General features: G+C 31.7%; 6 protein-coding genes and 1 long non-coding RNA gene across 7 annotated transcripts; 5 read left to right on the forward strand and 2 right to left on the reverse strand.

Annotated features, from left to right (window-relative positions):
- Positions 1-8,545: 8,545 nt before the first annotated feature.
- Positions 8,546-10,311, forward strand: LOC126667610 (AAA-ATPase At4g25835-like). The gene has a single exon (XM_050360616.2). It carries the CDS (start codon positions 8,641-8,643, stop codon positions 10,150-10,152), a length of 1,512 nt encoding a protein of 503 aa, XP_050216573.1. The 5' UTR covers positions 8,546-8,640; the 3' UTR covers positions 10,153-10,311.
- Positions 10,312-11,093: 782 nt separating this feature from the next.
- Positions 11,094-11,745, forward strand: LOC126667612 (uncharacterized). The gene has a single exon (XM_050360618.2). The coding sequence runs from the start codon at positions 11,165-11,167 to the stop codon at positions 11,579-11,581; it is 417 nt and encodes a 138-aa protein (XP_050216575.1). The 5' UTR covers positions 11,094-11,164; the 3' UTR covers positions 11,582-11,745.
- A 639-nt stretch (positions 11,746-12,384) lies between these two features.
- Positions 12,385-14,536, reverse strand: LOC126667613 (uncharacterized). Its single transcript, XR_007638242.2, has 2 exons — positions 13,680-14,536; positions 12,385-13,598 (listed from the first exon to the last, which is right to left on the reverse strand). It is a non-coding gene; the product is annotated as an uncharacterized LOC126667613 (long non-coding RNA).
- Positions 14,537-14,964: 428 nt separating this feature from the next.
- Positions 14,965-16,219, forward strand: LOC126667611 (uncharacterized). Its single transcript, XM_050360617.1, has 2 exons — positions 14,965-15,499; positions 16,031-16,219. Exon 1 carries the CDS (start codon positions 14,965-14,967, stop codon positions 15,493-15,495), a length of 531 nt encoding a protein of 176 aa, XP_050216574.1. The 3' UTR covers positions 15,496-15,499; positions 16,031-16,219.
- Positions 16,220-36,946: 20,727 nt separating this feature from the next.
- On the forward strand, positions 36,947-37,538 carry LOC126667391 (uncharacterized). Its single transcript, XM_050360350.2, has one exon. It carries the CDS (start codon positions 37,153-37,155, stop codon positions 37,420-37,422), a length of 270 nt encoding a protein of 89 aa, XP_050216307.1. The 5' UTR covers positions 36,947-37,152; the 3' UTR covers positions 37,423-37,538.
- Positions 37,539-44,833: 7,295 nt separating this feature from the next.
- Positions 44,834-49,612, forward strand: LOC126670176 (linoleate 13S-lipoxygenase 2-1, chloroplastic-like). The gene is made up of 9 exons (XM_050363842.1): positions 44,834-45,170; positions 45,408-45,682; positions 45,768-46,005; positions 46,095-46,418; positions 46,505-46,590; positions 46,674-46,784; positions 47,118-47,419; positions 47,646-47,912; positions 48,853-49,612. The coding sequence occupies exons 1-9, from the start codon at positions 44,834-44,836 to the stop codon at positions 49,610-49,612; spliced, it is 2,700 nt and encodes an 899-aa protein (XP_050219799.1).
- Positions 49,613-58,014: 8,402 nt separating this feature from the next.
- LOC126669569 (uncharacterized) lies at positions 58,015-65,280 on the reverse strand. The gene is made up of 2 exons (XM_050363070.2): positions 64,345-65,280; positions 58,015-58,251 (listed from the first exon to the last, which is right to left on the reverse strand). The coding sequence occupies exons 1-2, from the start codon at positions 64,782-64,784 to the stop codon at positions 58,242-58,244; spliced, it is 450 nt and encodes a 149-aa protein (XP_050219027.1). The 5' UTR covers positions 64,785-65,280; the 3' UTR covers positions 58,015-58,241.
- Positions 65,281-72,089: the final 6,809 nt, after the last annotated feature.

The raw sequence follows: 72,089 nt of genomic DNA on the forward strand, positions 1-72,089 counted from the left end.
CATTAATTACCTTTCCTAATAAATATGCCAAAAAGGTGAGATGGATTAAAAATAGTGGTGATAGTGCGCGTTGGGGACAAAAAGTGAATCACTTTACCAACCCACTCAAGGCAACAACAATGATACCATTACACACACAGGTAGGATCGATTTTCTGATATCATTTTGCATTTTAATGACATCATCTTGCATTTTAATGACATCATCTTGCATTTTAATGACATCATGTATAAACAATAATTGGTAATCTGTGCTGCTCCATACAAATTAAAATTGGCAAATTGGAATTAATTAAGACACATAAATTAATAGATTTTATAATTTGTTAGTTATGAAATTTTAGGAATTTTTATTTAAGTTTATAAGTGTTTACACCAACTTAAAAGTTGAGTTCATAAGTATCAATGAAAATTTATAAATTTATCTAAAATTAAAAAAAAAATTCTATTTCAACACGAAAAACTTATAAAAATTACATTACGAATATTGCATTTTAAAGTTTTACTCTATGTATGTTTTCATTTACGATTTTATTTTGGGGTAATGTCATAAAAATTCACGAACATAATTTACACGTTTTTTCATTTTAATCATGCACTTTAAATTTTCTCATTTTCATACACGAACTACCACTTTTTCTCAAATTCATGCACGGTGCTGAGGTGTCACGGCTCCATTGGTGTAATTCGCTGAGGTGGAGGTCATTTTACACCAATGAATGAGTGCCACCTCAGCACCGTGTATGTTTTGGGAAAAAGTGGTAGTTCGTGTATGAAAATGAGAAAATTTAAATTTCGTGATTAAAATGAAAAAACGTGTAAAGTTCGGGATTTTTTTTTGACATTAACCCTTTTATTTTTGCGATCACCCACTTGTCATTTTCACTTACAATGAGATTTCTTTTTTTTCCTCTCAAATGTTATCTCTCTAAAAACTCCTCCTGAAACTCGTCTTCAAACTTGCGATTTTTTTAATTGACTTTATAAATTCTTACATTAAGATTTTATCCAACTAAGTTATTCACGTACAAATCTTTAAAACAGCTCGTTTCATCAAAAATCGTTTTTTCAAAAACAGAGATTTTTCAAAATAATTAACTGTATTTATCAAAAAAAATATTTTTCCTATCTTTTTAGAATCCAAGATAATAATATTAGAATATTGTGATGATAATTATGAAATTTCAGTATAATACCCCTAAATTTATAAATGTCGGTTTGGTCATGTACGATATATATTTTATCGGAAATTTAGAATTAAAGCATAAATTGATTAAAAAGAGGTATATTGGAATAAAAGTATTATAAGAGTTTGAAATATAGATAATGATATTTTAAGGAATTTTGAAAAAATCTACGAAATTAAAATAACAAAAAATTTGATTTTTTGATGTAATTTATAATTGGTAAGTTAAGGTATAAAATATTAAGTTTGGAAATGAAACGATAGTATTTTCCGAATGAGAAAAAAGAATTCTTTAAGAATAAAATTTATCGAAATTACGGTAATAAATTAAATAGAACATGAGTTGAATTATATTAGGAGATTTGAAAAAAAATCTCCATAAATATAAAGTGTCGGAAAATTAAATTAAAATATAATTTGGACAAGATAATTTTATCAGACGTAAAGTATTTTATTAATAAATTATTTTTTTATTTATTTTATGTTATTTTATATAAAAATAAGTTGAGTGGTTTATTTATATTTTATTTATGTCATTAAAACTTTTTAAAATATTAATTTGATCGAATTAATAAAAATTGAGAAGTAAAAGTAGTTAATTCAGAAAAGAATTAATTTTGGTATCAATTGATCATAACTTACAAGTTTAAATAACATATCGATCTTCATGAAATAAGTATTAATGGAGGTGAAATGTATACGCTGAAAAATGGTAAAAAAGAGAGACTTTTGAATAGGTTATACCTATAAAAATTATTTAGAATATTTTTTTTCTAATTCAATAAGTTCTTCGTACTCAATTTCAACTTATTTAGTGCATATACAAATATGTCTATAATTTATAAAGATTTTAATGGACGAAATTCTCCACGTATGTTCACTCGCCGGTAAATGCTAACAATACGTAAATGTACATATATAAAATTATAAATAAAATTTATATAAGAGTCCCTATATTATACCATTGTTGTATTAAAATCCCTTATATTATACTATTTTTATTTAAAAAATCTTTTTTAAACTCGCGCTAACGGCAATTAAAACCCACGCGGAGAATTCTGCCATTGAGGGGTTTAGTAAATCAAAAAATAGTTATACAAGAACTAAATAAATTAAATTGAATACAAAAGATCTACGAACAAAGGATCAATTCACTTCCTTAATTTGGCACAAAATATTAAGAAAGTTAATTTGGAGAATTTTGGATCAAACTAACCCACAACTTGCATTTTTGTATAAAAGAAACCCGTAACTTATGTTTTCATATTAAAAAAATCTGCAATTTGCGTTTTCATATCAAAAAAGCCCTTCTCACCCAAAAAAGAGAGTGAGGTATCTAATTATAAATTTTGAACCTAACTAATCCCAATTTGATGCTATTTAACTCCTATTTAACACTAATTAAACCTATTTAAAATTAATTAAACCATAACCCTATCGGAAACTGCCGCCGCCCTATCGACTGCCATTGTTTATCCCTTTTAGGCATGAACAGATATGGGTTCATACCCATATCTAAGTTCATCCCTTTCAAAAGGGATGAACATTTCATCCCTTTCAAAATGGTGAATTCATCCGTAAAAAGGATGAACGGTGGTGGGGTGAGGTGGTTTTGGAGGTGGATGAAGGTGGACGGAGAAAAATATGAAAGGAAGAAGAAGAAAACAAGAAGAGAAAAAAGGAAAAAAAGAAAAAAAAAATAGATCTGTAAAATTTTATTAAAATTAAATTAATTATTAAAAATTTAAAATTATAATGGTATAATTAAAATTTAAAAATTATTAAGGATCAATCTTAAAGATAAATAAAATATTAAAGATTTTTTTAATTTTTTTTTCGAAGAGTGTTACTCACTTGCATGGGGAGGGGTTTTTTTGATGCATTTTAACATAGTTGCGGATTTATTTAACCTAATTTTTTTTAAATAATTTTTTTAATATTTCGTGTCAAAACGAGAGGGTGAATTAATTTTTTGTTCAAAGATCTACTATCAAACAAAAGCCGAAGAGCATAGCAATGACGATATGAGTTAAGCTTGATTTTTAATAATGAAGACTTTAATCTCTAAACTCTCTTTTTTTTTTTTCAAAAACCCTAACCTTAATAAGAGGGAGGTATTTTTGGCTTTTTTTGGTTCAAAATCACCTCCTACCCTCTCATTTTCTCTTCAAATATCGTATTATTTTTGCATCAATAATCACAGATCTGAGATCTGTTGGTATTTTTCTTTCTTCTTTTATGGATGTTTTGTGTTCCTTACTGGAGTTTTGACTCTTATCTTTTATAGGTTTTGCTATTTTCTTGATGGAAGTATCTACAGAGCGTAAATCTGAAGTGCTATTAGTAGAAATTTTATTTCTAATATTCTCTCAATCGGACTCATTCAAAGATCAAAGAGTCGATTTGTCTCGCCGAGTTGCATATTTAAAGAGTTTCGTCAACGCGATTGAAGAAATTAGATATAATTTTCTGTTATTTTACTGATATTCTATTATTATACCTCTTGAATGTATTGATTATTCAATATTTGATTAAATTGTATCTTTATTTTGCTATTAATGAATTTTCATTATCTCAAAAAAATTAGACTTTAATATCAATATTAAATAATTAATCCATTAAAATTTCCACTTGATATTATAAACCACTTAGTTAAGCGAATCTGAGCCATTGATCTTTTCTTAGCTCTTTATTCTTTTCTTGATTTTTCCATGCCACACCAATGAATTTAGATACCTCCATGCGCTCGAGGCTTTTTATGTCAACAAAAACCTCTTTTCCTTTTCTCTTTAGCTTTATTTTTCATCTTTAACAAATTTTAACCATTTTTTGATAACCTAAAAACTAAAAGTTACAGATAAATTGCACAAAGAAGAGTGAAGGAAAAAAAAATTTCAACGGAAAAAATGCATCATTTTCTTGAAAGAATATTTAGATTGGTTTTTTATTTTGCTAAAAGAGAGCTGTAAATGAAACTTTGTTTAAAAGCAACACTAGTCCCATGTAAAAGTTGATAATAATATATGCTATTGGAAAAGAATAGAATATGTTCACTACCCTTCAATTTATCTTTATTACACTTTAGCTCAAAACTAAATAAAAAATAAATTCTAAATTATGTAATCAAAAACCTTTTTCAATAATCCAATAAATTAGAAATGATACAAATAAATAGATAAACTTTAAATTCAAATATGATCATAAATTACAAAATATAAAATATTTATTAATAAATTACTTCAAAATTAAAAAAATTAAAAATGTACATTTACTAATTATAATAATTTGTAATTTGATATAATTAATTATAGTAATATATATAATGTAATACCCCTTTTCCGTCGTGACATAGTTTTTGACGAGCGTCATAATTTCAACGGGATATATGTAAAAGTCGAGGTACTGATTACCAGTATTGAAAATAATAAAGATATGGATATAAACTAAGATTATGGTTTGCTTTGTTAAATGGAAGGTTATATGACGAACGGGAAATTAAAATAAAAATTGGTTGTAATTTGTTATTTAAATTAATTTTTTGTCGAAATTAAATCTCGTAAGTTCTAAATCAAAGTAAGGATGGAATGTTGAGAAATGAATGATAAAAATGACGATTAATCTAGGAATAAATATTTTACACATTTGAAATATTAAAAAAATTTGAGTGTATAAGAAATACATATCCTAATTTAATAGTTAGCATAATTTTTAATGACATTGAATATTATTATTAAAACACTTCAAGTTTTTAATCTAAAAATAAATAAAAAATTATCATTTATAGAAATTAAATGGGGACGAGGATCCCCATTGGCATGGAGAATTTTATGGAGACGAAAATGGGGATGAATTTATCCCTATCAATTAAACAGGAATAGGGATGAAAATTCCCCATGAAAGTGGAGATGGGGATGACTTCCCCATCTCCACCCCGCCCCATGGCCAGATCCCTAAGTGGAAGCTTAGTTTATATTGCTTCAATTCATCATTTAACACAAAGAAGTTTTTTTTCCTTCCTTAAGCTTGGGGTTCTAACGCTCTAACTTCTTTGATTTGTGCCTAGACCTATATAATTCCTTAACTTCATCAAATCATTCAATCTAAATCTATAGAAAAACTAGAAAGGTTATATCTAATGTTTATTTGAAGTTTTATGAAATGATCGTGCTAAAATAAATTCTAGACATCTCTGAGGTAATAATTTAATGTTTGAATCCTTGGTTTTCGATCTACGTTAATTTGGGAGGTATAGGCCAAAATTATGGGTTAAGATTTCGCTCCGTTTTGTCGTTTTAAACATCGGAAATTGATGACGTTGTTGCAGATGTTGTAATCGACTATTTTGATAATGAAATTGATGATAATTTTAATATGTAAATTAGGTCAAGATCACGGAAATCACGAAGTTCTGTTATTCGACGAACACGTCGACGATTCAATTTTGACGAAACACGAGTTCACATTTGAATACATTAAACATGTTTTAAAATGAATTGAGGATTATGATATGAATGCAATTAAGAGATGGAATAATATGTTAATCATTAGAAATTGCAAAATTTGTACTATTTAATGATTTTGCGTTGACGATGAAATTTCAATGAAACGTGAAACTGCTTTATGAAATGACTTGTAAACTGCCCTAATGATGTTTTATGAGCTGAAATGTTAGATAATGGGCTAATAATCACCGACGGTCCTCGACTTTTACCCTAACCTTCCGTAAACCCCCCAACCTTTCAAAAGCTTCCCTAAACCCCCCAACCTTTGTGGCGGCGCCATTCACGGCCCTTATAGACGAAACTACCCTTTTGGTTTTGGCGGCTGTCCTTTTTTTTGGAAAAAAATAAATAGTGGCGCCACATGTTAATTGACACGTCATTTAATGTCAAAACAAAATTGAAACACCCAAAATACCCCCTAAAAAATTAAACCAAATCAAATTTACTTAATCAAACCCAACCCACGGTCAATCCGCCCGCCAACCCGAACCACTCACCGCACCCGCCGCCGACCACCACCCGCCGCCCGCCGCCGACCCATCGGAATCTGCTCTTGGAGAGCAGATCTGAATCTGTTCTCCAAGAACAGATTCAGATCTGTTCTTGGAGAACAGATTCAGATCTGTTCTCCAAGAACAGATCTGAAATCTGCTCTTGGAGAACAGATTCAGATCTGTTCTCCAAGAACAGATCTGAAATCTGTTCTTGGAGAACAGATGCACATCTGTTCTCCAAGAACAGATGTGCAGAAGACGAGCAGCAGCTCGTCTTCTCAGAGAAGACGAGCTGCTGCTCGTCTTCTGAAAAACGGAGAAGACGAGCTGTTGCTCGTCTTCTCAAAAACGGAGAAGACGAGCAGCAGCCCGTCTTCTCAGGGAAGACGAGCAGCAGCCCGTCTTCTCAGGGAAGACGAGCAGCAGCCCGTCTTCTCAGGGAAGACGAGCTGCTACTCGTCTTCCCAACCGGAGAAGACGAGCAGCAGCTCGTCTTCCCCTGAGAAGACGAGCTGATGCTCGTCTTCTCAGATCTGAGAAGACGAGCAGCATCTCGTCTTCTCAGATCTGAGAAGACGGTCGTCTTCTCAGGTGAGAAGACGACGAGCTTGGTCGTTTTCTCACCTGAGAAGATGACCGGAGGCGGGTTCGGTTGTGGCGGTTCGGTTTCAATAATTCAGTGGTTTGAATGGGTTGATTTGCTTTGATTTTTTATTTTTGTTTTAATTAAATTTTAATAGTTGTAAGGGTGTTTTGGGTTTTTCAATTTTTTTTTTAGATATTTTGCCACATGTCAGATGACACGTGGCGCCGTCTTTTTTTTAGAATTGTAGCCGCCAAAAAAAGACGGCGCTTAGGGGTATTTTCGTCCATAAGGACCGTGAATGAGCGCCGCCATAAAGGTTGGGGGGTTTAGGGAAGCTTTTGAAAGGTCGGGGGGTTTACGGAAGCTTAGAGCAAAGGTCGAGGACCGTCGGTGATTATTAGCCTAGATAATGAAATGAAGATATCTTTTTAAGCTACAAAGGTTTAATGTTAATTTAGAATTATCATTAAGGTTCAAATTATTATACGTGTTTTGAACGCACACGTGGATCCGATAAAATGTGCTATATATCTATTGGGCGGGAATAAAATTATTTGCGCATCGATACTAATTGGGAGTAGATACAAATACAAACGAAATGAAAGATATAAGTGTTGAGTTTGAAGTGACGGTTTGTAACATGTTCCGAAACATGGATAAGCGAAAGTCTCAGGCAATGGACAGAGCAATTACTTGCGGCCTAGACTATTGGAATGTAAACGATGGTCAGTGACGATAGTACCATGTTCACGGAATCACGGTCACGACCAATCATTAGCGACGGTTGGAAGCTAGTCCACGGGCAGAACGGTTGAAGGCTATATCCACAGCCAGAATTAAAGGATATAGGAAACGGAAAATGACGAACTGAAAATTAAAATTCCATTCCGTTTTGTATTTGGGTGTTACATGATACATCTCATCTATTTGCTCATGATGAGGGTAAGTATTCTAAAGAACATTTTATGGGGTTAAAGTATAACCGAAGATAAAAGCAAAAGTAGTTTGTGTCCCGTGCGTCTGTATCCCAGGCCCAAGCTTCTTATTCACACTTCACATATAGCCATAATAAAAATAGAAAAAATGTTTTATTTACTTAAAGTTCAGTCGCTTATTTTTTTAATTTCCTTATAAACATAGAAGGATTCAATTGCTTAATTAATAAAAAGATTGATCGATACACATCCGAATTGAATTGTTGTTTAATTACAGTTTATAATAAACTTAATCATCTAAAATTATTTCACATTTTCAAATTTTTTTGTTTAAATTTCAAATTTAAATCGTCAACTTTATCCATAATTTTATTATTTTTCTGTTTTAATTACACCCATAATTTTAATTAAAAAAATTACGTTCGAAAAAAAGTTCAAATGTTTTTCATATTTGACACATTAACTCAATTTTTAATACTATTTAAAAAATTAAGAAATTATTTAGATTGAGCGTCCAATATGATTCTATGAATGATTTATATATTTAATAATTTTTAAAGTGAAGAAATTTCAATTTTAAAAATATCAGTACAATTAAAACAAAAAACTAGAAAATGAGATAAAATTGACCATCTTAAAAATTAAACAAATAAACAAAAAATGTCAAAAATGTGTGATATTTTTAGGTAATCACATCTTTAAAACATAATGTAGTAGATGATATGCCGGTGAATTTGAAGTTGATTTGTGTTATGATTGAAGAGATTAGCAGACAATAGAAAAGCAAAAGAAGAAGAGTCGGTTTCACCTTTGGCTTTATCTTTCTTTTCAGTGTCATTACTTGGAATAAATATTGTTGCTAGAACATCTACACAGTTAACTTATATCTAGCTACAATCTCTTGGCCTTGTTCACCACCACCAACATCACAAAAAAACATGGAGATTTTGTCACAAATGTGGTCTCTTCTCGGCCTTCTAACAGTTCTCCAAAACATCTTACCCGCACAGCTTCTGTCCCTTGTCCACTCCTTGTACGAGTCATTTCAAGACCTCATCTCCCCGTATTCCTACTTCGACGTCCCCGAGTTTAACGGCTACTGTGGCGTCGATATGAACGACCTTTATCGCCATGTCAATCTCTATCTCAACTCTCTCAACTCTTCCATCACTGCCCGACGCCTTACGCTCTCTCGTTCGAAGTCTTCGAATTCTATCTCCTTCACTCTTGCTCCTAATCAAACTCTTGCTGACTCTTTCAATGCTCACACTCTTTCTTGGACTCATTATGTCGAAACTGTTCCGGATTCTTTAGAAGAGAAACGTAGCTTCACTCTCAAGCTACCTAAGCGCCATCACCGCGCCCTTTTACCACCTTACCTCCAGCACGTCACGTCTCGTGCTGAGGAGTTTGAGCGGGTTTCGAGGGAAAGAAGGCTCTTTACTAACAATGGTAATGCTTCTTATGAGTCCGGATGGGTTTCGGTCCCTTTCCGCCATCCTTCTACTTTCGATACGTTAGCACTCGAGCCGCAATTGAAGAGGCAAATAACGGAGGACTTGAGAGCATTTTCTAAGGGTAAGGAGTTCTACCAAAGAGTCGGACGTGCATGGAAGCGGGGTTACTTGCTTCACGGTCCACCAGGGTCCGGAAAGTCAAGCCTAATCGCTGCAATGGCTAACTATTTGTGCTATGATGTTTATGATCTTGAGCTCACCAAAGTGACAGACAACTCAGAGCTGAGAGCTTTATTAATACAGACCAGCAACAGGTGTATTATTGTGATCGAAGACATAGATTGTTCTGTGGATCTAACTGCTGATAGAGTGGTTAAGAGTAGGAAAAGATGCCAGCAACAGCAAGCATCCAAAGAAGAAGACAGCGGTCGCGTCACCTTATCAGGGCTGCTCAACTTCACTGATGGATTGTGGTCATGTTGTGGAGAGGAAAGGATCATTGTTTTCACAACAAATCATAGAGACAATGTTGATCCTGCGCTGGTTAGATGTGGCCGTATGGATGTGCATGTCAGCTTAGGCACTTGTGGGATCTATGCATTCAAGGCCTTGGCCTTGAACTACCTCGGAATAGACTCCCATTCTCTATTCGATCTAGCCGAGAGCTGCATAAGATCCGGTGGCTCTCTCACGCCAGCACAGATTGGCGAAATTCTGTTACGGAACAGAGGAAATGCTGATGTAGCAATGAAGGAGGTGGTGGCTGCTATGCAAGCTCGAATTTTGAGCAAGGAGCATTTGACAGATTATGAAGATACTGCAACCAGGTCACCACAGAGTGTGTTGACGGTGGGTTCACCGGATAATTGGGACTCGTCGCCGGGGAGAATCGGCGGGAAGAAGAGAAAGGAAAATAACTTGGAGAAGAAGGCAAAGTTTCTTCTTAGACTTAGATCTTTCACCAAGTCTGACTCTGGTAAAAGGGTGATGTGAATGAGTCAGCACATTTAGTTTTTGACTTGTTGGTGAAATGTAATTTGTCACTCGACCCTAATTTAGGCTACTTTTAATGTTTTGTCATTCTTATTTATGCTCAAATGTAAAGTTTCTGGAAAATTATGATTTTTAGCATCCTCCGGTAATTTTTTCTTATTGCTAGCTGGATATTTTATACATTCACCACCATAGCCTCAAGGGGAAGTGTAGAATTTAACCAAATCTAATGTCAAATTTATTATTATATTAATTTATAATTTCTAAAAAACTATTCCTAGTAAAACACTTTAGGTTAAAGTACAAAAATGATCCTAATATTTACTCTGTGATTCAACTGATCCTCTAATGTTTTTCGAATCTCCAAAATAACTCTAACGTTATTAAAGTGGAACAAATATATCATCCGTCTAACGGTAGCGTGTTTGAACGTTAATTCGTCTGATGTGGCATACAATTGGCTGTTTCTCTAATATTTTCCGAGTCTCAAAAACTAACTTTATCAAAGTATAACAAATATACCCTCCGTCTACTTTGGTAATGTTAAGATCATTTTTCAAACTCGAAAACAATAGGGGTCAGGCGAGTCACATTGTAAACATTACGGTCATTTTTGTACCTTATCCTTTATATTTTTATTTGAAATCAATAAACCCTCGTTATATATTTGTTTTAAACATATCCTCAAAATTTAACAGATTCAATTATGCCCCTCTATAAAACGGGGCATTAACATAACACCTTTTGGAAGAGTACATAACTGAACCATTTTCAAAATTTTAAGGATATATTCAAGACAAAGATATCATGAGGGACTTATCCATACTTTGGCATAAATATGAAATGCAAAATTGAACCTTTTCCCATGAAACCACAAGCCGACACATAGAAAACCAAAACAAAATATCTCTTAGAAGAAGCGTTTACTCAACGCCACGTACCCTTCATCTCTCATCTCTGTCCTCGCATCTTATATTGCACAGAAGAAGAAGAAAAAGTAATTTAAAAAAATATGGGAGTGGTGATAATAGATGGATCAACAGTGCGGGACTTCGTTAACGACGAACCCCACTTCAACAAAAGTGTTGCCGACGCATTTTCCAAGCTAGATCTCAACAATGACGGAGTGTTATCTCGCTGTGAGCTGCGAAAGGCTTTCGAGTCGCTTCGTCTGATCGAATCCCACTTCGGAATCGACGTAGCCACGCCTCCGGAGCAGCTAACTCAGCTCTATGACTCCATTTTTGACAAGTTTGATTGTGACAAGAGTGGGGCTGTGGATGTGGATGAGTTTAGGAGCGAGTTTCAGAAGATCTTGCTTGCTATTGCTGATGGCTTAGGGTCTAGTCCTATTCAGATGGCTCTTGAAGATGATGACCAGAGTTTTCTCAAGAAAGCTGCTGATCTTGAAGCCTCTAAGCTTCACTAGTAGTATGCTGCTGTTTTTATTTTGTTTTCACTTGCTCTATGTTTGTATCCTATTTACTGAGGTTTTAATAAAACTCCCTTTTGTTAGCTATGGCTATGGATCAATCAATGTATTCAAATGAACTGTTCTAGTTTAAATAAAATGATGCTTGTGATCGGTTGTAACTGGATTAGTGTGTGCAGTGGAGTCGAAACATTCTGTAGGTATCTAATTATGGATTTGATATAACGATAGTATAGCAAAATAAACAAGTAATACAAGAGATTTATGTGATTCGATATTTCGCTTACATACGAGAGCTGGATTGGTCTAAGACAAGCTGTGAATGAAAAGGGTACTCTACATTATAATACGACTTTCAAGCTATGAACGGAGTCGGAATCATGTGGCTGCCGCCTCCAGCGATTTCCAAAAACAAATAAAGGCTTTCATTGACATTCTATGCTGGAGGTACTATTTATGAGGAAGCATTCAGCATCAATTTCAGTGTTAGAAATGTTTCATAGACTTCAAACTCATCATCGATTCATCGTACTGAAACTCATGACGGGGCTTTCAATATAATCATTAAACTAGCTAGGTAAACTGTCAAAAAAAGGTACCTGCAGTATTGAATATGCAGGATCGTAGTGAAACTCATGACAAATTCTATTGCACTTCAACGGCATTTGGTTGACAGAACAAGGCAGGAAATGTCAAGCATATGATAAACAGAGTCCTGCCTAGCAAAAGACTCAGAAGCACAACTTTTAGCAATCATACAACAACTTGTCTTCCTATGTGGCGATTTTTTGACACCAAGATGAAGTTTTCTAGCGTTTTCTAGCATAAATATCATTCCACAATTTACAATTAATGTCATTAATCCAATCAGACAATGCAAAAATAAATGATAACAAGGAGAAAGCATGAGACTAGATAATATAGCATGTAAGCATTTCTCAGAGAAATATTCTGTTCATCAACATGAACAACCGAGCAGCTGAGCGATAAATGTACTTTAATACCCATTTGGTTTGGCAGCCATATATTGTCCATCTCTTCATTCATTCTGTTTAGCGATGGTTTGTTTTGTGTTTTTCAGGGAGAGAGCCAGATGAGGTGTATATCTATGTGTGCATATATATGCGTGAACGAGTGAGATTTTAATACTATGCAGTGCATAGGTTTAAGCCACCTCAACAAGACACGATTTTCGTAAGCATCAAAATGAAGGAGCATAACATGCTCAAAGAAACTTGTATATGAATTTACTTTTAAGAACTAATCACCTGGTTCAGGCCTCATCTCATGCTGATAGCTTTCAGTAGCTCTAGGCCTCAATCCTTGGTTGATTATGGTCAAACTCAGCCTAGAACAACTAATTGGTCACTGACTCTCTGCACAAGTTAACCTTTGTATCTGCTAAAACATAAAACGCAATGATATAAAGAAGTGCCTATGATGCTTTTTGATTAGAGATTGGCAAAAGAAGCATAAAAAACTAAAATCAGAAATAAAACAATAAATTATAATAATCACATTCGATGATTTAACAAACAAAGAAACATTTGTTGTAGATATAATAAAATTGCCCATATTATAGGGAGTATAAATTGAAGTTGAGCTCGTAATTTGTACTAGTAGGCCATAATATTTTATTAGTCTAGCTAATATCACAGAGCCAGCATGCAAAATAACATTTAGCACTCATTTGTATGCAAATGTAGTCAAAATTAGAGCTGATCTTAGCAAACATCGTAGTTTAAGGATATCGAGGATATGTTCACTCGAATATAGTTTATCCCACTGTCACTGCTGTTACTTCTATCGTAGCCACCAGAGCCATCGGAAGATGATATATCACTTTCCATGACTCTCAAAATCACAAGACGCTTCCATATCATGGTCATGCTCTCTACCATCTCTAGGCTGAACATAATCCCAGAGCCTAAGACCACAATGCTAACTGAATCTGAAAGTCGTCAACCTGCTGCTGAAGCGCATTTTTCTGCTGCTATAAGGAAGCTATGTGGTTCTGTTTTTATGCAGGGATGATCAATAGGCGATAAAAGCATAAATGACTAGTAGTCAACAATATTTATTCTCCATTGCTCACCAGCATTAGTAGATAAATGAGCACGTCTCTCTGGCCCAACCTCAAAAGCGGCGGGCTATCCGATGTCCTGAATCTAAAACCAGAAGGTCTTGTCAGCTGATACAATATAAAGCAAATAAACAAGCAAAATGAAATTAGAACATCCATGATTGATAACAAAAAAGAAGTAAGATTTCTTATTGGGATAATGATAGGAGGATCAAGAGGACCATGTTCTAAAAGCTCTCCCTAAATAAAGGTCCTATACTGGATCTTTGCGTGCTCCAAAATCCTACTACTATCATAGCCTGAAAGGCTCTCTCAAGCTCATAGCCTACAAATAATAGAATCTGAAACCTTCTGGGGTACATGTCATACATTTCACTATCAAGAAATATATAATTTTCTGTCTGAACCAGCCTCCCAGGCATCACCTAATGGCACCTAAATTTAGAACGCAAGCTCACCTGGTTCAAGCTTCATCTCATACTCGTTCATTTTAAGTGGGCACAGGTTGATGTCGATGAAGATCAAACTCAGTCAAGCACAATTAATTTTGTTATTGACTCACTGCACCAGCAAAACTGTGCCCATCAGCTGTATATTGCCTCTAGAACTAAACCAAAATATTTAACTATCACAGCCAGCAGGCAATATTACAACCGTTCACACACTCATCTTAATGCAACTATAACGAAAAGAACTGATCCAAGAATAAATGATAAACATTAAAGGGAAAAACACAGAATGTTGGATGCTATTAATGTTATTGAACCAAATAACAATCAGATCACAAGCATGATTATAATTTAGCCTAGTTTTCTTCTGGCCTCTCAAAGGTTTTACAGGAACAACAAATACAAAGTAACGTAGGAAGCCTTAGCCAGCACCTACAATATCTACAGCCAGAATGTTCACCTCTGAATCAATGGATTTGTCCAATCTAATAGTCATTCTGAAACCCGAATCAACTATACAAAGAATAACCAACAAGCTCTAACTCAAAATTTACGCGTTCAATTCATCCCACAAGCGCTCTCGTTTCCCAATTATAAAACTATACAAGATTTCAAAACTATGACAACAGAGAAAATGGGCACTCACAAAAATAGAATTAAAAAGAAAAAGAGATGCAAACGTACGCTAACAAACGAAAAAGAGTGGCAAAAAAGAAATAAGCAAAGCGACATAAAGAAAGACAGAGAGCCCGAACATGCCATTAAAAAACGACAACCGACCAAACTAACCCAACTACAGTGTATAAAAAAAACAAGAGAGATTAGAGACTTAGTGTTCTGAGAGAGAGATGTCAGAGCAGCAAACTTATTGGTGTCACGAATGCGATATAAGCATTCATCTTCTTCTCACCATTGATTCACCATCTTCTCCTCCTCCACTGTGTCCTGACTGCCATACCTGCAATCTTGAGCTCATGGATGACCCCACTCTCACCGACACCGCTAGCTTCTTCTTAGACGCCTTTTTTCTCCCCTTTTTCAGCGGAGTAAACCCGTCGGAGGAGAGTGGCAGGAGTGCCGTTTTTGACGATTCTGTGCTGCCCACCATCAAAATCAGTGGCGGGGATGATTCTTGTTCGGTGATTGTTTGTGGGGTGTGTAAAGATGAGTTCGTTGTAGATGTTGATGAAGCAAAGGTGTTACCTTGTAATCATTTGTTCCATCCTGACTGTATACTCCCATGGCTTCACTCTGACCATCTTTCTTGTCCTCTCTGTCGATTTCATCTGCTTCCCGTGCCATCATCTTCATCATCTGCTGTTGACTGCAGTTCCACTGATGTTGGTGCTTTGTCCAATTTTCTTCCTTCACAATTCTAGCCAGGTACCTACTCGTTACCCTTCTTAATTGTGAGAATTATTAAATGTAGAATTAAATGGAAATCTACAACTTTGAATATTTGCAATCATTTTAACATACGCAAATGAACAAATGACTGCTCTTTGTTGCAGCAGTAGTAAAAAAAGTCAGATGGTTTACTTTTGTATTTTCTAGATCAAATTTGCTTCTCGAGCATTCTCCTTTTTTAGTTTTCTAGGCTTCTGTGATTTTGAGATGTAAAAGGGCACTTTTGAGATCATAACATCATCTCTAGATGGTCTCACGACTTTGGTCCAGTAGTCTAAGTTTCAGCCATTTGGACGTTATATGAACGTGAGTTCAAATCACGACTATGCTTTTTCTAAGGAAAAATATGGAGTGAATGAGATTTAGCTGCTAGCAATTATAGTCCAAATTTGCCAGATATGTGGGCTTGCGGACGGTACATATTTCAGGATTTGATAGTGATCATGGGCTTTGATTCGGAAGGGTGAGTCCTCGTTACTAAAACAATATATATCTACTTTAATGCAGGTTTCACGTTGGAGGTCATTTGGTTGCTTCTTTTGATGCCTTAAACGGGTCTAATCACGGCTATGAATCATGCTAATAGCATATTACAGTTTGGTACTCGTCGAGTCAATTCTCATCCTAAATCGGATAAACCAAGTGTTTATATGAGCAGCAGACTATCATACAAATAAAAATTTAATGATTGTGCAATCCTCTTTTCTCTTATTAGTTGTATTCTATAAGCTTTTTCACATTTGATTTTGACCAATTTCCAACTCTGTCTTATACTTGCATTTGATACTATGAGAAATTATTGCACTGTCATGTCATTCGCGCAACAAACTAATGATGTGTTAGTTATATGAAAAAAATAAAAAAAAATTAAGTGAAAATTAAAAGATTCTCTATCGCAAATGCTCATTGACTTATTGTAAATATGACATGGCATAACCAATATATGGGATAAACACTCTCATACTATTGTATCTTTGCTTGGGATACCATACAACAAACAGAGAAACAGTTGAGAAGTAGTTCCCAACTGTTTTATCATCTTTAACAACTTCACTCCATATCTAATGTGTTGCTCAAACCACCATTTTTATCTCATTATTTTAGGCAACAACCCAACTTTAGTTTATGGAAGCCCACCAAACATTTTTTTCTTTTCCTTTTCTATAAAAGCCAAATTATATAATATTTATTTCTTTTTAGTTGTATTTTAGACGAGTTATAACTATAAGATGACACTTTTAAGCTTTTTATAACTTAAATGTGCAATCTCATCTAATCACCTACTCTTTGGGATACTATTTAATTTCTTTTAATCTATATATTAACTAGGTCGATGCTCGCGCGTTGCGCGGGTGATTTTAATAATTTTAAAAAATATACTCTATATCATAATTTATAAACATGATAAAGTTCATAAGTTTTAAATATAATAAAAAATTTTCTAATTTCATATATTTAATACATTAATAAAAATTCGTCATATTTCATACCTTTTAAACGTAAATTAGAACTATGTACTCATAAACTTTAAGGAAATTTCATTAAATTTTAACTAAAATTCATTAAATTTCATAACCAAAACAATAAAAAATTTAATAAGATTAAATTTTAATTACTTTTATTTAATTTCAAAAATATTTCATATTTCATAACATATAAATAATGATATTATAATTAAACATTTAAAATTCATAATCAATTTTTTTTATTAACGTATTGTTTTTTTTTAAAATATAATTAAAAAAAATAAGAGATATGCCATATAAATGAATAAAAAAAGACATTTGATAGAAAATAATTGTCAACCTTAAATTAATTCAATGCAAAACATAAAATCTTTTATGTTAAATTGTTTTGATGAACCTCATAAAATCAACATTATCATTGAAATCATATAATTACGATTGTATGGTTCATGTCTAAAATATATATATTCCAATGACATTCAATCCTCGTTTCTTTGAATTCTTTAGCAAGTTAGGTCACATGTCACTAAAATAAATTAAAATACAACAACAACAACAACCATACACATAAACTAAACAATTACAAAAAGATAGACGATACTTACTCCAAGCGTACTTCATTATGAATGATTAAAAACTCTTTTATTGCGGGAAAACGTTGCATGAGGCAATATCAAATATGAAAAAATAGAAAAAAATAGACATAAAAACTCTAAAAAACCATGTTTGTTTATAATTAAATATGTGTGCATGGGTTTATATATATATATATATATATATATATATATATACACTTATATATTTCATGACAAAGAAGTTGTAATTAATTGAAAAATATGAAAAGTTAGATGTTATACAAAACTTATTTTTAAAAATATGAAAAGTTAAAAAAATTGAGACATTTGGTTTCATAACCTATAAATGTTAATAATATTTAAAAAGAGAAAACAACATAATAATTACATTCACGGTGAAATTTTTCTCAAATAGCCACTTCTTAAAATGTTTACATTTAATAGCCAACTTCTATTTACACTATATTCTTTTTTTTTCCACTTTCTTTACAAAAAATGTCCATATTTGTTTGCAGCGAGTTCTTCACCCTACAACTCATAACTGACAGTAGTGGCGACCGACGACTTATCACCAACAAGATCGGCGATTCATCGCTCTTCTACTGCTCGCTTCTCCTATTTTTCAAGGTCTATTCTCTACTCCTTTAAATCTAGATCTGTGTTATTCAAAACGAAATTTAATTCAATTAATCTAATTATATGTGTTGTGTGATGTAATTTATTCATTCACGGTGATTTTTATCGACCCAACCCGTATTTAACTCCATTTTTATTGCCGGATTTGGTGGGTATTTGAGTTCTGCAGGAAAGACCGCAACTTTTGCGGTGGGGTTATTGCCATGGCTGGTTTTGGCTATGTGCAAAAGTCTGAAGATGAGTGGTGTGCGGTTTTGTCACCGGAGCAGTTTCGAATTTGTGTTGGTCTGTATGTATAGAAGAAAAGAGAGAAGACCCAAAAGAAGAAAAACCATAATTAGGTGGAAAAAAGCAAAAAAACAAATTGAAAGTCAAAAAATTACATCAAATGCATTACCTAAACCAAAATCAGCTGTGTCACTCTCTTATGCATCACAAAACAGCAGGGTTTCAACGTGGGTTTGCACCTTTAATTCTAATTGTGAAAAAAGATTAGCTAAATGGTTCCTTCGCGGAACTATTTCGATGCGAAAAAAAGTTGTTATTTGGTTATAGGAAGTTTAAAATATTTCGCTTTACTTTAAAATTCTGAGATGTATAATGTTATGGTTCTTTAGAAATTATGGAACGCATCTATACTGTTTTGAGATGTATCTGTACTGTTTATTAGATGTATGTGAAATGTATTATTTTTATAACTTTGTATGTGTTATGTGATATTTATTAATCTGATTTTGCTTACTGATTGTTTTGTTTTGTTTTGTAGTTTGATGTTATGTGTTCTGCGTGTATGATTCAATCAAGGGTTGCGAAGATGCAATCCATCGACAAGATGAAGTCGTTATGAATACATCTCATATATTTTTTTAGTTCATGATCTACTTTTACTCAACTATTATCGAAGAACAATAATTCTTTCTCTGTTTTTATTTCTTTGAGTAGATGAACTTTCTCTTACAGTTAAAATAGTTTGTGTCCTTTATTTAGAGTGATCTATTGTACTTGACTAATTATTATTTTTTCTTTTATGAATTTGTAGACATTTCTGAAGAAGTTGAAGTTATTGTACTCAAACCTGAAGGCCTCCTTCCAACTGTTGTACTTAATAATGATCTGCACTGTCCAAAAATATTATCTGTAATACCCCAAAATATTTAATTAGCTAATTGGACCACGTGTCCAGTTTTGATTCACCAGAGTGGCGATATCAGAAGAATTTCTGAAAAGATAAAGTAAATAAGTTTCAAGTAGGTCGGTTTTGGGAAATTAACTATGAGAAAATTTAAGGTTATATTTCAATTCTAAATTTAGAATTAGAATTAAAAGGAAAAATGTCAAGAAAAGTCCAAAATAAAGTACAGGGACCAAAGTGGTAATTTAGCCACTTTGTGTCGAAAATGGAAATTTTGGATTTTGACGGAAAAGTATTAATATCGAGCTTTGTATTATTTATCGGATATAAATATTACGTAAAGGTAATAATTTAAGAAGTTATTGATTTAGTTATGGATTAAATTGAATAAAAGAAAAGTTTAAAGGATAAATGATAAGAAACAAAAAGAACAAGGACCAAAGTGGCATTTTTGCCATGAAATATAAGAAGAAGAAGATATGAATCAGAGAAGAATTGAGAGAGTGAGGAAAATAACGCCGATCGATTACGTTTCGCCGCCGTTTCGCCGTCCGACGTCCGATTCGAGCAATTCAAGCGGCGATCTCTTCAGAATTGAAAGCCCTACCGTTTCCGAGCGTCAAATCAAGGTAAATATCTCGAGAATTGGTGCAAAAATCGGATTTTGTTGGCTGTTTTGAGTTTTATAATATATTGGATTGAAATTGATGTTTTGGACGTTATTATAGCGTTTTTGAGGAAACGGGAGTACGGGTTTTGTGTAGTGGAAAGGTTAGCACGTCGGGAAAGCCAAAAAGCCCCGGAAAACGTCTTTCCGGGGGCTGTGCACGTGGTACACGACCGTGTACCACGGGTGCACGAACGTGTACTAGAAGTACACGAACGTGCACCTAGCAAGGTACACGAACGTGTACCTGAAGTACACGAACGTGCACTTTCATGGTGCACGAACGTGTACTGGAAGTACACGAACGCGTACCCCTGAGGTGCACGAACGTGTACTTGGTTACACGATCGTGCACCCACCAAAATGCACGCCCGTGCACCCCGACTCGTATCCATGTGTATATGATGAATATTTGATGTAGAAATTCAACGTTTTGAGTAATTTGACTCTAAAGGATGGATTTCGAACTTTGAGAATCATTAATCTTGAGATTAGCTCGACGTTTTAGATAACTAATAGTAATGGAAAACGTCAAGGACGTTAAGCGATTCTCAATTATGAGAAATGGTATTCGCGAAGTCGACTATACGATTAAAGTTATCGAATACGTAAATAAGTTTAAAATGAAATTAAACCCTAAAACTTAGAAGTATTATGTGAGTAAAATTACTAGTTTCACGTCTGACTATTAAACGATTTATCAGACGTGTCAGAGCAGAGAGGTCAGTAGACATGGGATAGCGAGGGCATATCATTTCATCGACCACATTATTGATTGGATTGCGGTCACTGTGAGTTGCACTTTACTTTCGTGTATTATATATATAAAGTCATTTTATATTGATATGTATACTGTTTTTACGCATCGCATGTTAGATGATTTGATTAAATATTATATGTTTCTATCAAATGTATATACGATAACTAGTATGCGATCCGAAGAAACTAGCTACCTATTGGGTGTCAATAGGCTGTGTGATCACCAGTATCGAGTCAGTCTAGTATGTTTGCATTTGAGAAATGACTTGACACAGCTGGGAGCTGTTGATGAATATGAAATTTACGATTGGGTTATGATTTCGATACGAGAGTGAACTCGGCTACGGTGTAGCCTGGAAGTCCCCGTATCTAGTGGCTGGGCCACCAGCGAGTTGGACTCGCAATTGATATTTACGATTGGGTTAAATGACAATGATTATTCGAGAAATGTGTCGCATGCTAGGATATTAGTTTCGTACGGATCAAATACATGTTTATATGTTTTATATTAATATTTTCTTGAGATGCGATGCTATGTTTTTATATTAATACTGTTAGTAAATGACAACTCACTCAGTATTTTCCCAAATACTGACCCCTCACCTTTTGATGTCTTTCAGGTACTTAGTATGTGGACCTAGCTAGAGGCCAATTTTGAAGTCCAGAAGTCAGTTGTATATGTTTAGTTTCTGACTTCTGTGAATGCTGCAGTAGTGGTCCCGCGTTGACAGAGTCGTAGTCTAGACAGCAGTACATTTTGATTGTACATAATACTTGCTGTCTTGTTTATATGTTTTGATAGGCTACGTGTTTTATGTTTCATTCACGGCACCAGATGCCGGTGATATGTTGGATACACTAACTAATGTATATAGTACCGCGAGGCTAGTTCGTACAGGGTACGGTAACTAGAGCCCGCGAGGTTTTGAAACAGTTAGTGTATATATTTAGTTATATGTTATATATGTATATTTGCTTCCATTGTTTGTTGTTATTTGTTTATTATTTGCGAAAAATTAATTGTGGTTTGAGGCTTGCTACGGGTTCCGGAGCTACCACTCCCGTTCCCTAGCGCCGGTTGTGGCTCAATATTTTGGGTCGTGACAATGTTGGTATCAGAGCAGTTGGTCCAGTTACCACTGCAAGTTTGTTTTGATGATTGTTTGAGAGCAGTTGGTCTAGTTACCACCGCTAGTTTGTTTTGGATGTCTGTCTGAATTGTGAAACTCTGTCAGTAAGTAAACCTAGGAACTACTGCAGCAAGAGAGTCAAACCTTAGTTGTTTGCATTTGATTGATATGTGCATTATTAGTAAGTTCCATAAAGCGCGCTAAGCGAGATGGTTAAATGAAGATGTGATGAATATTTGTGTATATGAGCGGCTACGACAACTAAGTGTCTATTACTTGTGTAAGGGGTATACAGTGATTACGTATTTGCGAATTACGTACAGATTGATTGAATCTTAAATGTTTATATCACTTTATAAGTTGATATGGAAGTTAAGAGAAGAAAAAGGGGCTCAGATGGTCAGTGACATTAGGAATTGTTTCTTTTCAGCATGTCTGGGCAAAATGGAGCTCAGCTACATGCTGCAGAGAAACAGGAGGAAGCGCCTCCTATATATCAGAATGGATTTCATAACGAAGTAGGCGGACCATCTGGAATCCACCAGAATGGATTCCACATAGATATTGGGAGATTGCATGAGATATATTAGAATTGTTTCATGTCAGTATCAGAAATTGATAGTTCTTCTAGGGTTAGAGGTAGAACTCACTCGCTTGAAATGGAACACAGTGAGGAAAGTGAGGAAGATCCCGAGGAAAATCCAGAGGAGGATCTAGAGAAAGAATGAGAAGAAGTTCCTCAAGAGGAGGACTTTAAAGAAGAAAAGTTATCAGATGAGTCAGATGTCGAGGAATATCAGAGTGAACATTTCTAATCCAATGTGCGGAGATACTGCAATTTGCGAGAGGATACAGAGATAGCTAAAGGTCAGGGACATGTGATTTTGAATCAGGTTAGGAGGCAGATGCGCTCCTTCTCTAGGGGAATGCTACCAGTGGAATTGTATTCCATTGACTGTTTATGTATGATCGAAGTAATTCCAGATCTTGATGAAGATAATGAGACAATCAACCGTAGTTATGTGAAGGGATTAGGACCAGAGTTTGATGAGCTATATGAGCATGTTCACGAGCATTTTGGGACGCTCACTATAATGGCTCGTAGGATCAAGGCTGACCGCGAGTGGGATGGCAATCCTGTTCAACCCTACTTTTTCAGACGTGCGTTCTACCCAGATTATATTAGTCGATCCTCTGGTATTAGGACTAACCCCCACTCGTGCATAGAGACGGAGGCAACTCCAGTAGAAGAGTTAGGGATGCGTAGCTATTAGGAAACCTAGTGCCCATATTAGACAATCCCGGTATCAAATGATTAATATGCTTTGTGTAATTGTGTTTACGTGTTGCATTATTGTGTATATATGCTGCATTGCATAACAAAGCATAGCAATTAAGGATATGCCTATAGGATAATACCTTCGGTAGTAAGAACCGATAGGAAGCGCTGTTGTTAAACACGCGACTAATAATAAAAAAAAAATAACAAGCATACGAACATAATTTACAAAAGCAATAACATAATAAACACCATATAATACATTTATCGTGAACGTAATTCCTGTATTACGTTCTAGAAGTTGTGAAGAAAGAGATGGGATACCAACAGGGAATCGATGTGAAACATCGGTACCTGCGTTTGTATAGGACATGGTACAGAGTGCTAAAGAAGTGGTTGTGGTGATTACAGCAGTAGAAAATGTTGAATTAAATTAAGTTATCGGAGATATGGAGAAAGAATTGATGTGATAGGAGAATAGTCAGAAAAATGACAGAAGGTGACAGCAATACAAAAATTTAAAATGTACCCAATAATAATAGAGAAAGCCGTTAATAGTCGCAGAGTGTACAATCTGGAGTAAACTTATGTTTTATGAAAAGTATGAAGAATTTTTAAGATTTTTCAAAGTACGATTGTGCTCAGACATCGCATATGACATTGCATAATCACGATAGGAATGCATAAGAAAATGATTTTCGAAATATAGATCATGCATCATATCTTTACAATGATAAAGAAAAATGCGATTTCGAGCAACTCTTTGGTGATGAGAGGTGTCATCACTCTGAGCTACAATTGTACTAATGATTTCAAACGCTTTATGAAAAGTGATTTAAAAGAGCTGGCCAGCCAAAGAATGTTTTGAAATCTTTTGTTAGTAAGTGAACTCAGATGTGAAACTCTGCGACGGATAATAAAATGTTCTTAGTAAATAAGAATAAAATTTAAAAGCAAATCCCAATAACAGAATAAAGCCCTGTTAATGATAATTGTAATAAAGCTAGTAAAGCTAAAGGAGAATGTGAATAAGGAGTTATCGCCAGAGTGTATACGCAGTTAAGCTACGATACGCTGGCAATATCTAAAGATACAGTATTTATCCTTATGACAGAATAAAGGATGAAATGACAGAGAGTCATATCGGAGGAGAGAAATTAAAAGTATAAAAGACAATAATATGAATGATGAACATCAAGTGATATTTTAAGGATATATAACCTTATTAATATCAGTATTTGAAGATACAGAAGTAGAAGGAGAAGGAATACGAAACGACGAAGAAGATAATCTTATAAGACGTGAAAGTTTGAAATTAGATAGATCAAAAGATAAGTGATGCTAATTAACTGATATTAGGTGAAGTCGCTAATATCAGCATTAAGAGTTATAAGTTGTGTTAACAGAAAAGAGAAGAGTTAAGTTATGAAACTCTAGTATAAGGAGAAAAGCACACGTATAGGTATACATGTCAGTATATATAAGAATAATGGATAAGATGAAAGAAAGTATAATGAAGGGACTCAAATACCCTTAAGATTTAGTAAGATGAATAGAGAAGTGGAAAGTTCTAGAGATACGTCAGAAAGATTATCAGAGTGGAACAGCATTAATGGAGCTATTATAAATAAAGGAAGAACGTAATGAATACAGTAATTAAAGGACAAGATGATACTTCATTACTATTGGACCGATAGGAGTGAATTGTATCTAAGAAACCACGGTATCATATTAGTACAGAGAAAGTAAGTTGTTTAAAAGATAATTAGAATCTTGACATAAATGCTGAAAAAGCATAAGGTGTATAGGACGACAAGTCGGAACTATTCCCTAATTTTGGGAGTTACAAAGTCAATTACAATCTAAAATGTTAAAGAAATATATAAGATTCTTACGAGATCATCATGAAAAAGGAATGGTAACGCAAAGGTAAGATAGATTTGACTGGAAAGTCAATAAAAGACTCGAGACGTACCTCAAAAGGGTAATGAGAGGGAAGTGAAAAGGATAAGAATACGAATAGTATTAGTAATAAGGGCAACTGTACAAGCTATATAACCGAAAGTAACGTGAAAGGAAACGTTTAAGACAATGGTAAAGGATGAAGGATCACGACCAACAGAACGACGTGAAGTTCACGATAATTTAAAAAGAGCAAGGGAAAAAGAGATTGAAGATAGTAAAAGATGTAGTAGGCTCAACTACGTTAAGAAACAAGTGAATGTGTTAGACTTGGAGCAAGATGAAAGAGATTGGTAGATTAGGAACGAAGTGCCAGATAATGATAAAAAGGAGTAAGAAATGACGAGGACCCGCTAGGAAAGAAAAGCGACAACTACAGACGATAGTAAAGATCATAACCGTAAATTATGATTACAAGAGAAAATACTCATAGGGAGTATGAATAAGGTAAGTACATCATTAAAGATGTAACTGACACGTCGTGACTAGTCACGTACGGAGGAGACAAGTAGCGACCCGATAACGATTAAGAATGAAACAGTAGACTGGGAAAGTATCAAGTGAGGATTAATCGACGCTAATGAGGAACAGAAGAAAGATCACAATCAGTAATAAGTATAAAGTTATAGCTGTGTATGGAAAGCTACGAGTTATGTAAAAGAAAAAGCTACAACTAAAACGTACTAATGAACACTGAAGAAAGTGTAAGGACAGTATAAGGTCTTAACAAATTTTATGAAAATTCGAGGACGAATTTTTATAAGGGGGGAAGAATGTAATACCCCAAAATATTTAATTAGCTAATTGGACCACGTGTCCAGTTTTGATTCACCAGAGTGGCGATATCAGAAGAATTTCTGAAAAGATAAAGTAAATAAGTTTCAAGTAGGTCGGTTTTGGGAAATTAACTATGAGAAAATTTAAGGTTATATTTCAATTCTAAATTTAGAATTAGAATTAAAAGGAAAAATGTCAAGAAAAGTCCAAAATAAAGTACAGGGACCAAAGTGGTAATTTAGCCACTTTGTGTCGAAAATGGAAATTTTGGATTTTGACGGAAAAGTATTAATATCGAGCTTTGTATTATTTATCGGATATAAATATTACGTAAAGGTAATAATTTAAGAAGTTATTGATTTAGTTATGGATTAAATTGAATAAAAGAAAAGTTTAAAGGATAAATGATAAGAAACAAAAAGAACAAGGACCAAAGTGGCATTTTTGCCATGAAATATAAGAAGAAGAAGATATGAATCAGAGAAGAATTGAGAGAGTGAGGAAAATAACGCCGATCGATTACGTTTCGCCGCCGTTTCGCCGTCCGACGTCCGATTCGAGCAATTCAAGCGGCGATCTCTTCAGAATTGAAAGCCCTACCGTTTCCGAGCGTCAAATCAAGGTAAATATCTCGAGAATTGGTGCAAAAATCGGATTTTGTTGGCTGTTTTGAGTTTTATAATATATTGGATTGAAATTGATGTTTTGGACGTTATTATAGCGTTTTTGAGGAAACGGGAGTACGGGTTTTGTGTAGTGGAAAGGTTAGCACGTCGGGAAAGCCAAAAAGCCCCGGAAAACGTCTTTCCGGGGGCTGTGCACGTGGTACACGACCGTGTACCACGGGTGCACGAACGTGTACTAGAAGTACACGAACGTGCACCTAGCAAGGTACACGAACGTGTACCTGAAGTACACGAACGTGCACTTTCATGGTGCACGAACGTGTACTGGAAGTACACGAACGCGTACCCCTGAGGTGCACGAACGTGTACTTGGTTACACGATCGTGCACCCACCAAAATGCACGCCCGTGCACCCCGACTCGTATCCATGTGTATATGATGAATATTTGATGTAGAAATTCAACGTTTTGAGTAATTTGACTCTAAAGGATGGATTTCGAACTTTGAGAATCATTAATCTTGAGATTAGCTCGACGTTTTAGATAACTAATAGTAATGGAAAACGTCAAGGACGTTAAGCGATTCTCAATTATGAGAAATGGTATTCGCGAAGTCGACTATACGATTAAAGTTATCGAATACGTAAATAAGTTTAAAATGAAATTAAACCCTAAAACTTAGAAGTATTATGTGAGTAAAATTACTAGTTTCACGTCTGACTATTAAACGATTTATCAGACGTGTCAGAGCAGAGAGGTCAGTAGACATGGGATAGCGAGGGCATATCATTTCATCGACCACATTATTGATTGGATTGCGGTCACTGTGAGTTGCACTTTACTTTCGTGTATTATATATATAAAGTCATTTTATATTGATATGTATACTGTTTTTACGCATCGCATGTTAGATGATTTGATTAAATATTATATGTTTCTATCAAATGTATATACGATAACTAGTATGCGATCCGAAGAAACTAGCTACCTATTGGGTGTCAATAGGCTGTGTGATCACCAGTATCGAGTCAGTCTAGTATGTTTGCATTTGAGAAATGACTTGACACAGCTGGGAGCTGTTGATGAATATGAAATTTACGATTGGGTTATGATTTCGATACGAGAGTGAACTCGGCTACGGTGTAGCCTGGAAGTCCCCGTATCTAGTGGCTGGGCCACCAGCGAGTTGGACTCGCAATTGATATTTACGATTGGGTTAAATGACAATGATTATTCGAGAAATGTGTCGCATGCTAGGATATTAGTTTCGTACGGATCAAATACATGTTTATATGTTTTATATTAATATTTTCTTGAGATGCGATGCTATGTTTTTATATTAATACTGTTAGTAAATGACAACTCACTCAGTATTTTCCCAAATACTGACCCCTCACCTTTTGATGTCTTTCAGGTACTTAGTATGTGGACCTAGCTAGAGGCCAATTTTGAAGTCCAGAAGTCAGTTGTATATGTTTAGTTTCTGACTTCTGTGAATGCTGCAGTAGTGGTCCCGCGTTGACAGAGTCGTAGTCTAGACAGCAGTACATTTTGATTGTACATAATACTTGCTGTCTTGTTTATATGTTTTGATAGGCTACGTGTTTTATGTTTCATTCACGGCACCAGATGCCGGTGATATGTTGGATACACTAACTAATGTATATAGTACCGCGAGGCTAGTTCGTACAGGGTACGGTAACTAGAGCCCGCGAGGTTTTGAAACAGTTAGTGTATATATTTAGTTATATGTTATATATGTATATTTGCTTCCATTGTTTGTTGTTATTTGTTTATTATTTGCGAAAAATTAATTGTGGTTTGAGGCTTGCTACGGGTTCCGGAGCTACCACTCCCGTTCCCTAGCGCCGGTTGTGGCTCAATATTTTGGGTCGTGACATTATCAATTAAAGAAATTGTTGATATAATTCACAAGACAAACATGTTATCCAATTATAGTCTGAAAATTTCCAAGTATAGCTAAATGTATCACATATGTATAATTAGACAGTGAAGTTAATTTTTTGTAACTTTTTATACTTTGGACGACAAATGCTACGTATCTATAATGTATCAGACATGTATATATAACTATATTTGATATATTTTTAACAATTTGAAACTCTATCATATATGTCTCATATATGTATTTCTATATTTTAAAATTTTAATATCTTTCATGTTAATTTTTTATGCTTTGATTATTTAGTATACTACCTTTATTTTGAAGAATGTAGCTGAGCTAGTTTTGAGACGTATCTTTAATGTTGTTTAGATGTATCTAAAATATTTATTATGTATACATATTAGATACAGAAACGATACATTATACATACAATATTGGTACATCGTTGATACATCATAGATACATCATTTATTATATCTTCTAGAATCAGTCTACAATTCATAATAATTATTTTCAACGAATAAATTTTGACAATAATGATACATTGTAGATACATCGATGATGCATTATTTTCTATAAACAAAAGTAATTCTAATATCCCTATTCAAAGAACCCATTATGATAAAACCACATCCTTAACTAATTCAAATTTCTAGGTTCTTAGAGACCTGAAATAAATTCATCCAATAATAAAAAAATTATTGCAATTGCCTAATTAGTGAAATTAGTTGATTAATTAACCAAATAAAACTATAAGAACTGAAGTTGAGTTACATATATGTTTTGATACATTAATGATACATAAAAGATACTTAAATGATACATTGTAAATAAATTGCCGATACATTATAGATACACAGTTGATACATCGTAGATCCATATTTTATTTTTTGGATTATTTTAACGAAATAAATTTTATAGATACACCATAGATTATAAAATTTAAAATCATTTGCTCTTATTAACAACATATTGCTTGATTTGCCATAAACTTTTAGCTATCTCTAACAAAAAATTAAGTAGGTTCAGTTTTTAAGTATATGTTATTATGTATATATATTAGATACATCAACGATACATTATATATACAACATTGATACATCGATAATACATTATAGATACACCACTTATTATAATTTTTGGAATGAGTCTCCAACTCATAATAATTATTTTCAACGAATAAATTTTGAAGAAACTGATATATTATAGATACATCGCCGATACATAATTTTCAATGAACAAAAGTAATTCAAATATCCCTATTTCAATAACTCATTATGACAAAACCACATTCTCAACTAATCTAAGTTTTTAGTTTTTTGGAGATCTAAAACAGATTCATCCAATAATAAAATTCAGTACAATTGTCTAATTGGGGAAATTGGTTAATTAATTAACCAAATAAAATCATAAAAACTGAACTTGAGTTGCAAATAAGTTTTGATACATCAATGATACATAAAAGATACATAAACGATACTTCTTTAAATAATTCTGATACGCTACACGCGCCTATGCGTAACTGACACGCTTTTCTGACACGCGTGTCAGACACATTATTGACGCGTTTTTACGCGTTTTTATAGCTGTTGACAGCTGTTTAACATGTTTTTCTTGACTTTTCTTCTACTTTTAAGTGTGCCATGTGTCTATTATCTAGTGGTTGGCTAGAAAATGTAAACTTTCTCCTTATTTTGTCATGAATGTAAAAAATTTGGGTTTTGGCTATTTGAGTAATATTTGATTTATTTTGGAATATTTTTGTTTTTTTCTCATTTAAAAATTCTTAATATTTTATAACTTATAAACATAAATAGAAACTCTTCAAATTTTATAACCATCACATTTATAAAAATCTATAACTTTAAATTTTAATTAACTAAATTTAGCTTTAAAATTATTCATATTTATAAGTTATGAAACAAATTTAATTATTGCAAGTTTTAACTTTTCATATTTTATAACTTAAAAAATAAAATTAATTTTAAATGAGTAATTGGCACATGGCAATTTGTAGTCGATCCACTTGTCAAAATTAATTTGGAGTTCAAGATTATATTATAGTCTATAAGTATAGATAGTATAGATAGATAGATATAGATTATTCATATTTTTAGCATATAATGAAATAAAAGTATTTTAGTTCTCATAATTTAATTTTTAATTCTAATAATATTATTTTAAAATATTTAATATTCAATAGGATGTATTTTTAAATTATGATAAATGAAATATTTTTATATTATTATATATTAAAAATAAAAAAATTTTAATTTAGTTTAATTTAAATTTAGACTTATAGAATTTTATAAATTTGATGGCGATGAAATTTGAAAAGAGTTTCTTTTTTCATGTTTATAAATTATAAAATCTTAAAAGTTTTTCTATACTATTAATATTTATAAGTTATGAAATAAATGTAATTATTGCAAGTTTTAACTTTTCATATTTTATGACTTAAAAAATAAAATTAATTTTAAATGAGTAATTGCCATATAAAAGTATTTTAGTTTTCATAATTTAATTTTTTAATTCTTATAATATTATTTTAAAATATTTAATATTCAATAGGATGTATTTTTAAATTATGAGAAATGAAATATTTTTTATATTATTATATATTAAAAATAAAAAAATGTAATGTAGTTTAATTTAAATTTAAACTAATAGAATTTTATAAATTTTATGGCGATGAAATTTGAAGAGTTTCTCTTTTCATGCTTATAAGTTATAAAATCTTAAGAGTTTTTCTATACTATTAATATTTATAAGTTTTGAAATAAATTTAATTATTGCAAGTTTTAACTTTTCATATTTTATGACTTAAAAAATAAAATTAATTTTAAATGAGTAATTGCCACATGGAAATTTGTAGTCGATCCACTTGTTAAAATTAATTTGGGAGAAAAAAACAAAAATATTCCAAAATAGACCAAATATTACTCAAATAGCCCAAACTCAAAATCTTTACATTCATAACCGAATAAGTTAAAAGTTTACATTTACTAGCCAACCACTAAATAATAGACACATGTCACACTTAAAGTGAAAAAAAAGTCAAAAAAAAACGTGTTAACAGCTGTAAAAACGCGTGACAACGTGACAGTAACGCGTCTGACACGCGTGTCAGAAAAGCGTGTCAGTCACGCATCAACGTGTGTCAGCGTGTCAGAATTATTTAAACATGTATCATTTATGTATCGTTTATGTATCATTAATGTATCAAATCATATTTGCAACTCCATTTCAGTTTTTATAATTTTATTTGGTTAATTAATCAACCAATTTCACTAATTAGGCAATTGTACTAAATTTTTATTATTGGATGAATCTGTTTCAAGTCTTCAAGAACCCAAAAACTTGGATTAGTTAAGGATGTAATATTGTTATAATGAGTTCTTAAAATAGGGATATTCGAATTAGTTTTGTTCATTGAAAATAATGTATCGACGATGTATCTACAATGTATCAGTCTCTCCAAAATTTATTCGTTGAAAATAATTATAATGAGTTGTAGACTGTTTAGAAATTATAATGAATGATATATCTATAATGTATTAGCGATGTATCAATGGTGTATATATAATGTATCGTCGATGTATGTAATATATATACATAATAACATATACTTAAAAACTGAACCTACTTAAATTTTTGTTAGTGATAGCTAAACGTTTATGGCAGATCAACCAATATGTTGTTAATAAGAGCATATGATTTTAAATTTTATAATCTATGGTGTATCTATAAAATTTATTTCGTTAAAATAATCCAAAAAAATGAAAAAATGGATCTACGATGTATCAGCTGTGTATCTATAAAGCATTGACAATTTATCTACAATGTATCATTTATGTATCTTCTATGTATCATTAATGTATCATAACATATATGTAACTCAATTTCAGTTCTTATAGTTTTATTTGGTTAATTAATCAACTAATTTGGCAATTGTACTAGATTTTTTATTATTGGATGAATTTGTTTCAGGTCTCTAAAAACCCAAAAACTTGAATTAGTTAAGGATGTGGTTTAGTCATAATGGATTCTTTAAATAGGGATATTTGAATTACTTTTGTTTATAGAAAATAATGCATCGACGATGTATCTACAATGTATCATTTTTTCCAAAATTTATTTGTTGAAAATAATTATTATGAATTGGAGACTGATTCTAGAAGATATAATAAATGATGTATCTATGATGTATCAACGATGTACCAATGTTGTATGTATAATGTATTGTTTCTGTATCTAATATGTATACATAACTGCAAATTATACAAGTAAAATTAAATTATTGTTCAAGAAAGTAACACTAGTCTAGAAGTTTAAGAATTCACACCATCAAATGTAACTTTTACAAATCCTATCTTGAAATAGGCAGACTTTAATCTAAATTCGAACCAACAATACAAATCGGTACTAATCATATTCAATTGTAAAGTACATCTCATAAATAGCACAGATACATCTCAGAATTAGCTCAACTACATTCTTCAAAATAAAGGAAGTAGACTAAACTTCTAGCAAAACATATTGATGAAACCATTAAACTGCAAAACTAGAGAAAAGCAGTAAGCAAAAACAGGTTTATAAATATCACTTAATACATATAAAAATTTAAAAATAATATATTTCAGATACATCTAATAAACAACTAAAATACATCTAAAAGCAGTATAGATGTCCCACACAACCATCTCAAAAATCTAAATTAACAACAAATTCAAACATCTTCCTATTAATAAAGTATTACAGTACTAGCTTTGACACTATTATTAGCTTCTGCATATTTTAAGTGCATTCTATCGAATATGATGTAGTCCATAAGCTAATTATCAACAGAACTAACAAGATGAAATCTTTAATTTAAATAAGTCCAAAAAATTAAGTTAAATTGTAGTCAGATCAGACTTACCAACGACCTTAACAGGGAATAACTAATACGTGGAAATGGAGATATTAACTCAAATTCAAGAAAATGTATCTAACTCCAAGTTTCTTCGGCAACTGAAGAACTAACACCTTTGATCTATTTTCTCTTGACCTTTTGGACCCTTTTTTCAACCCTGCAAACTGAAAAATAAGATTAATATTTGAACTCATTGGATTGCTTTCGTGAATCTTTAAAACTCCAACCATTACATTTTTATCATAGAAAAACTTCTGCATATTACAAAAAAAATCATAACCAACTAACAATAAAGAGCATAAAAAAAATCATACATAAATGGTGGTTGAAGAAGAAGCATGATTTTCTTCTTTTTGATGATGGCTTCCAGATGGGTTTGCCATAATAATTCAAATGAAGAATAAGAACAATACATAAAAAAGAAACAAAACAAAAATTAAAACCCAAATGTATAAAAGCGTCCAAAATTAATCAATTCAAAAACTTATTCTCGCCAATACAGAAGTTTCCACCATGAACAAGAAAGTTAGGTCAATCATATAGATTGAAAAGAAAAATGAGTTTTTGGTTGATTTTTTTGACAAAAATTTGAATAAATATATAATATTTGGATTTGAATTGAATTAAATGAAAAAAAATTGATTAATGATCAAAGATTGAGAGCTATGAAGAAAAGGAACCGAGGATGTGTCGTTGATGATTATAAGCCAGCCGTGAGAAGACGCGCCATCACTCGGGATAAGAGAATTCAGGGAGGTTAAAGAAGTGGAATTTGTTGGTTTTCTTCTAGAATCAAAAGTTGCAGACACACGTGTACGATACATAAGTATGGCTAGTAAATGAAATAAATTAAGACAATGAGTCACCAACGGTAAAGAATAAAAGGCTAGGAAATGTAAGAAAAACTGAAAGTGGCTAATAGAGAAAATAAACAGCGTGAAGTTAATATTCTTGTAATTTTCTCTTAATTTGGAGTTCAAGATTATATTATAGTATAGATTCGTTTTCGAGTTACTTTTGCATGTATAGATGCTGTATATATATACCAAGGGTAAGTAAAAGATATCTAATTATATTAAAAGCATAAGGTATAAAAAAAGGTTTAATGGCGTAAAAAATCACAAATTTTAGCGTGTTTTGCAAATTTAACATAAACTTTTAATTTTAGCGAATTAATACACAAACTTTTAATTTTTTGCAATTTTAGTACCGATCATTTTTCCTTCAAAAAAATAGAGAAAAATGGTGATGTGTACACCGAAATAATCACTGTTCCGGCGTCCACGTCAGCATTTTTTCACGGAAAACCGATCGGTGCTAAAATTGCAAAAAAAATCAAAAGTTTGTGATTTAATTTGCCAAAATTAAAAGTTTGTGTTAAATTTGCAAAACACGCCAAAGTTTGTGATTTTTTACGCCATTAAACCTAAAAAAAGCTCGAGGTTTCTTTAAAAGTACATATCAGTCTTTTTTATTTTTTTTGGGCACAATTAAGCCCTTTTAGTTTTTTTCTGAACAAAAAAGCCCTTACGTCCATATTTTACAAACTGCCGTTAACTTGCTAACGTGACATTAAGAAAAAGGTTCAAAAAAAATTTTAATGTTAAATATTTTACTAGTTTTATATTTATAAAAAAATTAGCATTATTTCACCCTCTTCTTCCTAATTAACTCTAATTAATTAATTTTTTTTATTAAAATAAATAAAATATAATTAAACCAAATCAACCAATTAAATTTAGCTAATCAAAATCCAATTAATAATATCAAAACTTCATTAATCCTATCAGAACTCAATTAAAAACTAATTAAACAAATTAAATCTAATTAAATTCCAATTATATATTAATTTAAAAATTGGACTGCCGTCATCAGATTAACTCCGTCCACCCTCGGAAAAAACGACCGTCGACACACCAGAATGACATTTTTCCCTTTAAATTAAAAAAAAAACGACATCCTTTGGCCGGAGGTCGTCGGTTGTTCTCAGATGAGAACAGATCGATGAATCTGATTAATCTGTTCCCGGTGAGAACGGACCAGGTCTGTTCTCACTGAGAACTCCAACGACCTCTGCTCCCCGGAAGTCATTTTTTTATACTTCTAATTAAAAATAAAAAACTGTGCGTTGGATCCCTAATATATTTTGTCTATCAATTAAATTTTTTGAATGATTAATTTGAGATACATTGTAAATATTAAAGACATTTTTGAATCTTTATCTTAAGGATATTTTACGCCGTTAACAGTTATATATAACAAAATGGTTATTTGTTCAATAAAAAAAATTAAAGGTTTTTTATTCAATTTAAAAAACATGGGGACATAATTGTACCAGAAAAAACAAAAAGGGCTGATCTTCATTTTAGGGAAAACTTCGAGGATTTTGTTTTTGTACTTTTTGCCTATATTAAATTTAAAATACTTTAAGAAACAAAGCAATTTTATATGAACTGCTTTTGTTCATTTTAATTTGTGTTTGATGCCTTTACTCTAATGGCATTATTTTAGCTTTTTCACAAGAAAATGATGATGAGGATTATAAATAGAGAAAGTTTATCTGTTAGCTTTTAAAAAAAAAAGAAAAAACAAATTGGCAATTCCCTTGATTAATTGGTTAGCCATGTCAGCAAATTCCAATAACAGAAGCTAACGTGGCAAAGAAAATCTCCCAAGCCACGTATAAAGTGACCTTCCCCTGTTTTTTCAGATTGCTATAATAATGAGAAATTCTTAGGTAGACTCAGTCCACCACGTCATCCGTAGACTAAACATATCATATCATGACACGTCATTAAAATAATGGCACTATCGTAATATTACAATTCAAAAGTGTAAATAAGTAATAAATAAAATTACGATAGTGCCATTATTTTAATGACGTGTTATAATATGATAGGCTAGTCTACGGATGACGTGATAGACTGAATCTATCTAAGAATCTCTCATAATAATAATATCAGCAGAATATCACTCGTGTACTCCAAGCAACTTATGTCATGGTCCCATTTAACAATTAATAATGATAATTAAACTAAATTATCCCCTTTCAAACTCTACAACGAATGTTAAAATTAGCAATAAATATTTTTACTGCTAATAATACTAAAATTATTGTTATTAATATATAGTAAAAATATTGTTTTAAGTAATTGACAACAAATTTTTTATAAAATGCTGCTATACCTTAACTAATGGCAGCAACTTTTAAAATTATTACTTTAAAATATTTTTTTAACAGTAAAAAAAATTAACTGCAAAATTATTGTTATCAAATACAACAGTATTTTTTGTAGTGGATCTAAAGCCACGTGAATTTTATGCCTAATAATGTTCATAAGTGTTTTGAATAAATTAGAGATTTTAATTAGAACAGTACGTATCAATAGAAAATTTTAAATTATTTTCAAACTAGGCAGCCATATAGGAGTTCTAGAAGCCAGGATTGACCATGTCTGATGTCCCTATGACTTCTCGGGTGCTGCTAGCAGCAACTTCTACGTAAACACATTTATAGATATCATCCTATACGTAAGTATTATATAAACTAATTAAATTGATACCTAATATTTGTTCAACTTTGTCAAGTTCCTCTAGCTAAGTCAAACATGCAAGCCTAAAATCTTCCAACTTAATTTCCTCTTATCATTCTCTATATATATTCATTTATTCACCTTAGTTAAGCCATCGAATATTTCTCTCGTTACATCAAACGGAAAAATCTTACCTAGACTCGGTTCATCGAAAATCACATTCATATACTCCCTTCGGCCCATATCTAACCGGCGTAAACGAAGACGATGATGATGGAAAGCAGCTTAGGAGACATGTTATTGAAGGTATTGATGTTTGCTTTGGTTCAAGCATTGGTTTACATCATCCTTTCACATTCATCGAACATCTTTTCCAACACTGTGAAAAGATCATCCAGCTTCAAGCCTGCTCGTTCCGTTAGCATTCGTCGCATGCTCGCTGCTCTTCAAGACCTTCCTGCTGCCTCTGAGCCTTCTCCCAAGACTTGTTCACCATCTGTTCAACAACACTCAACTGATCAAGATCAGTACTCATAAATTAAATCTTCACTTTGATTTGCTTTTGTGTATAAAAAGTTGTATTTATTCATTAAAAGTTGTAGTGAGCTAGTGATTTAGATCCTTTTCATGCAATACAATTAGCTATTCTTTTCCTTGGCCGAGTCATTTCTTTTTCATTGTCGATTATATCTGCTTATATTCTTTTACTTGATATGGAAAAAGGGCAAGGTTAGTCCTCGTATTACATCCTTTTTAAAAATTATAAAAAAAAGGGCAAGTTTTGCAGTTACCAATTATAATTTTTTCACAAAATGTAATCAAGTAATCAAAAATTATAAATAGTAACCGAACAGTAGTTCTTTTACTAAATGGTTACCGAAATATATAAAATTAGAAAAAAAGTTGTCAGAATATAAATTTTTTACAAAACGGTTATTGAAATATAACTTCTTTATAAAATGATTTTCAGCTTGTTGCATAGTCGAACATCTTTTGCTTATCCATATCTATAATTCGGCAATTGTTTTATAAGCTATAGTTCAGTAACCTTTTTCCAATTTTGTAAAATTTGGTAACTGTTTTGATTAAAAAAATATTATTGTCAGTAACCATTTTTAAATTTTTTATAACTCAGTTACCGTTTGTAAAAAAGCTATAGCTCATTAAATGCAGAAATATTTTTAACTGGCCAAATTTACATATAGTTCTTAGTAAGACAAGGCAACCTGTCTGCTATTCTCTTCAAGATATAAAGAATGTAATTTTTGGTTAAAATAAGACTAGTACTAATGGGCAGTGAATCCAAAAAGAAATTCTCTTAAGGTGTATAAAAATATTAAATAATAAATATTTTAAAGACGTGGACCAAACATAATAAATTTTTAAAATACTCAAAATTTATTCCTTCAAATTTTACTGTTCAAACTCATAAGGAGATAATTACATAACATAATTTTTATGCAGGTTTCCCCTATGACACTAATGAATTAAAGTTTAAATAAAGTTAAATGTGCATAACAAAATCTTAAGAAATCTTACATTGTGATTAATCTTCAAAAATGTTGTAGTTGGAGTTGGATATGTAGTGCTAATTACTGAGTAACCCTTAGGATTTCGAGACTGGTTATAGTTTTATAAAGAGAGATGACAAACGAAAGAAATTTTTTATAGTTTGGTCAAGTCAGTATATGTAAAAGATATGACTAACAAAATAAGAAAATACTGTCTATAATTAATGTGAGCGCGCTACGATAAGGCCAAGCCTTTTTATGGCCAACTCTTTTTTAGCCATTTTTCTTAAATAGTTTGGATTACTCACATTACTTAGGGGTAGTACTTATTGAAATAGAAATAGAATTATGTCTGAGAGTTATTCACTTTCTTGTACCGGTTATTGAATAAGCTAACTGTATAATTTGATTTTATCATATATGCATGTATGATAAGTGAAAATAACATGCCATGAGACAAGACATGTCGCATAAATGAGCAAAATCAGATTTCACTATCGACTCCTGGAATTTTAAATGAATCGAATAAACAAATTGTTCAAAAATACATGAATGCAAAAATAAAAAAAAGTAAGCTATTACATAGCGGGATAGACTAGGACAGCATATCTCCAAATGCCCCAAGCATGGGCGGGGTCGTCACTTCTGCTTTGCTGGTGGCATCATGGATGATGAGAAGGTCGACGGACGCCAAGCCTGCAAAAAACCATGTTTGCTTGTTTCTAATACTCGATCAACTCTTTATTGATTCGGGCTTCAGTTATTTCTCTAGTCCTTCTTTTCTTCAATAGAGTCGATGCATCATTCTTTTGTAGGGAAACCCGAACCTTGTAATATTCGCTAGCTATGTCATTCTTGTTGGTATTTAGATTTTGTTCCATCTGTCTCCTTGCCCAATAAGTTATGAGTTTATCTAAGAAGCCTTGGCAAAGTGGTACGCTTGAGAAAGAAAAGGGGAATTTCACAATTTCCTGCTTCATCCCATACTGTACGTCGACATAATCGGGTTGGTTCATAACAAAATACCGCGCATCTCTAGCGGATCGCAGTTTCGGAGATTGCCTCGAACTATGTGTTCCAATTGTTGGGCTTCTGAATGACTATGTGACGGCTCAAAAAACTCTTGGATAAGTATAGTAGCGGGTTGGCATATGGAGTAATTAATCATTCGTAGCTTCTCGTGCTGCCAAATCTATGGAAGCAGAGGACTTCTGGAAAGTAGTCGAGTGGTTCCGAAATTGTCTAAGCCATCAAAAATTTCTCTTAAGATCATAGGAGAGGATCAGCCTCTTCTTCCACTTTTTTCATGATGTCCACGATTTTAATGTCGGCGTGCCCTTGGGTTGAGTAGAGTAAAAATTACGCGTAGAGACAAAAACTAGTTATTCTGGCCCAATTGTTACTTGTTCTATCCGTGTCTTAAGCTCTAGTAATGGTAGCGGGAAAATAGAGGTAGTTCCCTTCTTTCGGCTCCTCTATTTCATTGGATGGAAAGGCAAACCAAAGAACTAGTCTTTGTACGGCTGGATAATCCATTGTAGGAACTGCGATTTCTACGGTTGCACTGTTGTCTTTTCCAAAGATCGCCTAGAATTCTTTGATGAGTGGGAAAATTTCAACATTGTGAAACCTGAACACACACTACTAGAAAACACGATTTGAGCGACAAATAAAAAAAATTACCGACTTATTTAGCGACGAATTTCTAATCTGTTGCGAAATCCGTCAAATTATTGGCGAGATAACTCCCGCCAACAATTTGACAAGAATCATGAGGGATTTGAAATCTGTCGCTAAATTTTTGCAGCAATCTGTCGCTAATTCCACGGATTTAGCGACGGATTATTAAATCTATCGCTAAATTATCACTAAAAATAATTAGTTATGAAATTTTTTTATTTAAAAAATAATCATTAAGAAAACTATTATGAAAAAAGCTATTAAAAAATATTATTTATTATTTATTTATTTAATAAAACAATTATTTTTTTTAAAATAATTATTATGAAAAATAATTATTTTTTAAAAAATAACTATTATGAAAAAATAATTATTTTAAATAATTATTATGAAATTAATTATTTTAAATAATTATTATGCAAAAATAATTATTTTAGAATGCGGGAGTAAATATTTGTTCGTTTTAGTTATACTAGTTTCGCATTACGTGCTATGCACGTGGCTCGTAACGTAACTCGTCAATGTACATGTTAGTGAATTTATTATAACTATATCAATTTTTTATTTATAATTAATATTAAATTAGTTAAAATATTTTATAAAAATAAATATAATATATTCGGTTATTAAATTTTTTTTCATACTGAATTTATTCTTCTTTTGGTTTTATAATAACCATAATTATATAATTAACTTATTTTTATTAATAATATCTTTAAAAATAGTAAGATAGAAATTTAAATAATAATATATTGACTAAACATAGTATTTTAATTTTGTAGTTAAATCAAACTAAAAGATAGGTATTCCTACTAATTTGGAGATAATTTAGTTATTTTTTACATACTAAAAATTAAATTGGAGATAATTTAGCGACCTATTCTAATTAGGACTTTAATTACAATAGTGATTAATTAAATAACTAATTAGTTAATGACTATAAAACATTTATTTAGTAATAAACTGAAAAGGATTATTCAGTAAATTTGCATGTCCCCCCCATCCGTGCTTTTATATATAGTATAGATTAACTTATTTTTATTAATAATATCTTAAAAATATTATTAAGATAGATATTTAAATAATAATATATTGACTAAATATAGTATTTTAATTTTGTAGTTAATCAAACTAAAAGATAGGTATTTCTACTAATTTGGAGATAATTTAGTTATTTTTTACATACTAAAAATTAAATTGGAGATAATTTAGCGACCTATTCTAATTAGGACTTTAATTATAATAGTGATTAATTAAATAACTAATTAGTTAATGACTATAAAACCTTTATTTAGTAATAAACTGAAAAGGATTATTCAGTAAATTTGCATGCCCCCCCCCCCATCCGTGCTTTTATATATAGTATAGATTAAAATGTAATTTACATGGATATATAATAAGAATTTGAGTTGGTTAATATAGAGTTACGCGTAGGGGAGTTTAAGGGTTAAAGAGTCTTGGGTGAGGTTAATGGAAGCATGGATGATCTACTAGGAAGTTTGCAAAAATCGTGGTTGGGCGACAGTGGGTGACCTATCGCGGGTGGATGATTGACGGTGGGCAACGTATTAAATAATAATTTATTTTACGATTTAAATTAAAAAAATAATTTTTTTATTTGAAAAAATTAGCGACAGATTCATATCCATCACTAATTTTTTAAAATTCTATCGCTAATTTTTTTTCCGTTAATACTTATCGACGAATTCAATCCGTTGGTAATCCGTTTAGCGACGGATTTTTTGTCCATTTAGCGACAGACATAGCTAAATGGAAAAATTCTAGTAGTGACATGGGTCTTCGGATCCCGAAAGTTGGCAACGGCGTGAAAGAACTCTTGATTTTGCTCTGAAGTGAAAGATATATCTGATAACCCCCAAATAGAATTTGTTTAGCTTGACCACTTCGGTGCAGGACAGACTCTTTAAATAAGGCAGGATGCCTCTGCGGTTTTCTTTCATCTTGATATTATTGTTCCTCATTTCTGCCTCGTGTTGCCTCTCACTTAAGACACTGTTGAGCCACTTTTGATCAGTGGCGGGTTGATCCACGATTTCGTCCCTAAATTGGGTGCGCTCTTCTTAATACATTTGCTGAGTCCTGACTTTTCTTCTCATTTCCTCGACGAGGTTGTTGTTAGAGGCGATATTTGCCCTTCTAGTAGTAATGTTGGCTCGCTTTATTGCAAATTGGCTTATAAACTTTTAATAAATTGCAATTAGTCAAAAAAAATAGACTTAGATTACAATCTCTTCGAATTTTTTATTTTTATAGTCTGTTTGCAGATAATTACGTTTCAATCCTTCAAATTTGCAACTGCGCACTGATCAAATCAGCTTGAATCCAAACAACCGGACCACAAGCTCATCACTCGGACAAATTTCTCTTGAAATCATCACTAGACGATTCAATCCCTTATTACTTTTTACATGTCCGGAAAATAGGTGTTTATAAACCCTCGGTTGAAAAATCAAAATATCGGCAAATTCCTCTTTTGTTATCAAAAAGGGCAGATTAAGTATTTTAAACGGCATAGTATATACAGAAATGTCACGACGTTTATGATTTTTAAAGAAGCAAAAAAAATCAAATTTGTCGTTGTGCATTGATCTAATCCTTCAAGTTTGCCGTTGCGTATCGATCTAATCCGTTTGAATTCTAACATGCGGATCGCTAGCTCGTCATCCGGACAGGTGTCTCTGAAAATTATCATTGCACGCTTCAATTTCTTATTACTTTTCTATCTGTCCCAAAAGGAGATGTCTACAACCATCTCGTCTCCCTCCGCAACGCTTTTCGCCATTATCCATTTCCATAAAATGAAGCTAAAAGACGAAAGTAAAAAATTAAGAAGAATTCTCAATAAAACCATCAAAAAGAGAGAATAAAATAGACACTCTCGCAAGAGAAGAGGACAAGAAAATATCATTTTCTCAAGAGTTTAGGTTAAATTAAATAAAATTGTTAAATAAAATAAAATTACAAGTGTTTCTCAATCATATCCCGTTTTCGGTTAAATTAAATAAAATAGGGTTTTTCATGATGTTGAAAGTTTGCTCAAAATTTCAGCCGTTAGTGTAATATGATCAAAATTTATAGGTCATACAAAGATGGTAAAATGCTATAAAAATAACATTTTCGTTTTCTTTTACATCTGTGATGGTTCAATGGTTTTTGGGTACAAATAATTTGATTTAACAAAGTGCTATTTTACTTAACTTTATGAGTAATTTTTCTAAATAATTTATATTTAATTTTTTAAACTTGTTTAAGTATAAAAATTATTATATTAAAAACTAGTATTAAATTTTAGCAACAAATTATTCTCATAAATTTAGTTTACATAAAGTACTTAATTTTGAATTTTTTGAATTATTTAAGTTGTTAACTTTCTCTCCTATATTTTTTAACTGTATAAATTATTTATTTTATTATATTTTGTAAAAGTATTTGATATTATTCTATCATAAACTTTATTTTTTTAAAAAATATTTAAACTAAGTTTAAAATTTCTGAAATCCATGAGCTATAATTTGTATAATTTTGATTCCATAATTTCTACCATAAAGTATATTTCTAAAACTGATTTGTACATTTTGATTCGTTTAATTTTGTAAATTAGAATAAATATCTCCAACCTCAAAATTTATTTCCGGACATATAATCTTCATTTCAAACTCATATAATACTTCCTAAGCTAAAATAAAAGGTTAATTGTACAAAATAATCAATTAAGGAATCAAAAACTTGTAAAAATAAATCCCGAAAGTAGATATAGTTTGAAGCTTGCATAATTGTCCAATTTTATAAAATTTCCGAAGTAAAATGTTTTCAGAATATTTTTAGGATTTTGTTTTTGATAAAATGGTTATAATTGTGGGCTCAACTTTAACCATTTAATCGAAAATGTAAATGATAAAATAATTAATAGTTACATCTTAAATTTCAATTATAAGTTTTTTGTATCCACAATTTTTCAATTATAAGTTTATATTTCAATTACAAGTTTTATAAAAAAAAAATAGTAAGATGTAACTAATAGTAATTATTTTATCATAATATTTTTTGAAAACTATTGAGCAACAAAATTTATTTTTTAAAAATAATAAACATTTATTTTAATGTATAAATATAATGATGAGTGGGTAAATAATAACCAATCATACTTAATAATATAAAAATAGAAACTCAAGATAATAGTTAAAAGTTAAATTTAAAACTATAGATACTAAACTTATAATTAACCAGTTTGTAGAATAACAAACTAATAGAAAAATCAAATACGGTGGTCCTAAAGAAGTGAAAAACTCCCAATACATATAGTGGGAATATGTATCCCACCCAATGAATGTGCTAATGAATATTTACAATAAAAAAATCTTTAATTATTGTTTATTTATTTTTCATTAAATATTCCAACATGACAATCCTTCATTAGTTTGTTATGCATATGAATTTAAGGCAAAATAGCTACACTATTAAATACATAATTATTTTTCAAAAAGTTAAAATTATAAAGTGCACAATTGCCTACCATAAACTCGTTCTAAGTTCCCCCTACGTACAGTTACGTTGTATTATTATTGTACAACTATTGTGTTTGTATAATTATTTGTATAGTCGGAGCCATATATGTCGTAAGAAGCTATAAATACATGCATGATGCATCCCATTCGATGAACTAAATTGTAGCTTATATCTACCATCTCCTGTTTCTTACCATAAGCTTCTTCATTATCATTTTATTTTCAGGAAAAATGTTAAGTTGTCAGATTCATAAGCTTAGTTCTACAATAGCTTATTCTCCTTTGCCAACAACACCTTTCATTCACGCTGCTTCTTTTTCTTTTCTTAAGCAACAAAAATGTAACCCTAAAAAGAAACAGAATAGAAAGTTAAGTGTAGTTGCTCGTCTATTTAATCCGCCTATATCAGAATTTACGAATAAAACTGTAGTTAACGCCACCGTTACTGTTAAGCTAACAGTTTGTGGGATCATTACTAGTGCTGGTATAACTCAGCCTCTTGATCAATTGACTGATTTCAAGGGTAGAACTTTTCTTTTGGAGCTTGTTAGTGCACACCTTGATCCCAGTAAGTATTTACTATTACACAATCAATATTTATAAACTTAATATATAACAATATTTGTGAGACGTACCGTATGATATTTATTACTACAGAGACATGTATGAACAAAATAATCGAACACTAAGAGACCTTGCAAGCTAGGAGACAATGAATATCATAATTACAAATGCATTTTATGTGTTCAATATTTCATGAACTGCATAGTGCATGAAACGATTGCGAGTTTGATTGTGTTTACAGAGACGGGGCTTGAGAAGGGGACAGTGAAGTCATATGCTCACGTCGAGTTAGGAGTCCCGAAGGCTGGCGAAGTTAAGTTAAAGGCGAGATTTAGAGTTCCAGAAGATTTCGGTGAGGTTGGAGCTGTACTTGTTGAGAATGAACATTTCAAAGAGCTCTTCATTGAGAGCATACTTTTTGAAGGATTTCCCGAAGGCCCTCTTGCTGTTTCTTGCAATTCATGGGTTCATTCCAAGTATGATAACCCAAACAAGAGAATTTTCTTTACCAACAAGGTCCTTCTTACACTTCATTAACTTAGTGGCATAATTTAAATGCAACATGAATCTAACATATATGTGTGTGTGTGTGTTGTGACAGTCGTATTTACCATCAGAGACACCGGATGGATTGAAGAGGCTACGGGAAGAGGAGTTGGAAAATTTAAGGGGAAACGGAGAAGGGGAGAGACGGTCATTTGAAAGGATTTACGACTATGATACATATAATGATCTTGGTGATCCCGACAAAGACCCCGAATTGAAAAGACCTGTTCTTGGTGGTAAACAACACCCGTTCCCCAGGCGTTGTAGAACAGGACGTTCCCGCACCAAAACAGGTACATCGTAATAGTTTGCATAGATAATGATATCTAAATTAACAAACTTTAACAAAAATTTGACTAATAGTGATGTTGTGTTGATGCAGATTCATTATCAGAATCAAGAAGCATGAGCATATATATTCCAAGAGACGAGTCATTTTCTGAATTGAAACAAGCATCATTTGGCATAAACACGCTGAGATCTGCGTTGCATGCGCTGTTGCCTTCAATCGAGAGTGCACTTGTCGATAAAAAACGTGGATTTCCGCTCTTCACATCTATCGAAACATTGTTTAACCAAGGGATGGAATTGCCTAAAGATACCGATAAACCTTGGCATCTTCAAACACTCTTACCACGAATGGTGAAAACTGCTAAGGACACCGGAAATCAAATCCTCCTTTTTGAAACTCCTGAATTGTTAGACAGTATGATTCTCTCTCATTTATGTACATGACTGAGACTTTATAATAATAATGTGAGATTAATTGGATGCAATTCTTTAATCTCGCAGGAGACACATTTTCTTGGTTCAGAGATGAAGAATTTTCTCGCCAAGCTCTTGCTGGTCTCAATCCAATGTGCATTGAATTAGTTACGGTATTACTCTATATATTCAAGAATTATCTGCTTGCCAAATCAGAAAGTATTCCGTCATTAAGTTAATTTTATTCACATCACAGGAATGGCCATTAAAGAGTAAACTTGATCCTGAAATCTTTGGTCCAGCTGAGTCGGCAATCACAAAAGAAATAATTGAAAAAGAAATCAGGGGCTTTATGACTGTTGAAGAGGTATTTATATGATACAATATTGTCTTTTATGTTCCTTATGTTTGGCTGGATTCAAATTTAAATTGAGATATCATAGCTTAGACACAGTTAAATATATTATCAATTAAGTTGTACCGCAAATAGTATAGAATGATTCATAATCTAAAATCATTATTTCAAATTTTGGATATTTAAAATAATAGTCGGTGTTAATTTTTAATTTAAATTGAACTCTTTTAATAATATTTAGTAACGGTTGGAAACTATAGTATATTTTTGTTGGCTTTATATATTACTGTAAAAAATTTGAAGTTGTTACTAAACTGTTGACATTGTTATTATCACATTATGTAGGCTCTGAAGCAAAAGAGGCTATTTGTATTGGATTACCATGATTTGCTCTTGCCATATGTGGGTAAAGTGAGAGAGCTTGAGGGTACCACATTATATGGCTCTCGGACGCTATTCTTCCTTGTAGATGAATGCTCATTAAGGCCGGTTGCTATTGAACTAACTCGTCCAAAAATCAACGACAAACCACAGTGGAGGCAAGTTTTTACGCCAAGCTTTGATGCTACTAGTTGCTGGCTATGGAGGCTGGCAAAAGCGCATGTCTTAGCTCATGACTCTGGCATCCATCAGCTTGTCTCTCATTGGTAAGTGTTAATTAACACTATAACTACACGGTTGTTCTCGAACAATCTACATTTTTATAAATATGACCGAACTGAATTTGTCTATTTTATTCGGTTTTTGTAGACCTCTAGTCATATTCTAGGTTTTAAAAACTTCATTAAACCAACATTATTGTGAATTTTAAGTCTTTAAACAATAACATCATACTTGTTTCTAACGTAAAATAACACTTTAATGATTTTCCAGGCTAAGGGCTCATGCTTGTGTAGAGCCATACATAATTGCAGCTAATAGACAACTCAGTAAGATGCACCCAGTTTACCGGCTACTACATCCCCATTTTCGATACACAATGGAAATCAATGCCCTTGCTCGAGGGCTACTCATCAATGGAGGTGGAATTATTGAAACTACTTTCAATCCTAGCAAGTATTCCATGGAGCTTAGCTCTGCTGCTTATGACAAGCTCTGGCGTTTTGACACCGAAGCATTGCCAGCTGATTTGATTAGAAGGTAACATATTAAATTTAAAGGATTATTACTATTATTTCTCACCTTAAGTTAAAATTACTAGCTCTTTTCTCATTAAATTTTAAAATTATTATTTACTACTAATGTTTTAGTTCCATTTAACTAAATACCTCTTATAAAACATTTCAGCTATCTAACCTAAAAATCAGAAAGAAAAAGTGAGTTTATTTTAGTTTAGCACTTTCAGGATCTCTTGTTACTGCTCGTTATTAATGATTTAAGTAAGGTCGCGGGTTCGAACCGTATTCATGTATGCATAAGGGTGAGAAAAACAACCGGCTGACCGAATTAGCCAATCGAACCGATGAATTTGATCGGTTCGGTTTGATTAAAATGGTTAATTCGGTTTTATATAAGCAAATTTTGTTATTCGATTATCGGTTCAGTTTGAGTTTTAAATTATCCAAATTAACTGAACCGACTGAATTAATTAAAAAAATTGAGTCTTTTTGAAATATTTGAATTTTTCCTCATAATTTTTTCGGTTTTAACCGGACCGACCAAATTAACCGATCTATTCACTTGGTTCGGTTTTGAATTGTTTTTCCTATCCTACTTGGTCGGTTCGGTTTTCTCTTAAAAATTCTTAATTGGTCGGTTTGGTTGAACGGTTGATTTGGTTAAGTGGGTATCAGTTCGATTTCCACCGAATCGACCGAATGCTCATCCCTATGTATGCATTTGTTTAAAACTTGGCGTCAGAATTTGCCTCCCGTAAAGGATCTACATAGCTTAAGTGGGAATTAGTATGAACGTGGATGATTTATAGGTGTCGTGTCATTGTTGGGACCTGTTCAGGATACCTCATGGACCCTTTAACAAAAAAATATAATAGAACAATTTCTTAATAATCCTCATAGTATTAATGAATAGGCAACTCATTATTTTGATTATTTAGTTGACCGCTTTAATTGAATTTCAGGGGAATGGCAGTTGAGGATGCAACAGCAAAACATGGGTTGAGGCTCACAATTGAAGATTACCCATTTGCCAATGATGGGTTAGAGCTTTGGGATGCAATAAAGCAATGGGTAACTGATTATGTGAACCATTACTACCAGGAAGCAAGCAACATCAAATCTGACCATGAGGTCCAAGCATTCTGGGAAGAAGTCCGTACCAAAGGTCACGGAGACAAAAAAGACGAACCATGGTGGCCTATTTTGAACAACAATCACGCCTTAATCCATGTTTTGACCACCATTTTATGGGTTACTTCAGGTCATCATGCAGCCGTTAACTTTGGTCAGTATGCGTTTGCCGGCTATTTCCCCAATAGGCCAACAATGGCTCGAACAAATATGCCAACTGAGGATCCATCAGAGGAGGAATTCGACCTGTTCTTGAGGAAACCAGAGTACACTTTGTTGAAATGCTTTCCATCACAGATTCAAGCAACGAAAGTGATGGCTATTTTGGATGTTTTATCAGGACATTCACCTGAAGAGGAGTATCTTGGAGCCACGTTGGAACCATCGTGGGAAGCTGACCATGTCATTAAGATCGCGTATGAAAGGTTCACCGCAAGACTGAAAGAGCTAGAAGCAAATATTGATGAGAAAAATAAGGATTTGAAGAATGCTAACAGAAGTGGAGCTGGAGTTGTACCTTATCAGCTCTTGAAGCCATTCTCCGACCCCGGTGTCACCGGAAGAGGAGTTCCCAATAGCATTTCCATTTGATTTAATATTTTTAATGAGCAACAAGCTAAATGGCCATTGGCTAATGCATTGTTCATATTTCAAGCTGGAATATCTCTTTCCACTTCTAAACAAGGGTTAGGGATGATTGCATATAAATTTCATATACTATGAACATTAATAAAGTATGAAATAAAATTATTTGTTACAAGTATATATGGCCTTTAGGGTGGTTCGGCAGACCATTTTTAAAATAAGAATCATATCCACATTCTATAATTTTACATTAGTTTTTTAGTTTGAATTAATTACATAAAAAATCACGACCTTTGCATGTAATTTCATTTTAATCATGACTTTTAAAAGAGGCATTTAAAACCACGACCTTTCAATTTTTTTTCAAATTCATCATCATCTCAATGTATTTTTGTTGACTAAATTCTTCACTAAACTATTAATTAAAGACTCAAATTATAAATCGACACCAAATCTTATTATCTTTCGGTTAGAGTGTGTGAGATTGTGAATTTTTAGTCATAAAAAATACACCGAATTATAGATTTGAAATAAAATGAAAGATCGTGTATATAAATATCAACTTTTAAAAGTCGTGATTAAAATGAAACTACATGTAAAGGTCGTGATTTTTTATATAATTAACCCTTCTAATTTTGAAAAACTATCTTTAGAGATATGATTCCATTTCTAATGTTTCTTTTGATTATACAAATAATTCTAATACCCGCATAAAACTATTTTTAGGTTTTCCTACTTTCTTTTTCATCTATTAAATTTTGGCATAATTACTTAAAAACCACCCACGTTAAAACTTTTTTGCATTAGTACTCTGATCTAGGAAAAAAATTATTTGTACGCTAGTTTGGGTTCTTATGTTTCACCTCTACCCCGAATAAAGATATAATTAATGATTTAATTAATTGAAGGATAAAATTATTAGAAACAAATAAATAGAAAGGTTACATCATATATTTTTCTATTTTAAAAAAATACAAAGAAATCCTTTAACTTAAAAAAATGTCCAAATAAATCCTAATCATTAATTATTTTTCTAAAATAAATAAAATGTTAAATAAATAAATAAAATTTCTTCTTGACGACCACCGAGGAGCTGCCGCTGCTCCTTCAAAATTGGAGAAACAAGCTGTTCCTTCTCTAAAAAGGAGAAGGAAGTTGTTGCTCCTCTTTTTGGAGAAGAAGCAGCTGCTCCTTTTCATGAGAAGGAGCACCTGGGAGAAGGAGCTGCTCCTTCTCCGACCCGTTTTTATTTTTAATTTTTTTAACGTTAAGCAGTGACGGACCCAGAAATATTTTATAAGGTGGTTAAAATTATATTGAAACTTAATTAGATAAGTAAAATTGACAACAAATAAATTTTAAGGTGGGCAAACTATATAATTTAAGTTGACAAAATCATATTTTTCAATTTCATATCAACGTTTTTTTAAAGGACTCAAAATTATAAGGTGGGCAGTTGCCCACCATACGCTCTTGCTAGGTCTGCCCCTGGCTGTAAGTATCTACTGCATTTTCCTTTTCTTTTGGTCTATTATGTGCTTCGTATTGTTATGTTTTAATTTGTTAATTATCCCTACCATTCCAAGTTAGCTGTGAGGAACAATTGAAGTAGAATTGCAACACTCTTTCATTACAAACAGCCATCATTCGATCTTCTGTTATGAGTAGAGTTTGTTATTTGAGAGACCATGATAATGCTATGTTTGTTGGAATACACATCTTTGATTGAGGATGTAAATATATTATTAATCGTCTGGATTACTTCACTAGTACAGGTATTGAATTGTCCTCTTCTTTTTTTCTTCTTCAGTGCCTGTTGCTGTTGCTTTACTGATGTTTTTTCAGATTCCAATTCCTGTTGTTATCGGTTCTTTTTCTGCCCGTGATGCCGACCACATTCGCGCTATTATTGGCGAATACGACGCTAGTGGTGATGATACTGGTGATTCCGACAGTAGTGATGATCAAAATGCAAATCTATGTGACGGTATTCGGATTTGCCTCACATCTAATGGATATGCTTGGGCTTACATTGGCACAGTGGACCACTGGCATGCTTCTTGGAGACATTATTTTCATATTATAGACTCTGTTTTATTCTTCGTTCGGGAGTACTTGGAAGACAGAGGTACAGTAGGTTGCACTGTAATCTCGCACTATCTTAGGACCCGCTCCGATGCACTGATCCGTGAGCACGATTCATGGGAATATATTTGTCAACACACATATCGCAAGGAAGTTTTCATGGGTCTCCCAGGGTCTGGAGCAGCAGTGTACATTAATTAGCTTTATTAGATCGCAAAATAAAGCTAATGTTTGGTAGGCGTTTCATTCGGTATTTGTAATTGAGATTATCATTAAAAGTAGTAGTGATTGCTTTGTTTAGTTCATAAATTTCAGTTTAAAATCAACTTTATTTCGTTTTTTCATGATTTAACAATAACCATCAATTAGTTTGAAAAATATAAATTTAAACAAAGAATCAATTCACTCTCTCGGCATGCCATGAAAGATTAAAATTTAAAATGATAAGGGTTAAGGGAAATTTTTACGTAGACCTGATCCATGAAAAAATCATATTTCTATTCAATCAGATGTTAGAAAAATGAAAAAAAAATAAATTATGAGAAAAAGAAATTTATGTTTGATTTTCTAATGTCTCATTGGATAGGTTCATGCAAAATTTATGGACCAGTTCTAGGTTAGACATCAAACAAACTCAAAACTTTGCCGAATCGGGTCAAAATTCCTCTTTTATTCTCACCTGTATCCGTATAACACACTATCAATCACTAATTTTCATCTTTTGACAAATTAAAGCACCAAATTATTTTTGTTAAAATTCGTTAATATAACATGTGAAAGAATATAATTAAATTGAATTACTAATTTTATTATTTATTAATTCAATAACTTGTATTATACTCTCTTAACTATTATTGATAATTTTTTAATAAATTTTTTAATAATATATTTACTATTTCAACATTCATTCTTAATTTCTTAAGCAGTTTATTACTTTAAAAACATTCAACTTAAATATGAAAATTATTTAAATAATTAAATTAAAAGGGACGATGATCTAGTATTAGCGCATATCTGTAGAACCATAACATCAGACAAGAAGGGTCACGAGAATGCTTACTCTACGATCGTTGATAAGATACTTGAAGTGGATCCCACGTGCGCTATGTTAGCCATAGTTGATATGAAGCACAAGAAAATCACAATGCCGACCTATTTTATGTATGATGGGAAGGACTCACAATTGTTTGAACATTTTTCAGTCATTGCTCAGAGGATGGGAGTGTACACAGTCGATGATTATGCAAATGTTTTAGAATTTTTGATCGGACGGTGGAAAGTGGAGAAGCTTGAAGAAATGACGGACGTGCACAGCAGTTTGTTTGTAGGTTAGCGTCTAGGATCAGAAGGCTGCAGGAGCGAGCCAATGAGAGGGCTAAGAAGATGAAGCCGCTTAGTGCCAAGTTTAGTTGGATTTTCAATGGCAAAAGGTTTGAAATACTACCGACCTTTCAATTTTTTTCAATAGCATTCTCACCTTGTAATTTTTTCAAAAGTACCCTATTTCGTATTTTTTAATTTCAATAGCACCCTAATTTTTTTTTTTTAAAAAATGATTTTATTATTATAAGTATTAAACTTATTAAAATAATTAAATTTAAGGGTCATTTTATACTTTTTTCTTCTTGAACAAATTCAAATAAATCCCTTAATTTAAAAACCTTTCAAATAAATCCAAATAAATAAATAAATATATATTAATAATTTAATTTAAAATTAAAAAAAAAAAAAACCCGCTCTGGAGGAAGACGAGCAGCAGATCTGGTCTTCCTCCATGGAAGACCAGCAGCTCGTCTCCAGATTGGGCCACGGGTCTAATTGAATTAAATATATATTCATATTTTTTTTATTTTGTGAAAAAGAGGGCGTTTATATATAATTTAAAACATTATAGAATATTTATATGATATATATATATGAAGGATTTTTTTTGAATATTAACCAAATGAAAAAAGTTCAATTTAATACTTTAGGGTGCTATTGAAATCGAAAAATACGAAATAGGGTGTTATTGAAAAAATTACAAGGTCAGGGTGCTATTGAACAAAAAAAGGTGGGTAGTTTTTCAGCCCTTTTGCCGATTTTCAATAGGGAGATCCACTGTACAATTAAGAGAAAATTACTATGAAGCCCCCCATATTTAACATAATTAGTGTCGCTTTACGTGTTTACACGTGGCTCGTAATGTGAGTTATCAAATAATGATAATTATATTTAAGCAAGTGATTGTTATCATCATGAGTTTGATTATCCATATATTTTAGGAAGTATGATTAAAGTATAATTAAAATAATAATTATTAAATTTTTAAAATAATCTATTTTAATTAGTGATTTAAACAATTATCTTGATATAGTATAATAAGTAGTTTATTTTAGTTAGTATTTCAATTTTAACTCAATATAATATTCTAATTCAATTGTTTAAATAATTTAATTTTATAGTTATATATGTCACTACAAAAATTAAGCTATATTGTGACAAATTATTTTTTGACAAAGTTAAATTTGTCACAAAATATACACTTTTTATGACAAAATAATAATTAATCACTAAAGTAGATAGATTTGTGACTAAAACAATTTTGTCAACTGATTTTGTTACAAGAACTGTGAAAAAATATATGTTGTGACAAAAAAAAAATTGTTATTATTATTTATCATCAATTGTTTTGGCGCCAATCAATAAAACATATTATAACAAAAACAATTGTCACTTTAAAAAATTTAAAATATTGTGACAAATAATTTTGACATAATCTATTTTATCACAAAATAATATATTTATTTGGACAAAGTAATAAACTGTCACAATAGATAAAAATATATTTTATTAATTTGTGATCAGTATTTTTTGTCAATAAATAAGATATATTTTAACGAAAGCATTTTTATCACATAAAGATTATTTTGACAATTTATTTTTTGAAAAAGCTAATTTTATCATATATATATAAATATCTTTAATTATGACAAAACAATAATTTGTCATCAAATTAAATAACTTTTTGATTAAAAAATTGAAAAAAAATTGTGACAACAAATACGAAAATGAAATATTTTGATAAAAAAATTATTATAACAGTTTATTGCCAAAATATGTAATCAAGGATTTTTAATTTTATTTAATTTTATTTAAAATAAAATATGTATTTTTATTTTAAAAGTTACAATTTTAATTCTAATAGTAATTAAAGAGTTTTATTATTTATGTCACCATTAGAGTTAAAACTAAAAAAAAGAACAAAGGATCAATTCACCCCCTCAACTTGGCACGAAATATCAAATAAGTCAATCTCGTCGCTTTTAGTACAAACGGACCCAAAACTTGCGTTTTCGTCTCAAAAAGACCCTTCTTCAGCCTTTGCCCAGTCTCACCTCTTCGAATGAGTTTCACTCTCCATTTATAACATGAAAAAGTTTAAAAAAACCCCTATAATTAATTCACTTTACAAATTAACATTTAATTACATCAATCCTAATTTTTAATATTCTAAATATCAAACATCAAAAATATACATAAAAAAAAAATTAGGCACTTCTTAATATTTTTTCCCTTCTTCATCCTCAAAGAGGATGAACAGTGTTCATCCTCTTTGAGGATGAACACCGACCTTCATCCTTTTGAGGATGAACGGATCCGTTCATCCTCAAAAGGATGAACCACATGCCGCCGTTCATCCTGAGCATGAACGGATCTGTCATCCTTTTGAGGATGAGCAGATCTGCTCATCCTCAAAAGGATGAACAGAACGTTCATCCTTTTGAGGATGAACAGTGCGCCGTTCATCCTTAAGAGGATGAACGGATCTGTCATCCTTTTCAGGATGAGTAGATCTTTTCATCCTCAAGAGGATGACCGGAACTGTCATCCTCAAGAGGATGACCGGAACTTTTCATCCTCTTGGAGGATGAACGATCATCCTCTTGGTTTGGTTTTCTGGATAAAACAGCCGTTAGAAGATGAACGGTTTGGTTTTCTCGACGAAATTGTCGGAGTTAACAGCCGGAGTAGGTGGCCGGAATATGCGGCGGTGGCGGCAGAAATTTGAGGAAGAAGATGATTAAGGTTAATTGTGTTTTATTAGTTTAATTAGGGTAAATTAGGATATACTTAGAATTTTTGATTAAGTAAAATATAATTAATTAGGATTAATTATGTTTTATTAATTAAATTAGGATACAATTAAAGTTTTGATTAATTAGAGTATAATTAATTATGATTAAATAAGTTAATAAATAAAATCTAGAAACTCACTCTCCGAGGGGCTTTTTTGAGACGAAAACGCAAGTTTTGGGTTTGTTTGTACCAAAAGTGTCAAGAATGACTCATTTGATATTTCGTGACAAGTTGAGGGGGTGAATTGACCCTTTGTTCCTAAAAAAATGACAAGTCAACGTTGGTAAACACCAAATAAAAGTCCATGTCCATTTTCTTAAGGAAAAAAAGAACAGTTCATATTCTTTTTGACATATTCTGTCCATTTGCTTCGTTTCTTCTTCCCAGAGATATTCAAAAGCAAAATTTAATTTTCATCACCTCCAACACTTTTAAACTCAACAATATTGTTTAGCTTCTATAATTGTCTCATCTTGAAATAATTTTTATATATCGTCTCTTTTCTGGGTTTTAGAGAGATGAAATGATGAATGCATATGTTTTAGATCTCATGTTGATTATTTCTCTTCTTGAGATAAAATTAGTTCTTCTATACTCCAACATCGATGGTGATAATGAAGATGTGCCAAAATATTTTTTGTTGTAATAAAGTAAAATTCTTATTGTAATAAAGTATTTTGTCACAATAAATATCTTGACCTAACAAACTATCGATTGTCACAAGACTTATGGATATCGTGAAGAAATCAATTTTTGTCACGAAACACTTATTAGGACAAGAATGTTGCAACAAATTTAGTAATAAGTTTTTTTCTCACAATATCATTATCGTGATAAGATTCTAATTTATTGCAACAAAATATTTTGTGACAATATACCATTTTTTTTGTAGTGTGTTCAACTACAAAGTAAAAAGATATAAGTGTAAATGTTTTTACGAATGATAATGCATATATAATATCCTTACGTGGACGGAAAATGGTAAGTGTGTCACACTTTCCGTTAACTAATAAAACTACTATTAATTAAAAAAATATAATGCCACATCACATTTCTTTTTTAAAAGATAAAAAATTGAGGGAGCAAGTATGCAATTTAACCGTCTTCTCCAAAACAAACATAACAACGTGATTGCACTGAAAGTGAATGAAGAAAGGATCACTTTCACCCCCGGACTTGCGTCAAAGTATCAAAAAGGTCCAAAGCTGAAAAAAGGGATCAATTATACCCTGAATTTGTGTAAAACGGGTCAAAAATCCCCCTCCTCACTTTCACCTAAGAGAGTGTACAATACTCTCCGGTTTTTCATAGTGGTTTTGTTGCCCAGGGTGGTTTTTGATAGAAAACAGTTTAAAATGGTCCTAATTTTTTTAAACATTACAAATTAAGACCTAATAATTAAAAAAAGTACAATTTAATCCCCATTATTCTAAAATCTAAAAAAAATTAACCCTCTAATTTTTAATATATAACAAATTAATCCCCAAATTTTAAAATCTGAATTAACTAATTAACCCCCAAAATTAAAATATTAACAAATTAACCCTAATTTTTAATATACATAAAAAATTAAAAAAAAATTATTTTTTTTTAAAATACAGACCCGCGGGTCTGTTTTTCCAGACCCGTGGGTCTGTTTTTCCAGACCTGCGGGTCACAGATCCTTGCCGGAGGATCTGTTCACGAACAGATACTCGCGCACGAGGATCTGTTCGTGAAGAACAGATCCTCGAGGATCTGTGTTACAGATCGTTCGGCGACGCGAGGATCTGTTCATCTTGAACATATCCTCGCCGGAGGATCTGTTCTTCACAGATCCTCGAGGATCTGTGTTACAGATCCTCCGGCGAGGATCTGTTCTTGAAATTCCGGCGAGGAGGCTCCTCGTCCTCGCCGGAACGGGAAAAAAGTGAATATTTTTTTTAATAAAAAGTCCAAAAAGACCCCTAAATTAATTAGGGATTAATTGTGATTTTATTAGATTTAATTGTGATTAATTAGGAAATAAAATATTAATTAAAAAACCCACTCTCCGATTAAGGTGCCACATCAGCACAAGGGGCTTTTTTGAGCCGTTTTACACAAGTTCAGGGTATAAGTGATCCGGTTTTCCAGCTTTGGACTTTTTCGATACTTTGACGCAAGATCAGGGGTGAAAGTGATCCTTTGTTCGAAATGAATTGTTATTATATTTTTTTGCATCATTATTTTCAATCTGATCAAGTTCATTATGTCTTATCACGCTGATATATTCTAAATATTAGCCATATTATCATCTTCTCCCTATTTTAGAAATAAAAATCAGGTTCATATTAACATTTGAACTGCTTAGGAAATTAACCTGATGATGTTGAATCCAAGCACCAGGACTGTAAGTTTTCTTCAACCATGTCACAAATCAAAGAGACCCAAATCTGTCTTTCAACAAATATTACACACTCCTAACAAATAGCAAATCAGAATCAGAAATTATAGCATGAGTTTGAATGACTAGAGAACTTTAAAATTTTACTTTGCGTGACGATATTTCCAGATCATGTTTTGATAGGGTCAGAGCAAATTTTAGATTTCTGACATTACTACCCTCTTATAGTTAGCTAGTTATTTTCTGCTTATGGTTAATTTTTATAATTCCTAAATTGGCGTTATAGTAAACAAATCCAAACCTTTTATGATTAATGCACATCAGCTTCTCTGTTACTTTTTATTTTTGAAAATGGTTTCTCTGTAACTTATGTACAACTATAAATTCATCTTTCTAAAAAATATTGGAAAGAAATAAATTAATTAAAGACCCATGAAAGATAAGTAATTCTTGCTAGTTTCTTATATTATAATTTTAATAGTATTTGTGATAGAACCCAAAAACAATTTTTCATTATGTAGTAATACCAATTCAGCCAAATTATTAGTGCTCCTTTGTTTTATTCTGAAGAGCACAAAGAGAAAATAATAATATATTAAATTATCTCTGTCATAAAAAAAATATCTAAAATATGTCCTAGTTCAAACTATTTTTGAAATTTGAGGGTTGTATGGTGAATGAAAGATGATTTTACTTGTTTATTTTCAACCTTATTTAAAAAAAATCAATTTTAATGGATTTGAATCTGTTGTAACTTGTATGTAAGTAATTTGACGAAGAACATTCACCATAATGTTGATTGAGGAATAAAAAAGATAACAATAAGATGAAAATAATTAGCTAACTTTAAAAGGATAGTAATGATAAATCCTAAAATTTGCTCTGCCCTATCAAAATATGATATGAAAATATCGCTAGCCTTATACTTTGTTAAAAGACTATAATAATCTTATCTTAAAGAGAAATTCTTAGGTAGACTCAGTCCACCATGTCATCCATGAACTAAACCTATCACATTATAACACGTCATTAAAATAATGATATTATCGTAATATTACTATTCAAAAGTGTAAATAAGTAATAAACAAAATTACGATAATGCCATTATTTTAATGACGTGTCATAATATAATGGGCTTATTAGGTGTTTACCTAAAATAAAAAAATAATAGGAAATACTACCTCAGTGTGGAAAAGATATTAGAGAAAATTAGGATAAATACTCTATTTTTAAAAATAATTTGATTTCCTACCTCAACAAGAAAAAAATAAAAAAAATACCTCACTTTTTTATTGTTTTTATTTTTTTACTCTATCACATGTTTATATTATAATTATGCCTAAATTTTATTATTATTTTACTCTAACCATTTTTCTTTACTTTAAGTGACAACTGTCACTTTTTTCTTTTTTCTCTCTCTTTCTTTCTTCTTCGTCTTCTTCTCCTTCTTCCCTGTTTGTTTCCCACCATTTTTTTTCTTCTTCTTCTTCTTCTTTTCTTTTTCTTTTCTTTTCCATTTTTATTCTCTTTTTTTTCGCCGCTCCGCCGTCAATCCGCCGCCGCTCTGCCATCGTTCTACTGTCGCTCTCCGTTCGTTTCATATTTGATTTTAGAATTTTTTTTTTCTTAATTCATGGTGATTAATACGATTTATGTTAGCTTTCAGATCTAAATAAACTACTCTTTGATTTTTTCAATTTCTAATCTAAAAATCTGCATGAAAAGGATTTTATGATGAAAAAATAATTTTCTGCATAAAAAACGATGTTCTGCAAACAAAACAGCATCTGATTATCATATGAGTATCACTGCATTATCATCACATTATCATAGCACTGCAGAAAAGATAATTTTTATATGGAAAAACATCCTCAGATTATCATATGAGTATCACTATATTATCATGTAATTATCATAACATTGCAGGAAAAAAAGTTCTGCAGAAAATAATGTTTGATTATCATATTGTTATCATAATATTATCATATATTGTTATCATAACATTATCATATGATACTTACATGGAATATAAATTACAGAAATAGTGTCATATGATAATGTTTTATCATATGATAACGAGATGATAATATTTATGGTACATATATGATAACATCTATGGTAATGTATGATAAAATAGTGTTTGATTATTATGTCGTTATCATAATACTGGAGTATGATAATTAGATGATAATGAATTATGATAAGGTTATGATAACTAGATGATAACGTACGTGAAAATAGAATAACAAAAAGATTCATGACACCGGTATGATAACCAGATGATAATAAAAGAATAAAGTTATGATAATAGTATGATAATATGATACATATATGTAAAAAAATTACAGAAAAATTATGATAATGAGATGATAATGTAAAGATAATAGTATATGATAATATGATACATGTACGGAAAAAAAATTACAAAAAATTATGATAACGGGATGATAATGTGAAGATAATATTATGATAATATGATACATGTATGAAAAAAACAATTACAAAAAAATTATGATAATAAGATGATAAGGTGAAGATAATAGTATGATAATATGACCTTATTATACTTCATTATCATACTATTTTCTTCACATTATCATACTATTTTCTTCACAATAATATATTATCATCTCGGTATCATATGATTATATTATGATAACGAGATGATAATACAGTGATAATAACATGATAATCAATATTTTTTTTAGTAGAAAATCATTCTTAATGCAGTGTTATGATAACAACATGATAATACAGTGATACTCATATGATAATCAGAGACTGTTTTTTTTATAAAAAATCTTTTTTTCTGCAGTGTTATGATAATCATATGATAATCAGATGCTGTTTTTTTGCAAAAAATCGTATTTTGTGCAAAAAATCGTTTTTTCATCATAATATCGTTTTTCATGCAGATTTTTAGATCTAAAATTGAAAAAAAAATTCAAGAGCAATTTAATTATATCTGAATGTTAAAAAATTGCAATAATCACCATGAATCAAAGAAAAAATAAAATATGATTGAATAATGCAGTGACGGTGGAGCAATGAAGAAACGTCGGTGAAGCGATGAAGGTACGGCGAAGAAAGAAAAATGGAGAAGAAATAAAGAAGAAGAAGAAAATTGACGAAGAAAAAAAGAAACACAGAAGAAGAAAAAGAAGAAGAAGAAGAAGAGAGAGGAAAGAGGAGAGAGGAGAGAGAAAAAAAAATGTAACAACATGACAACTGTCATATAAGATATTTAGTGTAAAAAAATTAATAGAAAGTAGGTATAATTACAATATAAACATGCTTTAGAGTAAAAAAATAAAAGCATTAAAATTATAAGGTATTTTCTATATCTTTTCCTTATTGAGGTAGGAAATCAAATTATTTTAAAAAATAGAGTATTATCCTCCGCCATCGCCTCCGCTATCTCTCCGCCGTCATATTACCGTCGTTCCACTATTATTTGAGATTTAAATTATCGATTCTGTAATTTTTATGGTTTGCTTTAACTTACAGACCTAAAAAATATCGATCTTACAATTTTTCAGTTTTCAGATCTAAAAATCTGTAGAAAAAACGATTTTCATCTGAAAAAAATAATTTTCTGCAAAAAAAAACGATTTTCTACGAAAAACAGTGTCTGATTATCATATCATTATCACTACATTATCATCTCGTTATCATAACATTGCAGAAAATAAAAAAATTTCTATAGAAAAAAATGTTTGATTATCATACTGTTATCATAACATTATTATGACGTACTTTATCATAACAGTATATTATCATAACATTATCATGACGTACTTTATCATAACATTATATTATCATAACATTATCATGACGTACTTTATCATAACCGTATATTATCATAACATTATCATAACGTACTTTATCATAACTATATCATAACATTTTAATATACCTTATCATATTATTATCATCAAATTTATCATACTGTTATCATAATGTTGTTTATCTTTTATCATAACTGCATCACATTATTATCATAACTTTATCACACTATTATTGTAATCGTATAATGTTATGATATTGATATGATAACCATCATACAAACATGTTAACGTTAATGATACCGAAATGATAATCAATCACTTTTCTTGATACTATTATCATAAACCTTATCATACTATTATCACAAACGTATAATATTATGATATTGATATGATAATATTATGATACATATATTCTAACGTTAATGATACCGATATGATAATCAAGTATTTTTTTGATAATTTTTTTTACAGTGTTATGATAATGATATGATAATGTCATAGTGATACTGATATGATAATCAGACGCTGTTTTCTGCAGAAAATCGTTTTTCTGCAGAAAATCGTTTTTTCCATTATAAAATCGTTTTTTATGCTATTTTTTAGATCTGAAACTGAAAAAAAATAAAGAGCAATTTTTATAGATCTGAGAATTAAAATAAATCGCAATGATCACCACAATCTAAGAAAAAAATCGCTAAAACTAAATATGGAAGAACGGTGGATCGATGATGGTGACGGGATGGCAGATCGACGGCGGCGTGATGGCGGAACGACGGCGGATCGATGAAGGAACAACGACAGAACAATAGAAAAAGAAGAAAAGAAAATGAAAAGAAAGAAGAAAATGGAGAAGAAGAAGAAGAAGAAAGAAGAGAGAGAGAGAGAAGAGAGGAAAGAAAAGAAATCAGAGAACAAAAAGGAAATACACGTGTTAAAGTAATAAAATAAATACTTAGAGTAAAAAATAATATAAAAGAAGTATTATTATAATAAAAAAAGAGTTTAGAGTAAAAAAATAAAAGTGCTAAAAAAGTGAGGTATTTTTTCTATTTTTTTCTTGTTGAGGTAAACATTACTATTATTTTAGAAAATAGGGTATTTTTCCTAATTTTCTCTAATATAATAGGCTAGTCCACGAATGACGTGGTAGATTGAGTCTACCTAAGAATCTCTCTATATTAAGCTATCAATCAGTTAAAATTATCACAATTTTAGGGAATAATTAGAAAAGATAGTGAATTATACACAATTTTAGGGAATAATTAGAAAAAATAGTGAATTATACGTACTGCTAATCAATAATAGCAATTTCTTATTAAAATCAAATTCCTTATACTAATAGTACCTTATCTTTATTAATTAATAAATTAAGAAAAGACTATAAAACCTCTTATTAAAATAAATTTGAAAGGGCTTTTTGGTAAATTTGTTTCTCCCCCACCCTCCCGTGCTTTTATATATAGTACTAGCGTTTCGCCACGTGCTACACACGTGACCGACATTTACATGACCCGTTATAAATATTAAATTATTAAAATATATTATTATAAATTAATAAAATTAAAATTATAGCACGTAGTGATATTTACATGGCTCGTTATATATAGTAAATATTAATTATGACCCGTTATATATATTAAATATTATTAAAATTATTAATTTTTTATGAATTATTAAAATATATTACTATAGTTTATAATGAATTATTACAAATTTTTAAGATTGAAATTATAGCACGTGATGATATTTATATGACCCGTTATATATAGTAAATCTTAATTATATTAATCAATTGAGATTAAAATTGTAATATTTTAATAGTTTATTATGAAATTGATCGAAAATAATTCAAGTGTGTTAGTGTACTAAGTGAGTGATATATAAATCATAAGTGTTATAACAATTTTACAATTATGCAAAGTTCATGCATATGGCTTCTGCCGAATTAATGAAAGGTTAATTAATAAGATGGCAAAATCCATCTTAAAACCCCTCTATTTTACTATTTTGACTCGATAAGCCCCTATCCTAAAGTTTGTCATGGTCGAATCCTTTTACTTTCAAAAATCGCATTTTTAGGCCCTTAGGAGGATAGAAATTGCAAATGAAACTCACTCTCCGTTAACGAGAGAGTGAAAAAAAAATACTCTGAATTTTTTACTTTTAATTTTCATAAATACATATACTAAATTTTAAGGACCTTAGATGTATTTTTTCTTTTTCTTTTCACTTCATCTTCTCCAATCACACGTTATACACACACATCAAACAAACACAACAGATTTCTTGTAAGATTATCTTTCTAATCCTTTTATTACCAGTTGTTTATTTGTTATTGTTTTGCTTCATCACTGATCGCACCATCAGAAGGACAACAATACCTGGCAGTGGTTGACGGCATCGTCAACAGCAATGGCACTGCCGTCTCAACGACAGCGTCGTCATTACACAACGATGGTGTCGTCGTATGTTTTATCATCAGATCTGCTTCTGTCTCGATCAATAGTTCTTTCTCATTAACACTAGCCGAATTAAAAACAGACCATTCAAACAACAAAAGGGCCTTCTCCCAATTACCAGAGCAATCTAATGACTTTATAAGACCAATCAAATCAACTTGAAACAACTCGAACTTGCAAGAATCGAACCAAGAACTCAAACTATGCAAAGGCTGGTCAAGAATTGAGTCAAGAACCAACTTACCCTTTCTTGACAAATACTCAACCGACCCATTACTCAAACCATCATCACCATATTTTCGTTCTTCCATTTTTTTCAAACTCAAATTCAAGAAACGGATTGGGTTTTCTTTCTTGAACATGTTGAAGCTGTTTCTTGACAGAAAAATTACGAATTTGAAGGGAAGTGGCCAATCTTGGATTGTTAGGTGGTGAGGAAGAGAGATTGAGAAGGTTTTGGAGGAGGGAATCGAAGTGGACGGAGAGGTGAGAAGAGGAAGGAGGAGGTGGTGGTGGAAGTTTGGCGTGGTGGAGGTTTCTTGGATGGAGATGGTGCTATTGATCCTGTCTCGGTTATGGAAGCTGTTATTTCTGGTGAAGAGTATCAAAAGCTAGCTGTGCTTGACTGATTTTATTTTCTCTTGTGTTTTTTGAGAATGAAATTGACTAATTATGTTTTTTCTTGAGAATAAAATAGATCAATTCTTCATTTTCATTTAAGCCTCTTTCAATTTTCATTTCATATATTTGTGTTTATAATGTAAAACTTTCAAATGAAACTGATTTGATTTCAAATAATTCTGCTATTCCTGCAAATTGATCTAGCAATTGGAGACGGTGGTGGTGGTGGAGATGGGGTGGCAGAGACAGTGGTGGTGGTGGAGATGGATTATCGATGGAGTGAATTGAAGATGATGGGAAAATGATAGTTTTGCCATTAAAGTTATTATATTTTACTATTTTTTATTAAATTGTAATTTTATGTAAAATAAGTCCTTAAGTTGATATGCCACGTGGGCATCAATAAATAGGAAGAAATGTCACGTTATCGTTTTCTGTTAATAAACGGAGAGTGGGCTTCACTTGCCCTTTTCCATCCACGTAAGGGCCTAAAAATACGATTTTTGAAAGTAAAAAGACTCGGCCGCGAAAAACTTTGGGGTAGGGGCTTCTCGAGTCAAAATGGTAATAGTAGAAGGGCCTTACGATGGGTTTTGCGTAATAAGATTGATAATAGTTTGATAATGTTTAGTTGCAATAAAAAATATATTAACGTAGTCAATAGTGTTTGAAGTTTAACTATATACTAATTCTAATAGTCCGTAGTTAGTAGTGTTTTATGTTTAACTAAAAGCTAATTTTTCTTTTATAATATATTATTTAAATTAACCTTTTATTAGTCTTATCTATTCAATTATAAATTATACCCTTAATGAAACCTATTAGCGTAATTTTGTTTGTCTCTCCCCCCCTCCCCCTCCTTCCCACATATAAAATAGTTATAGATAGATAGATAGATGGATTAATAGTTTGACTCCTTCTGTTTGAAAATTAAATAATGTCGTCCCTCAGTTTCAGTTATGCGAACTATGACACCCTTCTGTTATTTTTTTTATGATTTTACCATTAATGACAAATGAAAAGACCAAAATAACTTTCATATATAATGTTGCGGTTTTAGTTAATATAAAAAACCTTAATTAAACAAATAGTAACGATGACGTGTTATTAAGATATATTTTGGCACTAGTCCTTTATAAGGATGAAGACATATTTTGACAAAGGTATTGTCACTTGAATTCATTTTGTAACTATGACAAGTTCCTCTTCAACACAACCAATACCAAATACTTAAATTTATACGGTTAATACTTCAAGCCTAGAATTAGAAGATGATGATTTTATAATTACAACAGATGTCCATCAACTGTTTATATTTTGTAGAGTGGAGACTAATAAAATTGTGAAATTACACATATATAGGGCTGTGCAAAAACCAGATCGACCGATTTAACCGAGTCAAATCAAACCGAAATATAAATTTTAATTCGGAAATTTTGGTCAAAACGGCACCGTTTGGTGCTGAGGTGTGGAAAATATCGGGGTTTGATTTACGGTTTGGATTTAGCTGATTGGTTACCGATTTAACCGAATAACCGATACACAAAACGACACTGTTTTGTATAGGGTTATAACACACGCGTGGGAAGCTTCTGGAGCCTCCACACGTATCAGAAACCCTACACAAAACGGTGAGTTTTGTGTAAGGTATTTAAACCACCTTAAAAATTTGTAACCCTAAAATTCTAAACCTAATTCATTTCTCCTTCTATCGCCTCTCTCTCTACTCTCTCTCTCTCTATTCCATTCTCTGATTTTCTCTCTGAAAAAAACCCTAATTCAAACCTCATTCCTCATACACATAATCAAATACTAAACGATGGCTCCTCCTCTCCTCTTTGATATCATGGATTTATGGTCTGATTAAGCTTCTTTCTGTTTTTATTTCGAAATCTTCTTCTTTTCTGTAGAAGAACTGAAGAAGGAACTTGTCTTGTGTTCTGATCTCTTTACTTTTTATTAACGATCTGTTAATAAATAGTATAAAACACGAACTAACTGGTAAGATATTAGATTTGTTTACCTTTCATTTCCAGTTTAACTTTGGTTCTGTGTTTGATTCTTTCATGATTACATGAAGAAGCCTAACTAATGGTCTGTGTTTGATTCTTGCATGATGGATCTATCATTTGTGTTTGATTATTGCATCTGACTGGTGGATATCGTGCTTGAGTGACGTTTTATTTCCTCTGATAACTTCATATCAAAAGAAAGGTAATTTCTGTAATTTAATTTTCTTTGTTAACTTTTGAGATTCTATTTTTTAGTTACTGAATACTAATATATATGAACTTTCTGTATGTTGTTTGATAAATCAAGTGGTGGAAGCTTAAGAGATTGTTGATTTGTACTACACATCTGCCTCTGGATCGATGGCAACTAATTCAGTGGTAAGAGTTTAATTTTAAACCTTAATTTCTGTTTGATTTAAAGTTAATGTAGCATGTCATTTACTTATTCTTTTGTTCTTGTGTTATGTTTATATATCTAATGTTCTCTGTGTTTTTTTTTTTGCAGATGGCTGCAGTTGAAGATGTTGGGATTGGGAGCAACATTGCTCCCAGTCCTAATGCTCCTGCTGCTGCATTGTTGCCTTTTGAGGGCTCAACACGGCCTTTGCCTGTGCCTGAGGCAATTGGGGCAAATCCCCAATCCAAAAAGAGGAAGCCAATGGTTAGTAGGTCTCCTGTTTGGGACCACTTTGATCGTGTGTATGATGAGTGATAGGAGTATTTTACTCCTATATTTAGGGTCGATTTTACTCGGTTTTCATCATGTGTAGTATTGTTTTTATACATTATTTGGCGTTTTTATGTTTAATAGTGTTTGTTAGTGTTTCAGTGGAAATTAGGTGAAAAACGACTATTTGGGGCAAATTTATGGTGGATTGCGTGTACGAGTAAAAAGCGTAGCTTGCGGACGAAGGAATTGAAGTTTCACGAACGAGATTGAGCAAAAATGGGTTGTTCTCGTTCGAAACAAAGGTTTCACGAACGGGAACCATGCAGAATGAGCATGAGTCTCGAACGAGAAGGCCTTGTCTCGTTCGGGACTCAAGAAGGAATCAACATCTCAAAGCTTTCGGTTCAAGTTTTTTCGAACGTGAATGAGGCTCCCGTTCGGGAACCATGTTAAAATTGGGCATGTCACGAACGGGACTATGGCTTCCCGAACGGGAAAGAAGAAAATTACGCGTGCAGCAGACTTTGAATTGGACTGAAATTCCTCCTCAAATTACAATTACAATTCCTATTACAAATTGATTTGTAATACGAATTAGAAGACTCCGGAACTTCTCCTACTATATAAAGACCTTGTACTAGACTCAATTTAAGATGTAGAATAGATTAGACATTAGATTAGAGTAGTTATAATTTAGTTTTTATTAAATAGCTTTTAGTTTAGTTTTTTCCAGCAGTTTATAAGCAGTTTATAATTAGTTTCTGCAAGACGATTGTTGAAGATTTCAAGTTTAATCAAGACGATTCTTTCCGAAATTGACAACTCCGGTATTTATTGTTTATTTATGCTTTCTTCTTCATCATCCTTCTTGTTTTGTTTCAGTTTTAATATGTGTAACTAAAACCCTTGTTCGAGGGTTGATATGAGCTTATAAATTGGTAATTATTTGGATTGGATGGATTAGTATTAATTCGTGTCTTAATTATTAATCTTATTGCTTGGATTAAATTAGCTACTTAATTCATGAGTTTGTGTTTAGTTAACTAATTGAGAGATTGTTAATTAAATAGACATAGATAATTAAGAACTTAAAGAAAAACGCCGTGAGAGCGGGTTGGAATTTAGGTAGTCGTTGAGTTTGCTTAATAATTATAATTTGATTATTTAATTCAGTTTTAATATCGTGAGAGCGAGTTAATAAATTGTTAGTTAATTAGGTTGTGATTTTATTCGGATCTTTGAGGCTTGAGAGGGCGGGATTCGGTGCTTTAGAATAGCTCGATTCGCGATAAAATCACTAAGAAATCCTATTCCATAATTTTGCTTATTTATTTGGGATTATCAATCCTTGAACTTTTTAATCTTATTGTTTTAAACCCTATTTTATTATTTGTTTTCAGTTTATATTAGTTTAATTAAATTACAAAACCCTATTGATTTTTCTAGCTAGCCGATTAAAGAATATTTGAAATTAGTGATTAAGTCCATTGTCTCTGTGGGATCGATACTTGGTCTTCCAAGTTATATTACTTGCGCGATATCGTACACTTGCGATTATTTGCCAACAAGTTTTTGGCGCCGTTGCCGGGGACAATTGCGTATTTAATAAATTAAGAGTATTATATTCTTGATTGTGTTAGCTTTTATTTTCTGTTTTTTTATTTTTATTTTTTTGTGTTTATTGGATTTTACGTGGGGTGTTCTTGTTTTTGGGTGTGCAGGAAATTTGATATTTGTTGGTTTATCCTCATTTTTTTTTGGTGTACCTATTCTGAAAAGAGTAATGGCATGGAATCAAAATTATATGCAGTACCAAAATTTTCGGTATAACTGTGAAATTTGTGGGGATTTTGGTCATATTCGAGGTGAGTGTCATGCACTCTATCCAGATTGGAATGGACATGCCAACTATATGGGTGATCAATGGCAAGATAGTGAAACTTATGGTTGGAACGATACTTGGGAGAACTTCAGTGAAAATTTGAACTTTAATTCAAGTTATCACCCACATCAAAACGAATGGGATTTCAATTCCAACTTTGATAATGAACCACAACAATCACCGGATTTTCAGCAAAATTGGAATGTGGATGAAGGAAGCAAGATTGACGAATTCATTGAGGAGATGAGAACCGGTTTCCAAAATCAAGCCGCGGTCAACCACCGTCTTGAGACGCAAATTTCTCAATTGGCTATTTTGATTCAAAATATAGCTCAAGATGGTCTACCATCTACAACAGAATCAAATCTAAAAGAGCAAGTAAAAGTAATTGAGCTTCGAAGCGGAAAATCACTTGACAGTCCATATGTTACGAAGGTGGTTCAAATTGACGATGTGCCGATCAATAGTGAGGATGAGATAGCTGAAATTCCATATGTCAATGCTTTAGTTGGACATCATCCAACAAAGGTACATGTAGATGCCGAAGAAGAACAGTGTGAGGATGGTGAACTTGAAACTCCGATTTTCCACCCAATTACAACATCCATAAGCTTAAATAATGAAAGTGGAGAGCAATTTGGTATTACGGTACTCTACAAGGAATTTAATAAAATCTTTGATTTTAAAGATCCATTCTTAGAAGGGTTTGATTCCGAGTATGATGGAAATAATACAAAATATATGAATATGCTTCATACTCCTCATGTTCCCTACTATAGAGTACAAGCATACTCTATATCATCCGAGTTTTATTTAAAGGAGCCAACAAGAAAAAAAAGGGAGAAGATGCTACCAAGACGGCTTCCTCATGTTAGGTTTTATTTTTAGCAACCTTACGCGAAGAGTCTAGCTTTAGACTCTAACTAAAGCGCACTTGGGAGGCAATCCCAAGAGGTATTATTTTCCTTTCATCTTACACTCATGTTTTTCAATTTTTATTATTATTTCATTACACTGAGGACATTGCATGAAATAGTGTGAGGATGGGGGAAAAACATATCGTTTAGTTAGGATTTTTATTTCTTTATTATTGTTTCTTTATTTATGTTTTCTTAGGTTTAGTTTGTGTTTTTTTTATTATTGTTATTTTTCTTGTGTTTTTGTGTTTTAGTAGATTGTATTAGGGTGTTTTAGGGTGTTAGTAGTTTATTTTCAATGCCTTGTATCGCTTTAAATCTTTGTCTTTTAAATATGAAAGTGTTAGTTGATTTGGTGTGTATCTTAATTAATTTGTCAATCTTAGATTTCCCCGAATCAATGAATGTATGAACGCGATTTCTTAATTCGACAATTGATAAGCGATGCTTGCTTAATGACTTAATAATTCGTTGACATAATCCGATGAAATAAGGGTGAATTCAAAATTTAGACTTGTTCAAATCGTTGAAACATAATTGAATAACTTGATGCGGATTCATGACATGTTGATTGTTTATTTTTATAGTCGTTTTTAAACTTTTGGCATAAATAGCATAATTTAAGTAGGAATTGAGTTTATGGCATAACACTACACACTTTTGAGAGTTTTGAGCTTAATTTTCTTGTTGTGAGTGTTGATTTCATGTTTTATTCCTAGAACTTGCTCGGTGTCCGTTTAAAGTTACACGATTGAGTTTTCAACAATTAGATGATTATGGCAATTAGGTATACCCTTTCTTTTAGACCACTTAAATAGACTACCCTTTATCCCTTAGATTACACCAATTTGAGCCTTAAACCTTTTTATTGTTTTTACCATATTTTACCCTTTACCGTTCTATGTTTTACCTCTTTTATTTACCTTGTCGACTTAATATATTATTTGTTATGACTATGATGAATATAGGTGATTCAAAACTCAAGATTAGTGAAAAGAGAAAGTGAACTACATTGTGCTTAAAAGATTAAGATTGCGCCTTGGAAAAAAGATTAAAAAAAAAGATAAAAATTTGCAAGCAAAAGCTTCAAAAGAAAAAAAATTCTGAGATTGCAAAAAGCAATAAGGAGAGCGTAATTCAAAAATAAAAAAAAGTTAAGAGTTCATATAAACGCAAAAGCGGAGTTAATTCAACCTATAAGTTAATAGTAGTAATAAATAGTTTATTAAGTTGATAATTAGCCTTTGTTTAACCTTTTTACCTACCCTTTACCTTAGCCACATTACAACCCAATAAAAGACCATATGATTTTTGTTGATTACCGAATCAAGTAGCGGAGTCCGAGACTATGAGCAAGCTTATGGTGAGTATATTCTTTGTTATATACCCTACTTGTTGAAATATTGATGCCATTAGCTTAGTTTTTACTAAATTGTGCTATGATTTGCCTAAGTGAAAAATTGATTATGTTCCATGTCCCGCAAGTGATAGTGAAGCTTGAAGTGTGATTCAATTTGACCTTGTACTAATGAGTTAGTAACTGTTGTTATATTGAATTATGTCAT

The sequence above is a fragment of the Mercurialis annua genome, linkage group LG2, assembly GCF_937616625.2.
Source record: "Mercurialis annua linkage group LG2, ddMerAnnu1.2, whole genome shotgun sequence".
Lineage (NCBI taxonomy): Eukaryota > Viridiplantae > Streptophyta > Magnoliopsida > Malpighiales > Euphorbiaceae > Mercurialis > Mercurialis annua.

Bases quoted from the DNA above. Each gene is read 5' to 3' on its own strand.
- LOC126667610 (XM_050360616.2), top strand. From the start codon at position 8,641: ATGGAGATTTTGTCACAAATGTGGTCTCTTCTCGGCCTTCTAACAGTT.
- LOC126667612 (XM_050360618.2), top strand. From the start codon at position 11,165: ATGGGAGTGGTGATAATAGATGGATCAACAGTGCGGGACTTCGTTAAC.
- LOC126667611 (XM_050360617.1), top strand. From the start codon at position 14,965: ATGTCAGAGCAGCAAACTTATTGGTGTCACGAATGCGATATAAGCATT.
- LOC126667391 (XM_050360350.2), top strand. From the start codon at position 37,153: ATGATGATGGAAAGCAGCTTAGGAGACATGTTATTGAAGGTATTGATG.
- LOC126670176 (XM_050363842.1), top strand. From the start codon at position 44,834: ATGTTAAGTTGTCAGATTCATAAGCTTAGTTCTACAATAGCTTATTCT. The intron at 46,591-46,673 runs GTATTACTCTAT...TTCACATCACAG, and splicing joins TGTGCATTGAATTAGTTACG to GAATGGCCATTAAAGAGTAA. The intron at 47,913-48,852 runs GTAACATATTAA...ATTGAATTTCAG, and splicing joins CCAGCTGATTTGATTAGAAG to GGGAATGGCAGTTGAGGATG.
- LOC126669569 (XM_050363070.2), bottom strand. From the start codon at position 64,784: ATGTTCAAGAAAGAAAACCCAATCCGTTTCTTGAATTTGAGTTTGAAA.